At 44.8% G+C, this 72089-nt stretch overlaps 2 protein-coding genes across 6 annotated transcripts; both read left to right on the plus strand.

Annotated features, from left to right (window-relative positions):
• The first annotated feature begins 11393 nt into the window (after positions 1 to 11393).
• Positions 11394 to 12176, plus strand: LOC124695759 (agamous-like MADS-box protein AGL80). Its single transcript, XM_047228573.1, has one exon. It carries the CDS (start codon positions 11394 to 11396, stop codon positions 12174 to 12176), a length of 783 nt encoding a protein of 260 aa, XP_047084529.1.
• A 45975-nt stretch (positions 12177 to 58151) lies between these two features.
• Positions 58152 to 64208, plus strand: LOC124698539 (phospholipase D alpha 1-like). 5 transcript variants are annotated; one of them, XM_047231027.1, is made up of 4 exons: positions 58152 to 58296; positions 61410 to 61472; positions 61572 to 63456; positions 63541 to 64208. In XM_047231027.1, exons 1-4 carry the CDS (start codon positions 58201 to 58203, stop codon positions 63981 to 63983), a joined length of 2487 nt encoding a protein of 828 aa, XP_047086983.1. In that variant the 5' UTR covers positions 58152 to 58200; the 3' UTR covers positions 63984 to 64208. The 5 variants fall into 5 exon arrangements, with proteins under 5 accessions (XP_047086983.1, XP_047086980.1, XP_047086981.1 ...); XM_047231024.1 differs by having other exon boundaries at positions 61413 to 61472; positions 61560 to 63456; XM_047231025.1 differs by having other exon boundaries at positions 61413 to 61472; positions 61569 to 63456.
• The last annotated feature ends 7881 nt before the right edge of the window (positions 64209 to 72089 follow it).

Genomic DNA, 72089 nt, shown 5'->3' on the forward strand with positions numbered 1-72089 from the left:
GCTGCTTTGCCTGACAGGTTGCACAGGCCCCCACTTGGACTTCTTCTTTGCAGGGAGCACTTCTGTCTCTTGATCAGTAGGTCTAGAAGGGATCTCAACATCTGGCATGATATCATCAGGGAGTCCTACTTCCTGTGCACTTTCCTCCACTAGAGAAGCCTCTTCCATCAAATTGATCAAGTTGCCCTTGAGAATTTTCTCACTATACCAGAATTTCTTCACCTCCTCATTCACAGACACAGTAGCTGGAGTCTTATCCCACACAAAGGCACCATTATGATCTACTAGACCTTTCTGAAGGAGGAGCTGGTAAACAACAAAAGCATTTGCATCTTGAGGAGAGCAGTTCTCTCCCAGAGGAGTCTCCATGTCTTGGTCCTTCTAGTTGTACTGATCATTTGCAGAGGCTTGGTTGATATTCCCAAGGGAAAAAGATTGAGTCCTTGTAGTAGTACCAGAGCTTCCTCCATTGTCTTGTCCACCTTGGTTACTCCCTTCAGTGTCTCTCTTGCTCTGATCCTCAAGTTCTTCTCCCAACAGGTCATCATTGTCTTCAGCAGTAGGGTTCACACTTTCCAAGGTGAAGCCTAGATGAAACAGGTTCCCATGGTAACCAAACAGTCTTCCAGGGGTAGCTTGGAAGGATCCCTGCAATGAACCTTCACTCTAACCTCTGAAAACACTAAGACAATCCACCTCCAACAGTAAGCCACACATAGACACAGCTTGGTCAAGGCTAGTCCACTCACACCACTTTGTTTGCAGCCCAGTAACTTTGATCCAAGTTTCCTTGAGCACTTCCACAGGTTCAGGGTCATCATTCCAAGCCTCCACCTTGACCCAGATGCCCTTCTTCTTGAGACCAAACCTGGGGTAGCCAATGAATTCTTCTACCTTAAGGTGAGGAGGGAATTTCACCAGGTACACATCTGACTGCCGTAGCTCTCTAATCTGCCATGGCCAATTGGTTTTGTAAATCTGTGCAAACTCTGAATACAACTCCTCTCTAGTAACTTCTCCTCCCTCAATGATCATAATCCCATAGTTTCTAGTAGAACCAACTGGGTTGATCACTGTCTCAGGCATTTCGATATGATAAAAACCCAAGCCTGGAGCACCACTTCCAACATACTTGGCTAGCTGGAGTGGTCTCTTCTTGACAGGGCACTCATCCACCAGGTGAGTAGTTGCTTTACAGATAAAACACATGGGTGTTCTACCACAAGCAGCTTGGTGATGACCTGACTCTCCACAACACATACATATTGTGTTAGTATAACTCATCTGAGCTGCATTGGAAGAAACAGCAGAAGGAGAACTCTGCTGAACAGGCCCAGCTTCTTCTTCCCCCTGGCAGAATTCTTTGGCTTGCTCACCATGTCTCCTCCAGTTGATGTCGGTGGTTGCTGTTGTTGCTGCTGTTGCTGTTGAACTGGTTGTTGTTGTGGTTGATGTTGGAACCCAGGTTGTTGAGAGGCAAGCCACTGATTAGATTGCATACCATAAGCAGGGTTAGGAGGAAACTGCTGGTAGGCTCCATTGAAAGCCCAAGTAGGAGGCATAATCCCTGGAACAAAACCAACAGGTTGTTGAGGATTACCATAAGCACTAGGTTGAGGGAACTCCATGGAAAACTGCTTCTGCTGGAACTGAGGTTGCATCTGCCTAGGCTGCTGCTTCCATTGCTCTTGGTTGTTTCCTCCCCCACCTCTGCATCTCCCTTTGTAACCTCCACGACCAGCCATGCTTGCTATGATATCTACAGAGCAAAGCTCAACTCCTAGATGGCTCTCCCTAGAGATCAGCTCCGCCGCCACCCAAGAGGCCAAAAGAGGAACCCTAAAAGGGTAGGGATTCCTTTTTATCTTGGGCTTGCGAGGAGGATGGCATGGGGGATACCATGGAATATGCCAAAGCTGCTGGAAAAAGTCTTCCACCCCACCAGAGCAATCTCCACCACACATATGCTGGATCTCACTGATCTCTGGACCCCTCCAGAGTGCTAATCTTGATGCTTTTGGCCTCCTTTGCCCAGATCTTCTAGAAGCTTGGTCAGCTTCGGCCATGGTTTTTTCCTGAATTTTCTCATGCAGAGGAGCGGATGTCTGAAATTCTTCAGTCATTGCTCTGGTGGAAGCTGTCGCAGCTGTTGGACGATTTCCTCCAAGTATCTGGTATGGTAGCTGAATTGAATCAAGCCATTTATTGACTGAACCTCGGATTTGTTGAACCCTTGAGCACTCTGCACTGGTTGCCAGATCCTGGGGGCGCTACAGTTGGTTGCTTCCTGAGCTAACTCGAACGCAGTCTGTGGCTTCTGCGGTCGTCCGATCTACGTCTTCCGCAGACACGGGCTTGGGTTGATTGCGAAGTCGAGTCCTCGCAAGCTGACTCCCCTTGGTACTCCTCCTCCGAGGAGCTGGACATCACCATTAGCTTGGAGAGCTTGGTGTATCTCTTCGGACCAGGCTTCATCACCTGCGCCTCTGCGCGAGGCTCTTCCGCATGTTGAAGACCCGCCAAAGCAGGGCGCGCTGATGACGATGGAGCCGACGCGAAGCTCGCTGCAGGAGTTGGAGATGGAGTTGGGGCGGCCCTCTCGGCGTGCGCAGCCCAAACCTTCCCCAGTCTCCAACGCCAGCCAAGACGGATTCCGACGGTTCCGCGAGCGCCGCCACCTCCTGCCCCCCTCCAAAATCCGCCTCCGACCACATCCCTTCTCCCCGCGCCTCCGCTCCGCCATCCGCCGACATCGTCGCCAGAGTAATCCGCCGTCGAATCGCCGCGGATCTAGGTGGATGAAGCTTGGTGGCTAAGGCTTGTGCGGTGAGAATGGGTGAAGGAGTGGTGAACAGGGGAGGAGATGGGTATCTGGAGCTTCCTCCTCTCGACACGTGGGGCTTCCACGTTGGCCGCCATGGCCCTCCATGGGAGGGGATCGAGGAGGCCCCGCCATGAATAGGGCACTCGATCGGAACCGAGGTCGCCATCTCCCGTCTGTACCGATCCGTACAATCAAAAAATCGCATGTTTAGCTCCTTCTAGTGGAGAGACTAAGAGTGTCGATGGAGGCTTGGGCTCTGCTTATACGGAGGGAAGCGATCCAAGCGACGGGATTGTGAAGGGGATTCGATAGCCGTTCGGCTCCAACGTTTACGTACATTAAAATGGAATTTTAATGCTCTGAAATGAACCGTGGTTGAATGGGGAGTAACTTCTATGTTTAAAGTGAGATGGTTCGGTATCTTGAATCGGTGGAATTGTGAGAAGAAGGTGCAGCCATGGGGTACGTTTAGTTCAGTTTCTGAACGTAGGTCGGTAGGTGCCCAGGAGGAAGACAACCGAATCAGGTTCTTTGCTGGGCTGGGTCGTTTAGTCCAGATGGGCTTAAGTAGCTAAGACAGCCCAGGTTGGTCTGTTTTTTTTCTTTACTGTTTTAGTTATTTGGGAAATCCTTTGGTACAAAAATAGGCCAAACTTTGAAAGAAAAAAAAACAAATACAATATACGTGGATCCCTTATGAAAAGTATAACATTACGGAACCACTTGTAGATTAATTTTTTGGTAAACTCGAAATTTGGCACATAGGTCTATATGGCTTTATTTGCATTACTTCGGGTTTTAGGTTTTCTATATAACTTTGAATTTTCATTCAAATTTTCCTAGGGAAATAAAATATGCCATGATGCTTATGAATACTCTATTTTGGATAACCAACAAATTTCAATTCCTTATGGAAAAATCAATAAATAATCTCTCCGTCGCGAAAACCCTAGTACCGAGAGCTGATACGTCTCCAACGTATCTATAATTTCTGATGTTCCATGCTTATTTTATGACAATACCTACATGTTTTGCTTGCACTTTATATCATATTATGGCATTTATTGGAGTAACCTATTAACAAGATGCCACAGTGCCAGTTTCTGTTTATTATGTCTGTTTATTGCAGAAAAGGCCCAAAAACCAAAGTGCTCGGAAAAATCCAGAAAAATCACAGAAATTCTATTTCGCCGGAAGACTCACGGAGCCAGAAGGGCAAGCCAGGGGGAGGCCCAGAGCCTCCTCACAATAGGCCGGCGCAGCCAGAGGGATGGTCACCCCACCCTATGGGGTGGGCCCCTCGGGACTCTTCCGACTCCGCCTCTTCGCCTATAAGATGCCTCGTGACCTAAATCTTCGACACGGATTGATGAAACTCCAGAAATACTCCAGGGACGCCGCCGCCATCGCGAAACTCCAATTCGGGGGACATAAGTCTCTGTTCTGGCACCCTGCCGGGACGGGGAATTGCCCCCGGAGCCATCTCCATCGACTCCACCGCCATCTTCATCGCCATCGCTGTCTCCCATGATGAGGAGGGAGTAGTTCTCCCCTGGGGCTGAGGGCTGTACCGTAGCTATGTGGTTCATCTCTCTCTTTGTGATCTAGTTGAATATCATCTATGTGCTACTCTAGTGATGTTATTAAAGTACTCTATTCCTCCTCCATGATGTAATGTTGACAGTGTGTGCATCATGAAGTACTTGGTGTAGGTTATGATTGTGATCTCTTGTAGATTATGAAGTTAACTATTACTATGATAGTATTGATGTGATCTATTCCCCCTTTCATAGCTGATGTTGACAGTGTGCATGCTATGTTAGTACTCGGTATAATTGCGTTGGTCTATCTTGCACTCTAAGGTTATTTAAATATGAACATCGAATGTTGTGGAGCTTGTTAACTCCGGCATTGAGGTGCTCTTGTAGCCCTACACAATTAATGGTGTTTGTCATCCAACAAGAGAGTGTAGAGTGGTTTTATTATGTGATCAATGTTGAGAGTGTCCACTAGTGAAAGTATGATCCCTATGCCTTGTTTCCAAACATCGAATCTCCGTTTATTTACTGTTCTGTTGCATGTTTACTCGCTGCCATATTTTATTCAGATTGCTATTACCACTCATATACATCCATACTACTTGTATTTCACTATCTCTTCGCCGAACTAGTGCACCTATACATCTGACAAGTGTATTAGGAGTGTTGGGGACACAAGAGACTTCTTGTATCGTGATTGCAGGGTTGCTTGAGAGGGATATCTTTGACCTCTTCCTCCCTGAGTTCGATAAACCTTGGGTGATTCACTTAAGGGAAACTTGCTGCTGTTCTACAAACCTCTGCTCTTGGAGGCCCAACACTGTCTACAGGAAAAGAAGTGTGAGTAGACATCAAGAGCCACGATACGAGAAAACATACTGAGACGCCGCCGCCGTCAATCCCATCTCGGAGGATTCTGAAGATCGCCTCCGACACCCTGCCGGAGAGGGGAATCATCACCGGAGGGCTCTACACCACCATGCCTGCCTCCGGACTGATGCGTGAGTAGTTCATCATTGGACTATGGGTCCATAGCAGTAGCTAGATGGTTGTCTTCTCCTCTTGTGCTATCATGTTTAGATCTTGTGAGCTGCCTATCATGATCAAGATCATCTATTTGTAATGCTACATGTTGTGTTTGTTGGGATCCGATGAATATGGAATATTATGTCAAGTTGATTATCGATCTATCATATATGTGTTGTTTATGATCTTGCATGCTCTCCGTTGCTAGTAGAGGCTCTGGCCAAGTTGATACTTGTAACTCCAAGAGGGAGTATTTATGCTCGATAGTGGGTTCATGCCTCCATTGAATCCGGGACGATGATAGAAAGTTCTAAGGTTGTGGATGTGCTGTTGCCACTAGGGATAAAACATCAATGCTTTGTCTAAGGATATTTGTATTGATTACATTACGCACAGTACTTAATGCAATTGTCTGTTGTTTGCAACTTAATACTAGAAGGGGTGCAGATGCTAACCCGAAGGTGAACTTTTTAGGCATAGATGCATGCTGGATAGCGGTCTATGTTCTTTGTCGTAATGCCCTAAGTAAATCTCATATTAGTCATCATGATATGTATGTGCATTGCTATGCCCTCTCTATTTGTCAATTTCCCAACTGTAATTTGTTCACCCAACATGCTATTTATCTTATTGGAGAGACACCACTAGTGAACTGTGGACCCCCTTCCATTCTTTTACATCTGAAATACAATCTACTGCAATCAATGTTCTCTACTGTTCTTTGCAAACAAACATCATTCTCCACACCATACGTTTAATCCTTTGTTTACAGCAAGCCGGTGAGATTGACAACCTCACTGTTAAGTTGGGGAAAAGTATTTTGATTGTGTTGTGCAGGTTCCACGTTGGCGCCGGAATCCCCGGTGTTGCGCCGCACTACACTCCTTCACCAACAACCTTCACGTGGCCTTCATCTCCTACTGGTTCGATAACCTTGGTTTCTTACTGAGGGAAAAACTTGCTGCTGTGCGCATCACACCTTCCTCTTGGGGTTCCCAACGGACGTGTGCATCACGCGCCATCAACGATCCTATCATCACATCTCTTGTTTCAAGCGTTTGTGTTTGGGAAGACAAACTATTTCTTTTCGGTACTTTGTGTCGTCATGAAAAGTGTGAGGATTTGGTTTATTTGTTAGAATCTTGCTCTCTTTGGGAGTTGGTTATCTCATTCCTTGACATAACTTCTTAATATGAGATATGCCTTTGAGCATGTGTGTTTTATTAATACTTTCTTCTCTTTGGTTTTTGTCTTGCTCACTTGTTGAACTTTAGAATCAATCTTGTGTTTATTTGATTATGTTATATAATTCGGACAACCATTTCTTGTGTTGCGTCTTTCTGTGCCTTCTTGGTTTATTCGGTATTTTGTCCAAATTGTATCTCCTTTTGGTTCTTGAAAGTCTTGTGCATGCACATTTACTATATGTATATCTTATGGCATGCATTGCTTTTTTTGTTCGAATATATAGGGAAAACTCCAACATATTCTAAATCGGCTAAGATATGCATGAAACTCCATTTCATACCTATCCACATATTTATGTAGAGTTTCTCCTATATGTTTTAGTGTCTCTAACTACTTCATACCCAATTAGTTTGGGGACCATATTGTACTTGGATTTTATTTTGGGTACATGGAGAAACCTTGGATGCTTGTGTCATTCTTAAATGAAGAAGTGATGGCCAAATAATTTTTGAAGACAAGCTATGATGATTTAAAAACTCATATCTAGTATGTCACACCAATGCTATCTCGGTAACAAGTATTTACTTCATTCATTATTTTCTTGTATCCAACCTTGTGGTTGCTTCTTGGCATGAAACTCTTTATTTGCAAATGTTATTCTTTTTTGCAAAGGTCTTAATGAAACCTTTTTTATTGCAAATGTGAGTAAATTGAGATGAGTGCATATGTTGGGAAGTATATATAAAAAATGTGCATGATTCACCCATCCCAAATATGTCTATCTAGAAATTTTATTGCATATCAATTTCTCAAGTTTCTCACATGTGCAATATTGATGAAAGTGCAAATTGAGCTCTTTATTTTGGTATCCTTTCTTTTTTATATTTTTTGATTTTCTCAAACCATCCCAACTATCTTCTTTCTCTTGTTGATATTTGTGATGTCTTCGACTTCGTGCTTTAGTATCTATTTTGTGTATACATGTTTCTTTGTGGATACATATCTTCGTGATAGTGTCTAATTAGAGAAACTTATACACATAAGAGATGATACATCTCCATTTGATATCTTATTTATTTGTTGTGTGTTGTTTGGTCATGCTAAGCAATATCTTTCATCGAATACTATGTTGATGCTCTTGTCTCATACTTGTATTAGTCTTATAATATGCTTGGCCATGCCTCTCACACATCCTTTGGTTGAGCCTTTTATTATGTTGTCTCTTGCTTGCTGCTCAACCATTTGTTTGATGCAAGTGTTAAGCTTAATTTCATACCAATGATCTATTGTGATTTTTGTGTATTTTATATGGTAATTAGAGAGTGAGGATTACATGTTGTGCACATTGTATTCATATACACCATTATAATTTGTGCACGTATCTTGGTGAGCTTCCTCATTTTATTTAAGCACTTTTTTGTAGTGATTATAATATTATATTTCACTTGGTATCTTTTGTTTTGAATGAAATTATGGGAGTTATGATTCCATGTTTGTGTACCTTATACTCCAATGCAAATTGTCTACTTTTCGCACAAACCTTGGGGAGATTTCTCATATTATTGAGAGCACTCTTCTTGATCTTATCATAAAATATCCATGTTTGATTTGGTATCTTATTTTTGGTTCACTTGGTTGCTTGCTTCATTTACTGAAGTTCCTTCGTCTTGTTATATTTTTGCAACCTTTGATCCTCAATATAGCTTGAATCCATCCAAGTACTCGTCATTGGATATGTGCATTTGAATCCACTCACATTATGAGAAATGCACACCTTATGGAGAACTCTCACTATATTGCCTTCTGAATTTTTCACCCATTCGGCAATTGGTGCCAATGGGGGATACGTTTCGAGGGTCTAAGGGAGTTGATTTTTATGATTTTTTTTTTGTGTTCCTAAGAATATTCCTTTCTTTCTATGCATATTGCTGCATTGCATGGTTGAATATTTATAGGAAACTCCACTACGGTTTGATTGCAATTCAAGTTCATTTACACATGCGTATATTACGGTGGAGTTTTCTCTATGTGTTCAACTTGTTTATTTCTTAAATTCCTTATATAAACCCTTTCAAAGAGATTGTCATCAATTACCAAAATGGGAGAGATTGGTAATTGCGTGGATTCCACATGTGTGGTTTTGGTAAGTAATGACAATCCATATGGACTTATGTTTGTATTGGGTTATACTTGTAGGATTTATCCATAGGCAATGCTTTAACCATATGTTGGCTTAAAGATTGAAAGAACAACAAAATTAATAAGATTAAGTGTCAAGTATGTCTTGAAGAAGAAGATGTAGTGAGCTATCATGTGTATCTTCAAGATATCAACATAAGGAAGAAACAACAAATGGTGTGCAAGTTCAAGATGAGCCATCTTGAAGAGATCATACGCTTGAAGCTTCCCACCAATATGGTGATCATGGATATATGAAAATGCGCCAAAGAAGAAGCTCTCCAATAGTGGAGTACGGGGGAGACCACAAGACTTCATCAAGCAAGCACAACAGAGAAAGGCATTCCATCTTGTTGCGGTCAAGATCGTCATCATCTAGCTCAGGTGGAATGTGCAAGGTTAAGGTTTTCTCTTGATAGGGTTTGTATCTTTTCGGTATCGCGGTGTAGTTGGGAGACCGGTTTATAGGATAGTTAGCCTTACTATAAAGAGGGCCCTCGAGTGAGTAACTTGATCGTATCATTTGTAGAGATCTCAAACCTTTGAATCCTTATATCATATTTCTTGTTTTTTATTTGTATATCATCCATATGGTGTTTTAGAGCTTGTCCTTATTCTCATGAAAATCTCTAGTTCATCAAAAATGGATTTCGCATGAAATACTTGTTGTGTTCTTTATATTGGAGTTTTCCCCGGTTCTTCGCATTGAGAGGTTTCACCTATAAATTCATGAAAAATCTACCCCATTCGTTTTTAAGATTTTCACTCTTTGTTGGGTAGCTCTTTCATCATCTGTCTAACAAAATTGGTTTCACCTACATCAGAGTTTCCTAAGTCAAGTTGTCGCATTTTTCGATGTTGGAGGTTTTACCGGTTTGTCTCTTATAGATAGGTTGAACCATTCTTCATTTGGTTCTATCCTCCCTTGATGTAATATTATGGTTATCCATTATCTTGTAGAGCTTGTTTCTAGCTTCGAAACAAGCTCAAGATCATAAAAATCAAAGCATGGATGCTCTAGTTATGGTCGTTTAAGTTTCCACAGCTTCTGTCTTTCCCAGTTTTCTCTATTTCGAAGCGTGCCTTTCTCTCCTTATGGGGGTTTAGAGTCTGCGGGCCTCCAGGCCGAAATCTTTTGTGTTAAGTGCCTGAAACGGTCGTATAATTTTGTGGTCATGGTGGGGAGGAGGGGGCTATAAAAGGCCCCCTTCTTCCCCCTTGGGTTGGTTGCTGCTTCTCCCCTTTGCTCCCCACCATTTTTGACCTTGTGAGAGCTTCCTTTCTCTTCACTCGGTCCATTATTAATTATTGCACCTATTTGAGGGAAAAGAGGGAGAGGATATCAAGATCTACAACCCTACCAATCAAAATCCCCTCTTGGTGAGGGATTAATCCCCATATCTAGATCTTGGAGAGATTTGTTGTTATCGTCCTTTGTCTTCCTCTCTTATTGTCCCAATAGCTTTTGTAGATTTGGTGTAATTTTAGAGTGATGGACTTGCCATTGCATTTGGTGCATCGGTTTGAGTTCTCTGCGGTGATACACTCAAGAGAAAGTTTGTGAGTATATCTCTGCGGGAGCTTGTTCCCGCAGGTTGTTCCCCTTGGTCTTTGGAACCCAGATGGCTTTGTGACTTAGTGGTGTTTTTGGGGCCTCCAATAGAGTTGTGGATATTCCTCAAGCGTGAGAAATTTTTGGAAATTTCTTGCGAGCCTCCAATTAAGTTATGGAGATTCCCTAATTAAGCTTTCTACGGGTTTGTGACCACCCTCAAGGAACCTAGTGGATTGAGAACTTCCCTTTTGGTGGGAGGGCTCGAGGAGAATAGGGTGAGGCCTTCGTGGAATTTGGGGGGAGCCTTGTGCCCCACACCGCTCCAACGAATAGTAGCACTCACAACAGGTGAACTTCACGATACACCGTCGTCTCCCCGTGCCTCGGTCATGTCTATACCTGACATCTTTACTTATGCAATTTTCTTTGTCATGGCCTTCGAGCTTGAAGTTATATATCTTGCTATAACATAGTTTCTTATCTTGCTTATCATAGTTTGTTGGTGTATATAGGTGAACCCTAGTTACATTGGTTTTGTGGTTGACAAATTAAATGCTAGTTTTATTCCGCATTTGTTCAAGCCATTATCGTAAAAGTTTTAAACCGCCTATTCACCCCCCCTCTAGGTGGCATCTGTGTCCTTTCAATAAATATATGTAGGAAAGTCCTATTTATCGACCCCCCCCTTAATTTATTATGATCATATTTTTTTTGCATTGAAGAAAATCTTTCTTGTGATGATGCATTAATCATGGTAGGTAGCACCTCGTTATCTTATCAAGGGAAATTTAGAAGTCGTAAATGTACGACAAGCAACATATATATCTACACAATTAAAGCCCGGTCAGGGTGGAATGTGCTAGATATTTGATCACTTTAATAAGCACTAAATCATAAAATACCCTGCATATCTGTAATAGTAATATCCTACCATATTAAAATTTCTCGGCAAGCTGTATCCAGCTCATAGCCCCTGACCTCCACTATAAATCCACCCCTCCCTTCGCATTCAAGTCACCAAACCCACCAACTTTCCTTTGTTGTTTCCACCTCTTGTTGCATGCTTGCTTGATCGAGGTCAGCAATGCCTCGCAAGAAGGTGAACCTCCAGTACATCCCCAACAACTCCACCCGACGTGCCACCTTCCAGAAGCGTAGCAATGGCATGATGAAGAAGGCAGGTGAGTTGGCCACGTTGTGCGATGCTAAGGCATGTGTTCTTATCTATGGTGAGGGTGAGTCGGTGCCACATGTGTACCCGCCATCCCACGATGAGGCAGTGGCCATCCTAAACCGGTTCAAGGACATGCCGGAACATAATCAGTGCAAGAAGACGACGGATCAGGAATCCTTCCTTATCCAGCGCATTGCCAAGCTTCAGAACCAGATCCAGAAGTCTAGGAGCGACTGCGAAGAGCATGAGATTAGGATCCTCCTGCACAAGGTCATGATGGGGAAGTTCCCAGGCCTCATGGGGCTATCCATTGAGGATCTAACAAAACTTAACTTGAAGGTGGGTGTTCTCCTCAAGAGCATTGGCGAACGCATCGCAAAGATTCAAGATCAGCCACCAGTCTATCAGTCTTCTCCTGTGCAGGTGCCGTCTCCTACTATCACCAACGGCATGGGTATCATTGGTCATGAAGCAATCAATCTAGGAAAAGAGCCATCCCAGCTCCAGGAGGGATGGATTGACATGATGAGATCTGGAGGAGGGGACATTGGTTCTCTTCTCCATGGTAGCTTCAAAGATAACAACGGTGGTGGCACCTCCAATGTTAGCTTCCACGGTGGTGAGATGATTCAGAACTTCGATCTGGGTGATGGTCTGGGTGTCCATGGGAAGTCACTGATGCAAGATCTTTGAGTTCTTCCCTCCTACACAAGGAAGGAAAGGCCCTCCACAAGGCATGCATGGCCAACTACATGCATCATCTCGATCGCTTGTCGATTTGTCTCTTATTTATTTCACTAGTTTACTTTTTTCCAAAGGATCCTATCCTATCTTATTTTTTTGCTCTGACCATGTCATGTTTTGTCATGTTTGAGTCATGGGTCGTCTGTTCCATGGGCCGAATAGTTATCTATCATTTTTGGTAACACTTTCTTATCATCTTGTAATGGTCGTTTTGAATCGCAGATCCTTTGAGATGTATGGACGATATGAGTAATGTCTAGTTTTTTCTAGTGTGGGATATAAGTAGCTACCATTTGTGTCTTGTGAGTCCAATTGTTGGCGTTCGCATCCTTTCATGAATCCTTCTTGATCCTACTACCACTAAATCTATAATACATAAATTTCTCATGGTGAGTTATGACTGTTACTCCTACACCAATGATGCACTTGGTGGTTTCATTTGTTGTTGTGACTTGAATTATTTGCGTCGATAATATATGGGTGGAAGTGTGGCAATCTTGTTACTTTCAGAATCAATCACCGGCATATCACGGTTGTTGATCTTAAAGATCTTTTAGGAAAATTGTAGAGAGGCATGATGACTAGTGAGTACTTGCTGACATCACCATATATATAGTGAGGGTATGAGCGAACCAAAATAAGCGTTTGTTACTAGATAGTAGCAAGGATGTCAGAGGAATCTCTTGGTTAGGATCATTAAGTTTGTTCCTAGATAGGTTGGCTCGTGTCGTTCCTTGGAGGTGGAGGAGGTGCGTCGGTGGGGATGGGTGGTGGCGTTGCCAGCCAGCCTGCTGCAGCACGGCGGCAGAGACTTCGCGGGCCAATTTTGTCCTGGCCGGGCCAGTACAGTCCTAGTGTGTCTCTGCTGCTACGTTCGGTCGGCTAACACTAGTAGGAAAAGCCTCATCAGTGGCGCACGAAAATTTGATTCTGTGGTGCACGGGTGGTGCGCCACAGAAACGTCGCCACAAAAATAAGCTTTCTGTGGCGCACCTGATCGTGCGCCACAAAATATAGGTTTCGTGGCGCACTTGTTCTTAGGTGCGCCACGTAAAAGCGTGCGCCACAGAATTGCTTCTTAGTGCGCCACATGAATTTGCTTGTATTATACACGATTTTGTGCTGCCTCGGTATACATATACAGCTTTATACACAGCAATACGTATACACAATACGATACACAATACGTATACACAGTGTTATATACAGCAACATTCAGATATAATATAAATATCATGTACATTGCACAGATATAACATAGACATCATCATCACATTACTTAGAGCCCGATCGAGATACATATATAGTGGCAAGTGTCAAATGTTTTGCATACAACTCTTAATTCATACAAAATTCACAATTTCGAGATACAAAGTAGTCTTCATCCGGTTCCTCCTTTGCTCCGTCATCTCTACCCACCAGGCTCGCTTGCATCGGGGTCCTTCCATCCAGTTCCTACTATGATGAAAATGGAAGAAAGTGAGACCAACAAGTATCCGATGCACAAGAGAAATGGAATAAATGCCTCATACATTGTTGGTCAACACAAATATTAACATTCAGGGACTGTGTAAGTGAGACCAAGTCCGATGCACAAGAGATTGATATTTGTGCTATCTTACCAGGCTCACTTACGCCGCCCCGAGTGTACGGTGACCAAACATTTTAATCATCGGCATTTTGAAAATCTCAAAGCAAATGGAATGACAAAATGGAATAAGTGCCTCATACATTGTTGGTCAACACAAATATTAACATTTAGGGATGGTGTAAGCGAGGCCAGGTAGGATGCACAAGAGATTGATATTTGTGCTATCTTACCAGGCTCACTTACGCCACCCCCAAGTGTACGGTGACCAAACATTTTAATCATCGGCATTTTGAAAATCTCAAAGCAAATGGAATGACAAAATGGAATAAGTGCCTCATACATTGTTGGTCAACACAAATATTAACATTTAGGGATGGGGTAAGCGAGGCCGGGTAGGATGCACAAGAGATTGATATTTGTGCTATCTTACCAGGCTCACTTACGCCACCCCCAAGTGTACGGTGACCAAACATTTTAATCATCGGCATTTTGAAAATCTCAAAGCAAATGGAATGACAAAATAGAATATGTGCCTCATACATTGTTGGTCAACACAAATACTTTGCGAAGGGCCCCCTTTCCCGGTCGACGTTCCGGCCAACGGGTGCTTGACGACACAACAACGCCGATCTGCATCTCCGGCGCAGAACCACGCTGGCCCTCGCTGTCCAGCTGAACGAGTCCTTGATGCAAAGACCGTGCCGGCCTGCTCCAGCATTATGCCGGGCCGTGCTGCCGCGCTTCAAGCCGTGTGTCCCGCGCCCGCACCGCTCGCCTTCTTGCCCGGTGAACCAATAGGCTGATCGTTGGAATAAGGAAACCGATGACAGCCGGTCGCAAGATTAAATTGCGATCGGCCGTCATCGGCTTCCTTATTCCAACGATTAGTCTATTCGTTCACCGGGCAAGAAGGCGAAGAGTGCAGTGGCGCATGATCGACACGGCCTGAAGCGCGACAACAGGGGTCGGCATGATGCTAGGGAGGCTGGCACCGTCTTGGCATTAAGGACTCGTTCACGTACCGGACGGCGAGAGAAGAAAAGTGGTGCTGCGCCGGAGAGGCATGTCGGCGTTGTTGTCTCATCAAGGACTCGCTCACGGAACGGCGGCCAGGGAAAGGGGGGCTCGTCTACAAAGTATATTGCGGCGTATAGGTGACCAAACATTCTAATCATCGGCACTAAAATGGAAGAAAGGCCAATGCAATTAAGAAGTAGCTAGTATGAACTAAATGGAATGCCTCATACTTTGTTGGTCGAAACAAATATGAACATCCCGGGATGGCGTTAGTGAGGCCAGGTAGGATGCACAAGAGATTGATATTTGTGCCATCACACCGGGCTCACTAGCGACACCCCGGAGTGTACAGCTTGACCGAACATTCTAATCATCGGCACTAAAATGGAAGAAAGAGCCAAGTGGTATCAACTAAATGGAATGCCTCATACTTTGTTGGTCGAAACAAATATTAACATCCAGAGATGGAGTAAGTGAGGCCAGGTAGGATGCACAAGATATTGATATTTGTGCCATCACACCAAGCCTCACTTGCTCCACCCCCGAGTGTACGAGTGATCGACCAACCATCTAATCATCGACAAGTAAATCACTTGGGGTAATGTTAAAATGTTTGTCTCCATATTTGGGAGACATTTTTAATATTGGAGTCTAGCTAATGGAAATCAAGAACTAGTCTTGATCTCCAAATGGTGATTAGAGGGAATTTATTCATCTTAAGCAACATTAGGGACAAATGGGATCATGCAAGGGACTTGGGTCATTTGGATCATAAGGCATCAATTAAGGAGGCAACCAGGGACAAAGGGAAACATTTGATGATCCATTATCATAGGCAACAAAGCAGCAACTTTTTCCCCTCTAATCTAGCTAGAGTCCTGAAAAGAAATCCATCATAAGCATGGTCAAATACACATATATAGCATTTGGAGAGCAAACAAGCAGTAGCCATATCACTCAATCCAATAATATAGTAATTTGGATCATAAGGCATCAATTAAGGAGGCAACCAGGGACAAATTAAGGGAAACATTTGATGATCCAAGTAAGTGCATGACACTTTGAGCTACCCAAGAATAAAGGCCAACAAGTGGATAAACATCTGCTCAACCATTTCTTGCACTAGAGGAAAAGTAACCAACATTGAAACTTGAATAGTCAAGTGACACTACAAGCAGCTCACACACACATGCAAACACATGTGTTGACAGTAACTAATGGATATCAAGAACTAGTCTTGATCTCCAAATGGTGATTAGAGGGAATTTATTCATCTTAATTAAGCAACACTAGTCATCAACCCGTGCTCCAGCACGGGCTAGCAATCAAAGATAAGCAATAAGAAAATAGTTGTTTAAAATTGTAGTTACCTATTGCTATTTTTTTAATCATCTTCTAAATAGACATGGTTTTCCTGGATCACTAATTAATTGTATAGCATCTAAGTGTTTCATGTAAGAACAAAAAAGATAGATATTTCTTATATTATAGTTTCTCAGAAAATAAAATTTTCATTTTTATTAGACATTGTGCAAATTTACCTTATATTAAATGGAGAAAGAAAAAGATAAAATATGGTATGATAAATTAAGAGGACCACATATAAAAAGGATATAATAATGGACACTACCATGTGGGCATTTTGCATTACAAAGAATCACCAGTAATATAAAAATGTCATGGACCGGAGTACATGGAACCTACAATTCAGTTAGAAGGTAGCTTTAGAAACAGTACCCGGGCGTAAATATATTAAGGCAAGCCAAATAAGAACCGAAAGAGGGAGAAATTGCAGTGTATTGTATAAACACCTGTTTGACCAAAAGTAGGGAGTTGCTACCTTCGTTAACTATAAAAAATAAGGCAAAATCTTCATGGTCCTAGGGAAAAGTAAGAATTAACAATCAAATATGTGATTGAACTGTTCACCTCCTATCAATTTTCACGGCTAAAAAAAACTTCCCGGCAGTTTGTTAGTAACTGTTGAGTTCCGCGTGCAGTCATGCTTACACAAAAAATAGCTAAACTAATATCCTTGTTTTCAAGAATGGTGTACAAAACATATTTATTTTTCTGCTATACAGCCATTTAATATAAAGTACTTGTGCAGCTAGGAATATTTTTCTTTGGTTTGCATATAAGATGAACCTACCCACGCCATTGTACTGAATTTTTTTTTTTGTCAAACTTAAATAAATGAATTATGTGGCTAGGAGTAAATCACACGCTTTAATATGTGGGCGCATCATTTGTCTGCATCACCTTATTAATGCGATTAAGGTTGAAAGTAGTTGTAACTATTAACAATTAAATCACTTAATCACTCTACTCCCTAGCTCCATAGTGATTTATTAGGCTAACACGTAGTTTAAGAAAATAATTTAATTATAAATTTGATCGACATAATATGAATTACATGTGACAAAAATTATATTATCAAATTCATATTCAAAAGATATTTTCAATGACATATTTTTGTGATATATAATTTACTTTTTAAGCCAAATTTAGAGTTAATTTTTTTTCTTGAAATACGTGTCAATCTAATAATCCTCGCAAAAAAAAAACGTGTCAATCTAATAAACCAGTATGGAGGGTGTACACAAAAATATCACATATGTCTTACAATTTCCATGAATTACGTTTTTGTTCAAATCAGCTTGCAGCATGAAAAATCGGGTACGATGAGTGGAGCTTTGCTAGTTGCATATACTTAATAATGATGAGCTGCACGTAGTAGGTAGGAGCTGTTTTATTACCTTAAACCAACATCAGAAAAAGCTGTGTAGGCAAATATAAATTACCGCATGGTCACACATTGCAATTTCGTCATGTACCAATTTTGAGGCCAGCTTATGGCAACGCAGACAATCGATGTCAAGATCTATCTGAATTCACTTCGCCAAGATCAAGATCTATCTGAATTCACTTCGTAAGAGACACATAGGGACATGCCAGCAGCAACGGGAGGCAGATCAGAGGCTTCTCCGCCATGCATGGGCACTTCCAATCAATCAGAGGATTAAGCCATGAAGGCTGCTTGATTTAACTCGACGCAGATGACAGATCAAAATTGGAGATCTTTTCTTTTCTTTGAAACTTGGTGGCCTTTTGAAGTGCCGATGGATGGAAGTCCCGATGGATGAAGTCATCTACCATCCGTGAGTTGTTTACCATAGGCGCTACGCTGGATCCCGTCGTTGGTAGCGGTCAAAAGGATGATGCAATCCAGATTTACGCCTTGACGGCTTGATCACACCTGAAAAGATGAAGGTTTATGTGGTCTCGAAGCTGGTTGCAGGATTGGCTATGGTGAAGATGCAGCCTGGTGCGCCGGGCGCCATCAACCATATAGAGAGGTGTGGTGGCGAGAGCGCTCCGGCGACGATGGTGGCGAGAGCACTTTGTATCTTCGATATAACCAATAAAGTTGTTCCGATCTGCATGTTTATGGATGAGTAACATGACTCAGACTCCTTATTTAAAAGAAAACATTAAGAGATTTCTTGTTAGGACTTAGGAGCAGCCAGCTGCTCGTGATCTCATGTCTGGCCGATTAGCCGTTTAATTAAGACTTTGTGTACATGATCAGCCCTTTAAATTTATTTTACTGCCGAGATATGTTCAGAACCCTATCGTAGATCTAAAGTTGAAATCTAAAGACGTCATATATTGGGCCATCTCATCGAGCCGCTCCTAGGATTAACATGCAACCTTGTACGGTGCAACATAAAACAACTTAACGTGCCAACGTGACTCTCTTTGGTACAAAATAAATCACGTCTCTCTCGACTAATCCTAACCATAAATTTTAGATCTAATTGTCCTAATTATTATGATGATGTGGGTTAACGTGGAGGCTTTTACGGTGCCTCCAATTAGTAAATATAAGATTAGGGACAAATGGGATCATGCAAGGGACTTGGATCATTTGGATCATAAGGCATCAATTAAGGAGGCAACCAGGGACAAAGGGAAACATTTGATGATCCATTATCATAGGGACATAAGTCAAGATGCTCAAACACACATAGCATGCATGGAGCAGATGCTCCAAAGGGATTATTCATCACTTGGTATATAGACCAAGTGATGCTGGCAAAAGAGAGGCCAATCAAGAACCAGTAAATCCAGTAAGTGATAGATATGCCTAAACAAGCAACAACACATAGCATATCCCAGCTAACCAGATGAGACAAGTCTTGGTAGCCAACTGAATCACCTAGCACCACCTAGCCTTTTAAAACCATCGTAAACAGTCCTTTTTCTTCAAAGGATACCACAGTGGCATTCATTTACATGATCCCCTACTGTGGATATCTCTATTTTCATCAAAGCCAACACAAGAAATAGAAATTTATCATTACTCAGTTGAGTTCAAAACAAAGCTGGGGTACCATAAGGGATTATTCATCACTTGGTAGTAACCATCATAAGCATTCCATTTAAATCACACATTTTAGTATATGTTCTTATCCAAGTTTTTGCCTCAGCCTTTGCATCATTGGCTGAGCTAAGACATCAAGCTTCTGGCCAGGGAGCATTCTTTATTTTTAGGGAACTATATGAACTATATGCACATGATCCAGTAAGCCCACCAGTAGCATTTCATGCATTTAAATTCCTATGAACCAGTTAACCTCACTGAGCACAACAAGCATTTAAATGAACAGTAGCATCAAATTCCTATGAACCCATCAAGAAAATTGTTAACAGTTAACCTCACTGAGCACAACAAATGAACCAGTAGTAATAAGCCATCAAGATTAACAGCTAACCTCACCGAGCACAACAAATGAACCAAGTAGCATCAAATGAACCAACCCAAGTAGCAATGCATCACTAGCAGCAATGCATCCAGAGCCAACAAATGAACCAAGTAGCATCAAGATTAACAGCTAAGCATCACTAGCAGCAATGCATCCAGAGCCAACCGAGCGAGCATTTCGTCGAGCACGTTGTGCTCGCGCGGGGAGGAAGAGGGAGGGGAGGGGAGGGAGCTTACCGACGATTTGGACAGCTGTGGAGGAGCTCACCGACGACGACGGCAGGGGTGGAGGTCGCGGCGGCTCTTCCACCTTGACGCGGCGGCGGCTCCTCCACCTTGACGCCGCGCCGGCCCCTCCTCCTCCACGCCGCAGCGGCTTGTGCTGCTGGTGGCGGGGATGGGTGGAGCGTGGCGGCATCCGGCCATCGCGGAGGAAGGCGGCGGCGGCGGCGACAGGCGACGGCATCGCTCGCCATGGAAGGCGGCGGCGCGGGGAGAGAGGGGAGAGAGGGGAGAGGAACTTCGTGGCGAGGGAGGGGTACGGCCTTGATATAGTACACGCTATTTCTGTGGCGCACCGAGACAAAGTGCGCCACGTGAAAACATTAGTTTTGTGGCGCACCGTCGCCGTGCGCCACAGAAGAAGTAATTTCTGTGGCGCACCGAGGTTTGTGCGCCGTAGAAATTGTAAAACCAATGGTTGGGGGTGACAGGGTGTGGGGCCCACCAAGTTTTTGTGGCGCACCGTTTAGTAGTGCGCCACAAAATTAATCTATTTCTGTGGCGCACCGAGCTTCGTGCGCCACAAAATAAGTTTCTGTGGCGCACACAAAACGGTGCGCCACAGAACTAAGCTTCGCCTATAAGGGTTTTCCTACTAGTGTAATGCGAAGGCGGTGGAGGTACCGCCCTCCCGTGCGGCTGCGGTGCTGCTGCCCCTAACCCCGTTTTCCCCTTTCCTTACTGTAGGCCTCGCGACGGTGACCACACTGAAACAGCGAGGATGGAGCCAAGACTGTAGTGGCGCATGTTGGTGGACAAGAGGTTCTGTGGACACTTTGGTTCGTCCGGGGTGGTGTTGGTGGGGGTCAGGAGAAATCCTTGCTGGCTCGTTCGACACCGACGCGGTGACGCCTGCGGGTGCCATCGTTCCTTCCTGGAGGGTGTCGGGTGTACCCCCTCTTCACCCTCCGCCGCGTACCGGGGGGGGGGGGGCTAGGACTAGTCCGGGCAGCAGCGACATCGTTGCCTTTCCTTGTTGAAGGTGTTGCTTGGTATGCGGCGATCCTGTGTGTTAGGAGCGTGGTGGGACTTGTTCGGAGGGCGCAGCGGTGGCGACTCGTCTTCTTTTCTGTCGATCTGCCGGTGTCGGTATTTATTTCTCTTTTCTTTCTTTGTATTTTTTTGGGCTTGGTTGTGCTGCGGCTCCAGCGTGCTCGTTGTATCATGTGGTTCCTATATTAATATATCGGGCGAAGGCCTATTTCGAGGTGGACTAGTGGTTATTATCAATGGATGTCAAAAAATGTGGAACAAACATAATTTATTTCTATTGTATTTTTTATTTTATTGTTATTCATTCTTGTGCATACATATTATGTATCAATTCAATTACTCTTATTTGTCACCGTAAATCATGCATGGACGAGATTTTAGTTTTGTATCTTAGGAAAATTCTCTTATTTGTATTTTGCATCAATAAATATTGTAAAACTGTATGTTTAAGTCAGCTATATCATCCAATTTCCTACAAGTGATATCAGATACGTGTGTGTCAAAAAAAAAAATCAGATACGTGTCTCTCTTCCTTTGGCATACCGTTGTTTAGGATAGCAAGATGTTGTCGAGTGGTCTAGTGTAAGGAGACACTTATCAGTCATATTGAACCAATTACCTCTTTTATTCGACGTTTGATATTTGACATGTGAAACTCCCTCTTCTTATGGAATATAATGCAGAATGAGCAAACAAGAAAAGATGGTGAGAAATCCATGGAAGTAGGTAGCAAAAATCCGTCAAGAAGTAATCGGTGTTAGATGTATATATTTGTCTATTGTAGTTTCCCCATATGTTAGGGGGCTTTCTGCATATGTGCACCTGTACATGTACTATATATTGTGGCCTTTGGCCCCCTGATAATACAACAAGCATATTGCCCTAACATGGTATCAGAGCCGAAATCGGTTCTCTAATTTTTCCCGACGTTGCTTGTCCGTCGTCTCTCCGCTTCTCTGTGCCGGCCCGCGCCGGATCTCCTTCTTCTCTTGGCCCGACGCCCAGAGCCCCGACGTGGACCTCCTCTTCCGCTCGGTGCCTGGAGATCGATCCTGCCGCCCGCCCGTCCGCTGGAAGCCTGGAAGGCCGATTTCGCCACGCGCGGGCGATTCCCCTGCCGCCGGCTCGATTCCGCACGAGCGGGCTCGATTCCCCTGCCGCCGGCCGATTCCCCACGCGCGGGATCGATTTCCCTGCCGCCGGCTTGATTCCCCTGCCGCCGGCTGATTCTCCAAGCTGGAGATCGAGTCCCCTGCCGCTTCCCTGCGTTTCTTCTGATCGAGTCCCCTTGCTGGAGATCGAGTCCCCTTGCCCTGGCCGTTTCTTCTGATCGGCCCAGCATCTTCCGCTCGTCCCGTTTCTTCTGATCTCGTCTAGTTTGCCTTCCATCTGAAAAAAAAAAAAAAAAGCAAAAAAAAAAAAAAAAAAAAGTGCTATGTCTTCCTCGGGCTATGTTGCGATCCCTCGCTGCCCGGTGATCTTCGATGGCGCGAATTACCCTGATTTCGCTGCCTTTATGCGCGTCCACATGCGCGGTCTTCGTCTTTGGGGTGTGCTTTCTGGCGAGGTCTCCTGTCCGCCGCGCCCGTTGCTCCTACGGTGCCTGTTGCACCGCCACCTGTTGCCCTTGCCCCTGATGCTACTCAGGCGGATAAGGATGCAGCCAAGAGTGCTGATGACACTGCTTTGGCTGATTATGACCGGAAGGTCCAGGACCACTCTACTGCCGTTGCGACTTACCGGCTGGATCTGACTGAGTACACTCAGTGGATAGATGAGGATGCGCGTGCTGCTGCTGTTCTCACCTCCAGTGTTCTGCCTCAGTATGCTGCTGAGTTTATGGGTCTTCCCACCGCTGCTGCTCAGTGGGCTTTTCTTCGTCAGCGCTATCAGCCGTCTGGGGATGCTCTCTACCTGTCTGTGGTCCGCCAGGAGCATGCCCTTCAGCAGGGTGATTCTACTATTGATGAGTTCTACACTCGGAGTGCTGCTATTTGGCGTCAGCTTGATTCTCTCCGTACAGTTGTGTGTGCCACCTGTCCCCGTCTGTCCGACCGTGCGCGCGGATCCGGAGTTTCAGCGCGTTTTTGAGTTCTTGTCGCGGCTCCGTAAGGAGTTTGAGCCGCGCCGAGCCCAGCTGCTTGCCCGTGGTCGTGTTCCGCTCTCTGAGGTCCTTGCCGAGCTTCGTGCTGAGGAGACTCGTCTTCGTGGTGCTGGTCTTCTTGAGGTTCCCTCTGTTCTTGCTGCTCGTGGCCCTCCTGTGCCGTCTGCTCGTGGACCTCCTATGCCGCCGACTTCGTTGCGGCCTCCGGCACAGCCGATACTGCCTACTCCTCCATCTCAGGGTCAGCGTCAGCCCCAGCAGCCTCGTGGTTCGACGTCACCTCCTTGCACCTACTGTGGCAGGCCTGGCCACACTATCTCTACTTGCTGGCGCGAGGGATCCCAGCTTACGCCCGCCGCACCTTACTCGTCGTCGGCTGGCTCTTCAGGTTCTTCTGCTGTTGCGCTATCTGATCAGGACATTATCCGTGGTCTTCGTGGTCTGCTCGCTGGTACAGACTCTTCCTCGACGGGTACTGCTGGTTCTGTGCCTGGCTCTTCTGGCACCGCGCGACCACCTTCTTCCACACAGTCAGGTATGTCATCCCCGTGGTATCTGGATTCTGGAGCTTCTTTTCATATGACCTCTGCGTCTTCTATTCTTTCTGCTCTTCGCTCTCTTGTTTCGCCTGTTCATGTTATCACGGCTGATGGTACCTCTCTCCTCGTTTCCGGTCGAGGCACTCTTTCTACTACCTCTTTCTCTCGTTCCCGATGTTTCCCATGTTCCTAGTCTTACGATGAACCTGTTTTCCGCTAGTCGCCTTACGATTCCGGTTGTCGCGTCATTCTTGACGCTGATTCTTGTGCTGTTCAGGACCGCCGTACACGAGGCCCTGGTTGGAGCTGGCCCTCGCAGCCTTGAGTCCCCGGGGCTCGGGAGTTAGATCGGCTTCGCGTTCCTTCGCTGCCACTTCATCCGCCGGTTCTCCTGCGGTTGTCGCTTCGTCACTCGGATCTTTTCAGCAGTGGCATCATCGGCTGGGTCACCTCTGTGGCTCCCGTTTATCGTCATTAGTTCGTCGTGGTCTTCTGGGGTCTGTCTCAGGAGATGTGTCTTTGCATTCGTGTCAGGGTTGTAGGCTAGGCAAACAGATTCAGCTTCCCTATCCTACTAGTGCGTCTGTATCTCAGCGACCTTTTGATTTAGTGCATTCAGATGTTTGGGGTCCGGCTCCCTTCCCTTCGAAAGGGGGTCATCGATACTATATTTTGTTTATTGATGATTTTTCGCGATACACCTGGTTGTTTCTTATGCACTCTCGCAGCGAGGTGCTTTCTATTTATCAGCGTTTTGCAGCCATGGTTCGTACTCGGTATTCCACGCCTATTCGTGTGTTTCGTGCTGACTCTGCCGGAGAGTATATCTCCCAAAGCACCTGCGTGGTGTTCTTGCTGAGCAGGGCACCCTTGCCCAGTTCTCGTGTCCCGGCGCCCATGCTCAAAATGGTGTCGCCGAGCGTAAGCATCGTCATATTCTTGAGACTACCCGTGCTATGATGATTGCTTCCTCTCTTCCGCCGCATTTCTGGGCTGAGGCTGTCGCTACGTCGACTTACCTCATTAACATTCAGCCTTCTCGCTGCCCTTCAAGGTGGCATTCCTCTCGAGCGTCTTTCTGGTTGCTCTCCAGATTACTCGACACTTCGTTTATTTGGTTGCGTTTGCTATGTTCTTCTCCCTTCTCGCGATCGCACCAAGCTGACCGCTCAGTCTGTTGAGTGTGTTTTTCTCGGATACAGTGATGAGCATAAGGGCTATCGCTGTTGGGACCCCGTTGGTCGTCGGATGCGCATCTCTCGTGATGTCACGTTTGATGAGACGCGTCCCTTCTATCCTCGTCCCACCTCGGGTACTTACCCGGTGGATGATATCTCTTTTCTTCTTTTTCCGGATGCACCCCCTGCTATCCCGTCTCCTCCCCCTCCTAGTCCTGATGCGTCCCCTTCGGCGCCATCCTCTCCTCCGTCTAGTTCCCCTAGTACTCCTCGTTCTCCGGTTTCGGATCCTTCTGATGTTGTCCCTTCTTCCTCTTCTTCTGATGAGTTGTCCTCCGCTGATGACCTTCCCCCTTCACGGCCTGTTCGTCAGCGTCGTGCTCCAGCTCGTTACTCTCCTAGTCAGTATGGTCTTTCTATCGTTTCCGAGCCGACTTCTTATCGGGATGCCGAGCGTCATCCTGAATGGCAGCTTGCCATGGCTGAGGAGATCGCTGCGCTTGAGCGCACTGGCACTTGGGATCTTGTTTCTCCCCCTTCTGGTGTTCGTCCTATCACGTGTAAGTGGGTCTATAAAATTAAGACTCGCTCTGATGGATCTCTTGAGCGCTATAAAGCGCGTCTTGTGGCTCGTGGCTTTCAGCGGGAGCACGGCCGTGATTATGATGAGACTTTTGCCCTCGTGGCTCATATGACTACCGTGCGTACCCTTCTTGCTGTTGCTTCGTTCGCCGCTGGTCCGTCTCCCAGCCTTGATGTTCGAATGCTTTTCTTAATGGCGAGTTGAGTGAGGAGGTTTACATGCAGCCTCCTCCTGGGTATTCTGTTCCCGATGGGATGGTTTGTCGTCTTCGACGTTCTCTCTATGGTCTCAAACAGGCCCCTCGTGCCTGGTTTGAGCGCTTCGCCTCTGTGGTGACTGCTGCTGGTTTCTCTCCTAGTCTTCATGATCCCGCACTTTTCGTTCACACTTCTCCTCGTGGACGTACTCTTCTTCTTCTCTATGTTGATGATATGATCATTACTGGTGATGATCCTGAGTATATTGCCTTCGTCAAGGCTCGTCTTCGCGATCAGTTTCTTATGACTGATCTTGGTCCTCTTCGCTATTTTCTTGGCATTGAGGTTTCCTCCACTTCTGATGGCTTTTCTATCTCTCAGGAAAAGTACATTCAGGATCTTCTTGCTCGTGCTGCTCTTGGGGATGAGCGCACGGTCGATACTCCTATGGAGCTTAATGTTAAGCTTCGTCCCATCGATGGTGATCCTCTTCCCGATCCCACCCGTTATCGCCATCTTGTTGGGAGTCTTGTTTATCTTGCTTGTCACTCGTCCCGATATTTCTTATCCTGTTCATATTCTCGAGTCGGTTTGTCTCAGCTCCTACCACTGTTCACTATAGTCATCTCCTCCGTGTTCTTCGTTATCTTCGTGGCACGATCACTCGTCGCCTTTTCTTTCCCGGTTCCAGCTCTCTCCAGCTCCGAAGTGCTATTCGGATGCTACGTGGGCGAGTGATCCTACGGATCGTCGTTCGCTTCTCGCTTACTCGTGTGTTTCTAGGCGGTTCGCTTGTTGCTTGGAAGACGAAGAAACAGGTCGCAGTTTCCCGTTCGAGTGTTGAGGCTGAGTTGCGGGCTATGGCTTTGTTGATTGCTGAGGTGACTTGGTTACGGTGGTTGCTTGCAGATTTTGGGGTTTCTGTTACGACACCCACTCCACTTTTGTCTGACAGTACAGGTGCTATCAGTATTGCACGTGATCCGGTCAAGCATGAGCTGACCAAGCATATCGGTGTTGATGCTTTTTACACACGTGCACAGGTCCAGGATGATGTTGTTGCGGTTTATTATGTGCCTTCAGATTTGCAGTTGGCGGATTTCTTTACGAAGGCACAGACTCGAGCGCAGCATGATTTCTTACTCTCCAAACTCAGTGTTGTGGATCCACCATGAGTTTGAGGGGGGGTGTTAGATGTATATATTTGTCTATTGTAGTTTCCCCATATGTTAGGGGGCTTTCTGCATATGTGCACCTGTACATGTACTATATATTGTGGCCTTTGGCCCCCTGATAATACAACAAGCATATTGCCCTAACAATCGGCAGCAAAAATCGTAGCTAATGTGGCAAGAAGTTAATTAATTTGATGAATAATATTTTTGTTTTTGCAATCCGTACTGTATTAGTTTCTAGTTAGGAGCTAGCTACTTGTGCACGTTCTGCGCATCTCTGTAGTCGGTTCGTGTTCTTATAAAGGTGCACGTGCTACTCGATCCTAGAAGAGCTATCTGCCATAGCTCTGTTTCGCTCCTAGAAGAGCTACTACGTATGAGTTGTTTGATTTTCGATCGCAATAGAGTTAAGGAAGCACCGCGTCTCATTCGAAATGAGTATCAGAGAATCATGTCGGATCTTCTCCCCAACACAGCTCGCCGAATAGCAGTGATCAAATGATGAGAATGAAAAGAATGACCGTGTTTCTAGGTACACTTTAGTACTTAGCATGCAACCTTCCAAGTTTTAAGGATTTTAAATGAGCATGCAAAAAGAAAGTGAAGAAGGTAACTGAGGTTTGCAGGATTACGACGAAAACATGGGTGAGCAGAAGCATGGAAGGAAAGACCCACCCTGTGACCTCCCGCGAGCGGCCGGGAGGAAACCCTAGCCACCTCGCGCACCCACGACCCTCGCTCCTTGCCGCCACTGGGCGCGCTGGAGGGTGAAGCCCGGTCAGCGTCGGGTGCGGGGCTCTCTCCTCCCCCCCCCCCGCGCGCGCTCGGTGTTGGCAACGCGGGATCGGTGTCGAGTGGCGGCATCGTGCGCGGGGCGCAGCAACACGGTGGCGAGCACCGGGGACGGAGCGTGTTGGGCGACCGCGAGGTGGGCCTCGAGGTCCTGCTGGCGCGAAGGATGGTGCCGGCCGTGGCTCCCAAGATCTGGTTCGTCCCAGATCGGATGGGGTGGAGGTCTGGTGTGGCTTCTCCTGGGCCTCAGCGTGGCGGCGCTTAGGTGAGCTCCGGTGACCTTTCTGGGTGCTGGCGGCGGGCGGCCATGCATCACTCTCCAGTTTCGGCGCCTCCTTCCTCGGTGGCAGGGAGTTCACTCCAGGCCTCGGCGTATGGCCATCTCGGTGGCAGTGGGTGTGGGTCAGTCCTCTCGCTGGCCGGTGTGGGGTCGGGCGGCGGTGTGCGGGCCTCTGGTGGTCGGTGACGTGGTTGCGAGGGGCGTCGCCTCTTTCTCAACCATCAACCTGCAGCGGGATGCCACTGGGGATGGCGAGTGCCATGGTTTCACAGTGGAGGCCATGGTGGTGACACGCTTCCCACCCGGGGGGCCGTCGTGGGTGGGTATCGAGCCCCTCTGTCCTGCCATCAGTGGCAAAGGATGTTGATCCCTTCTTTATTGGTGTGCCTTATGGTACTGCAGATGGCGGCCATGGGTGTGGTCACCTCTCCGATGCAAGGTGAGCCATGGCAGTAGTGGTGGTGGTTCCTTCTTGCCCGTTGCTGGACTCTGGTGTCGGGTCCTTGTTGGAGCTCTTTGGCGCGTTGAGGGTGCTCCATACGTGAGTGCTCAATGGGTGCATCTGTGCTTAGTGACGCCCTTCGACTCCAGCAGGTGCGTCCTGGCATCGTCTCGGCCGCATGACCTTTGGGCCACACCCTCGACACAGATGGTGTCTGTGCATAGTGTGGTCTCGGATCGGCGCTGCCCTTAAATTGCATCAATGGTGCAGTGTCATTGTTTGGTCTCGACGGACAAAAGTCGTTCTATTGCTCCGGTCAGGCCTTGTGCTGGGATGTCCTTCTTGTGTGTCATGGGGGATCTTCCTTATGATCATTGTGCTTGGGTCGCGATGAGTTTTTCTCATCGGCCAACCGCCCCCCAGATTGAGGGGTGGCCAGTTTTTCCTCCCCGGTCTTGTGTGTTGTTGGTGCGTGTTTTTTCCCTTTTTACTTCTCCACCATTGTAACCCCTGCGTATTCTCGTTCATTTGAAACCATATTGTAGAGGATGAAAAGCTTCACAGGCAACTTGACTGAATATATGTTCAAGCTGGTTTATGCCCGCCGTAGATACAATAAAAAAAAGTGGGCAGAAGCGTCTCTAGAAGATACCGCATAACCACTCTGCTCAGAAAATAATTACATCTTCATGGTTCTAGGCTAAAGACGACCCAAGCGGGTCCCGCAAAAGTGGTTTGCCTGCATTTTTTCAAGGTAAGGGCTATGTTTTCAGTTCCCTGCATCCACACGTTTCACTTGGCGCGAGGACATTTCAGCTTCTCTATTTGTCTTGCACGCGCTACAACCACCGTGGATCTCCTCGCTACGATGCCGCTCTTCACCCCCCCCCCCTCCTGCCTTCCGCTCGACGCCATGGACTCTGGCGTCCTACACTCCCTGGCCGCCCAGTTTCAAAGTTTCATAAAGTCAATTTGAAAGTTTCAAAAAATACGAAAAAAAGATTTAATATCAGTTTGCAAGATCTGTTTCTACTTTCGACCTCTTGTTCTACTAATGCATCACATTTTCTACGGGATCCCTGATGAGTGCACTTTTAACATGTTTTAACATCGTTATTTCATTAAGTTATCATTGAGTAGTAGCACGATCTTTGTATTTTACCGCGCTACCGCGCCCTTTTATGCTTGTCTACATAGGATCTTGAAATAATAAGGCAATTATGAAATATCAATTAAAACTGTTATTTTGTGGAATTTTGACGTGATAGAAACCATTTTAGCACTTAATTATGCACATGGGCGAAAGGAGGATGTGAGGACAACTTCCAGTAAGTTTAGCGGGCATCCGTACGGGGGGGGCACCCGTACCATCCGCCCGTACGATGTGCCAGGAGCACCGCCTCGTCAAATACTTTCATCCCACACAGATGACACAGAGATCTGAGACACACAATTCCACAAAACAGAAAAACACCACCCCAGATTAGATCTAGAGAAGGAACTTTGGAGAATACAACATCTGGGCTGCTACATGGATCCTCGGAGGACAAGGCATCATCCCCTTCATCATCAACCTCTGCATCACCAATGTCATTCATCTCTAACCACAGTTGTAATCTTGATTGCTATTGTGGATTTGTATTCGAATTCATTACATTCCTTTCATCCTCTCCATAAGATTATGATGATGTTCTTGATTGCTTCCATGTGTGAGTATTTCCTTTAGTTCTTGGGGAGATGGAGAAAACTTAGCATGAATATGAGATGAATCTAAGATGATTTATGGTTTTATCTATTAGTTCTCTCTCTTGATATATTATATGTTGTGCACCATGTAATATTTGCCTTGTGGTCTCGAGAGGGAATTACCCTTTGAAGTGTAGTAAAGTGAACGGCGAGAAGTGACATTACCGTATCGACACTTTAACACATGAATGAGGGGGGTAAAGAGGGACTCGCCAAGCTCATATCGATAACCACGGGGTAAAACCCTTAATAGCAATAGTCAATATGTGGCTTGCAGAAGACTAGCTATTGTGGTTATTTAGAGATGCGATGACCGATGGCTTTCTGGGCACATCTTATTATGGAGCTCCCCCATACACAATATGATTAAAAGTATAATTCATCTTGATTAACATGAATCCTAATGCTAGATGTGGATCCAATAACCATTGAGAACACTTTGTCTTAATAAGTTTCAATCCATTTCCTAGAATGCTCTTTACTGATGTATTACTTTATTTTCAACCAATTACAACCATCTCCTTAAAACATTTTGAGATTAGAAAGCAACTTACAAGTAATCTTTAATAGGTAGTAACAAGGGGCATAAGATCCTAACTAGTAGCTCCTCATGGGTCGATACTCTTATTCGAAACTAGCTACAAGTATTCTTGCAGTTATACCACCAGCCACCCCGGCCTAATTCATGATGAGCCCATCAACTTCCTAGCGATATTCCTACGGTTAAAAACAACCGAAGAGCAAAATACTTTCTATTATAGTCTAAAAAAAGAACAAACATGTTGATCAGATTGTAGTGAACAAGTGCAACCTTTTGAACCAAGTTTATTATAAAATATATAGGCAATCTTAGATTAAGAAACCAATTTAGCAGAAAATAACATAATCAAGTTTTTGCCACAGTGGAAAAACACCCAATTCAGTAAGCTCGATCGAGATCTTTTCTTAGAATCTTTATTAAACATATATTTCATATTTTTTATGTAACTACATATTGTACCCACATCCTCCATCGTTTCTCAATGTTAACAAGGTAAGAATAAACGATCAGATTTGAAAAAGGAAACTAGCCCGAAATATCACGGATAACAAATATTCTCGGTAGAACACGTTTCTTGTACATGGAGGCTAGCCTCGGGGACCCATTGGCCCGCAACATCCCTCAACTTTAACAATACAGCATGGATCAAAAATAAAAGTCAAGTAGCTAGAAATCACAGGTAAAAAACAATTCAAGTAACAAATATTTCTTGTACAGAGAAGCTGACACCGGTGACCCATTATCCAAAACCATAAACAACTTCATGGAGGAACGTCAACCATGTCGAGATAGAGGTCGTTGGGGTTTTGGTTCCCGGTCGTAAATTTTTTATGTAGGTGGGGGTGGGGTTGAGACCCCAATTTGATGAGGTAACAACCTTAGGCACACAAGAGATATATAGTTTCAGGCACCATGAATAGATCACATGCTACAATCCTACTTCTTGGTGGTGTCATTGGGATTAATATGTGTGACGTGTTGGTGTGTTGTGAGTGGGTCCTGACTTTCGGTGGGAAGTCTACTGTTGTTTGTTCTTCCCTGTTGGGTAAGAATAAGCTACGAATGGTGGAAAAGATTAAAGGGGCTGCCCCATTGTTATCAACGAGTGCGGGAGAAGATGAAACCAAGCTTATCTTTCTCTAGTTTCTAGGGTTTACCTTATGTGTGGCTTTTGGTCTGGCTTTGCCTGGCTTGGCCCTTCCCCCTATGGTAGATGTGCCTATTTATACTATGAGGGAGTAGCCTCACTCGTGAAGGAGAGGAGGTCACGTCCCCATCGTACCGATACCCATGGGTCCAGGTACACAATTGATTACCCACAAGTATAGGGGATCGCAACAGTCTTCGAGGGAAGTACAACCTAAATTTATCTATTCGACACAAGGGGAGGTAAAGAATACTTATAAGCCTTAACATTGGAGTTGTCAATTCAGATGCACCTGGAAAAGCACTAGTAATAGGGGTGATGTGAAAGCAGCAGTAATATGAGAGCAATGATAATAGTAACACAACGGCAGTAGCAGTAACACATAGGAGATGGCACCAGAAAGTATTCCGGTGCGGAGTTGACTGTAGAGCAATGATGATGACAGAAGGACCGGGGTTCCCAGCTATCTACACTAGTGGTAGCTCTCCAAATAACATGTGTTGGGTGAACAAATTACAGCTGGGCAATTGATAACTGTGAGGGCATGACAATGCATGCTATGATACGATAAAGGTTACTATAGTATTTAATTGGGCATTACAACATAATACAAAGACTTTAATCCAACTGCGTCTATGACTAATAATCCACCTTCCGGTTATCATCTGAACCCCTTCCAGTATTAAGTTGCAAGCAACAGACTATCGCATTAAGCAATGTGTGTAAAGTAAACAATGTCATTATCCTTAGACAAAATATTGTTGTTTTCTCCCTAGTAGCAACAACACATCTACAATCTTAGAAGTTAAAGTCACTCTTCCAGAAAACTAGAGGCATGAACCCACTATCGAGCATAAATACATCCTCTTGGAGATACAGGCAACTACTTGATCAAAGTAACTACAAGTACCGGAGAACATGCAAGATCTTAAATAACAGTAGTATGATAATATGATGAACAATCTGATCACAATTCCACAATTTATCAGATCCCAATGATAACGCATGAAGCACACGTCTGTTGGGAACCCCAAGAGGAAGGTGTGATGCGTACAGCAACAAGTTTTCCCTCAGTAAGAAACCAAGGTTATCGAACCAGTAGGAGATGAAGGCCACGTGAAGGTTGTTGGTGAAGGAGTGTAGTGTGGCGCAACACCAGGGATTCCGGCCCCAACGTGGAACCTGCACAACACAATCAAAATACTTTGCCCCAACTTAACAATGAGGTTGTCAATTGATACGTCTCCGACGTATCGATAATTTCTTATGTTCCATGCCACATTATTGATGATATCTACATGTTTTATGCATACTTTATGTCATATTTATGCATTTTCCGGCACTAACCTATTAACGAGATGCCGAAGAGCCGCTTGTCTGTTTTCTGCTGTTTTTGGTTTCAGAAATCCTAGTAAGGAAATATTCTCGGAATTGGACGAAATCAACGCCCGTGGTCCTATTTTTGCACGAAGCTTCCGGAAGACCGGAGGACTTACGAAGTGGGGCCACGAGGTGGCCGGACAACGGGCGGCGCGGCCCAAGCCCTGGCCGCGCCGGCCTGTTGTGTGGGCCCCTCGTGACGCTCCTTTACCTGCCCTTCCGCCTACATATAGTCTTCGTCGCGAAACCCCCAGTACCGAGAGCCACGATACGGAAAACCTTCCAGAGACGCCGCCGCCGATCCCATCTCGGGGGATTCAGGAGATCGCCTCCGGCACCCTGCCTGAGAGGGGAATCATCTCCCGGAGGACTCTTCACCGCCATGGTCGCCTCCGGAGTGATGAGTGAGTAGTTCACCCCTGGACTATGGGTCCATAGCAGTAGCTAGATGGTCGTCTTCTCCTTATGTGCTTCATTGTCGGATCTTGTGAGCTGCCTAACATGATCAAGATCATCTATCTGTAATGCTACATGTTGTGTTTGTTGGGATCCGATGGATAGAGAATGCTATGTTATGTTGATTATCAATCTATTACCTATGTGTTGTTTATGATCTTGCATGCTCTCTCGTTATTAGTAGAGGCTCGGCCAAGTTTTTACTCTTAACTCCAAGAGGGAGTATTTATGCTCGATAGTGGGTTCATGCCTCCATTAAATGCAGGATAGTGACGGAAAGTTCTAAGGTTGTGGATGTGTCTGTTGCCACTAGGGATAAAACATTGATGCTATGTTCGAGGATGTAGTTATTGATTACATTACGCACAATACTTAATGCAATTGTCCGTTGTTTGCAACTTAATACTGGAAGGGGTTCGGATGATAACCCGAAGGTGGACTTTTTAGGCATAGATGCATGTCTGGATAGCGGTCTATGTACTTTGTCGTAATGCCCAATTAAATCTCACAATACTCATCATATCATGTATGTGCATGGTCATGCCCTCTCTATTTGTCAATTGCCCAACTGTAATTTGTTCACCCAACATGCTATTTATCTTATGGGAGAGACACCTCTAGTGAACTGTGGACCCCGGTACATTCTTTTACATCGAATACAATCTACTGCAATACTTGTTCTACTGTTTTCTGCAAACAATCATCATCCACACTATACATCTAATCCTTTGTTACAGCAAGCCGGTGAGATTGACAACCTCACTGTTTCGTTGGGGCAAAGTTCTGTGATTGTGTTGTGCAGGTTCCACGTTGGTGCCGGAATCCCTGGTGTTGCGCCGCACTACATCCCGCCGCCATCAACCTTCGACGTGCTTCTTGGCTCGTACTGGTTCGATAACCTTGGTTTCTTACTGAGGGAAAACTTGCTGCTGTGCGCATCATACCTTCCTCTTGGGGTTCCCAACGGACGTGTTAATTACGCGCAATCAAGCTCTTTTCCTGGCGCCGTTGCCGTGGAGATCAAGACACGCTGCAAGGGGAGTCTCCACAATCCAATCTCTTTACTTTGTTTTTGTCTTGCTTTATTTTATTTACTTTCTTGTTTGCTGCATTATATCAAAACACAAAAAAATTAGTTGCTAGCTTTACTTTATTTACTGTCTTGCACTCTATATCAAAAACACAAAAAAAAAATTACTTGCATTTATTTTATCTAGTTTGCTTTATTTACTATTGCTAAAATGGGTACTCCTGAAAATACTAAGTTGTGTGACTTCACAACCACAAATAATAATGATTTCTTATGCACACCTATTGCTCCACCTGCTACTATAGCAGAATTCTTTGAAATTAAACCTGCTTTACTAAATCTTGTTATGCGAGAGCAATTTTCTGGTGTTAGTTCTGATGATGCTGCTGCCCATCTCAATAATTTTGTTGAACTATGTGAAATGCAAAAGTATAAAGATGTAGATGGTGACATTATAAAATTAAAATTGTTTCCTTTCTCATTAAGAGGAAGTGCTAAAGATTGGTTGCTATCTCTGCCTAAGAAGATTTATAATATGCTTGACTTGCCACCATTGAAAAATTGTTATTTGGATGTTATTCTTGCTGATCATTCTACAAAGAAACCTTTGGGGAGAGTTGATAATGTTCGCATTACCGTTAACAATAACCTTGTCCCCTTTGATTTTGTTGTCTTGGATATTGAATGCAATGCATCTTGTCCCATTATATTGGGAAGACCTTTTCTTCGAACTGTTGGAGCTATCATTGATATGAAGGAAGGTAATATTAAATATCAATTTCCTCTCAAGAAAGGTATGGAACACTTCCCTAGAAAGAGAATGAAGTTACCTTATGATTCTATTATTAGAACAAATTATGATGTTGATGCTTTGTGTCTTGATGTTACTTGATATACACTTTGTGCGCCTAGCTGAAAGGCGTTAAAGAAAAGCACTTATGGGAGACAACCCATGTTTTTACTACAGTATTTTTATTTTATATTTGAGTCTTGGAAGTTGTTACTACTGTAGCAACCTCTCCTTATCTTAGTTTTGTGCATTGTTGTGTCAAGTAAAGTCGTTGATAGTAAGGTTCATACTAGATTTGGATTACTGCGCAGAAACAGATTTCTTTGCTGTCACGAATCTGGGCCTAATTCTCTGTAGATAACTCAGAAAATTATGCCAATTTACGTGAGTTATCCTCAGATATGTACGCAACTTTCATTCAATTTGAGCATTTTCATCTGAGCAAGTCTGATGCCTCAATAAAATTCGTCTTTACGAACTATTCTGTTTTGACAGATTCTGCCTTTTATTTTGCATTGCCTGTTTTGCTATGCTTGATGGATTTTTCTATTCCATTGACTTTCAGTAGCTTTGTGCAATGTCCAGAAGTGTTAAGAATTATTATGTCACCTCTGAACATGTAAATTTTAATTGTGCACTGACCCTCTAATGAGTTGTTTTGAGTTTGGTGTGGAGGAAGTTTTCAAGGATCAAGAGAGGGAGATGATACAATATGATCAAGGAGAGTGAAAGCTCTAAGCTTGGGGATGCCCCGGTGGTTCACCCCTGCATATTTTAAGAAGACTCAAACGTCTAAGCTTGGGGATGCCCAAGGCATCCCCTTCTTCATCGACAACATTATCAAGTTCCTCCCCCGAAACTATATTTTTATTCCATCACATCTTATGTGCTTTGCTTGGAGCGTCGGTTTGTTTTTGTTTTTTTTTTGTTTGAATAAAATGGATCCTAGCATTCATTGTGTGGGAGAGAGACACGCTCCGCTGTTGCATATGGACAAATATGTTCTTAGGCTTTACTCATAGTATTCATGGCGAAGGTTGAATCTTCTTCGTTAAATTGTTATATGGTTGGAATCGGGAAATGCTACATGTAGTAATTCTAAAATGTCTTGAATAATTTGATACTTGGCAATTTTTGTGCTCATGTTTAAGCTCTTGCATCATATACTTTGCACCTATTAATGAAGAAATACATAGAGCTTGCTAAAATTTGGTTTGCATAATTGGTCTCTCTAAAGTCTAGATAATTTCTAGTATTGAGTTTGAACAACAAGGAAGACGGTGTAGAGTCTTATAATGTTTACAATATGTCTTTTATGTGAGTTTTGATGCACCGGTTCATCCTTGTGTTTGTTTCAAATAACCTTGCTAGCCTAAACCTTGTATCGAGAGGGAATACTTCTCATGCATCCAAAATCCTTGAGCCAACCACTATGCCATTTGTGTCCACCATACCTACCTACTACATGGTATTTCTCCGCCATTCCAAAGTAAATTGCTTGAGTGCTACCTTTAAAATTTCTATCCTTTACCTTTGCAATATATAGCTCATGGGACAAATAGCTTAAAAACTATTGTGGTATTGAATATGTACTTATGCACTTTATCTCTTATTAAGTTGCTTGTTGTGCGATAACCATGTTCCCGGGGACGCCACCAACTACTCTTTGTTGAATATCATGTGAGTTGCTATGCATGTCCGTCTTGTCTGAAGTAAGGGAGATTTACCACTCATTTAATGGTTAGAGCATGCATAATGTTAGAGAAGAACATTGGGCCGCTAACTAAAGCCATGATCCATGGTGGAAGTTTCAGTTTTGGACATATATCCTCAATCTCATATGAGAACATTAATTGTTGCTACATGCTTATGCATTAAAGAGGAGTCCATTATCTCGTTGTCTATGTTGTCCCGGTATGGATGTCTAAGTTGAGAATAATCAAAAGCGAGAAATCCAATGCGAGCTTTCTCCTTAGACCTTTGTACATGCGGCATAGAGGTACCCCTTTGTGACACTTGGTTGAAACATGTGTATTGCGATGATAATCCCGGTAATCCAAGCTAATTAGGACAAGGTGCGGGCACTATTAGTATACTATGCATGAGGCTTGCAACTTGTAAGATATAATTTACATAACACATATGCTTTATTACTACCGTTGACAAAATTGTTTCTTGTTTTCAAAATCAAAGCTCTAGCACAAATATAGCAATCAATGCTTCCCTCTACGAAGGGCCTTTCTTTTACTTTTATGTTGAGTCAGTTCACCTATCTCTCTCCACCTCAAGAAGCAAACACTTGTGTGAACTGTGCATTGATTCCTACATATTTGCATATTGCACTTGTTATATTACTTTACATTGACAATATCCATGAGATATACATGTTAAAAGTTGAAAGCAACCGCTGAAACTTAATCTTCCTTTGTGTTGCTTCAATACCTTTACTTTGATTTATTGCTTTATAAGTTAACTCTTATGCAAGACTTATTGATGCTTGTCTTGAAAGTACTATTCATGAAAAGTCTTTGCTTTATGATTCATTTGTTTACTCATGTCATTACCATTGTTTTGATCGCTGCATTCATTACATATGCTTACAATATTATGATCAAGGTTATGATGGCATGTCACTCCAGAAATTATCTTTGTTATCGTTTACCTGCCGGGACGAGCAGGAACTAAGCTTGGGGATGCTGATACGTCTCCGACGTATCGATAATTTCTTATGTTCCATGCCACATTATTGATGATATCTACATGTTTTATGCATACTTTATGTCATATTTATGCATTTTCCGGCACTAACCTATTAACGAGATGCCGAAGAGCCGCTTGTTGTTTTCTGCTGTTTTTGGTTTCAGTAAATCCTAGTAAGGAAATATTCTCGGAATTGGACGAAATCAACGCCCAGGGTCCTATTTTTGCACGAAGCTTCCAGAAGACCGGAGGACTTACGAAGTGGGGCCACGAGGTGGCCAGACAACAGGGCGGCGCGGCCCAAGCCCTGGCCGCGCCGACCTGTTGTGTGGGCCCCTCGTGACGCTCCTTTACCTGCCCTTCCGCCTACATATAGTCTTCGTCGCGAAACCCCCGATGCGAGAGCCACGGTACGGAAAACCTTCCCGAGACGCCGCCGCCGCCAATCCCATCTCGGGGGATTCGGGAGATCGCCTCCGGCACCCTGCCGGAGAGGGGAATCATCTCCCGGAGGACTCTTCACCGCCATGGTCGCCTCCGGAGTGATGAGTGAGTAGTTCACCCCTGGACTATGGGTCCATAGCAGTAGCTAGATGGTCGTCTTCTCCTTATGTGCTTCATTGTCGGATCTTGTGAGCTGCCTAACATGATCAAGATCATCTATCTGTAATGCTATATGTTGTGTTTGTTGGGATCCGATGGATAGAGAACACTATGTTCTGTTGATTATCAATCTATTACCTATGTGTTGTTTATGATCTTGCATGCTCTCCGTTATTAGTAGAGGCTCTGGCCAAGTTTTTACTCTTAACTCCAAGAGGGAGTATTTATGCTCGATAGTGGGTTCATGCCTCCATTAAATGCAGGACAGTGACAGAAAGTTCTAAGGTTGTGGATGTGCTGTTGCCACTAGGGATAAAACATTGATGCTATGTCCGGGGATGTAGTTATTGATTACATTACGCACCATACTTAATGCAATTGTATGTTGTTTGCAACTTAATACTGGAAGGGGTTCGGATGATAACCTGAAGGTGGACTTTTTAGGCATAGATGCATGCTGGATAGCGGTCTATGTACTTTGTCGTAATGCCCAATTAAATCTCACAATACTCATCATATCATGTATGTGCATGGTCATGCCCTCTCTATTTGTCAATTGCCCAACCGTAATTTGTTCACCCAACATGCTATTTATCTTATGGGAGAGACACCTCTAGTGAACTGTGGACCCCGGTCCATTCTTTTACATCGAATACAATCTACTGCAATACTTGTTCTACTGTTTTCTGCAAACAATCATCATCCACACTATACATCTAATCCTTTGTTACAGCAAGCCGGTGAGATTGACAACCTCACTGTTTCGTTGGGGCAAAGTTCTGTGATTGTGTTGTGCAGGTTCCACGTTGGCGCCGGAATCCCTGGTGTTGCGCCGCACTACATCCCGCCGCCATCAACCTTCGACGTGCTTCTTGGCTCCTACTGGTTCGATAACCTTGGTTTCTTACTGAGGGAAAACTTGCTGCTGTGCGCATCATACCTTCCTCTTGGGGTTCCCAACGAACGTGTTAATTACGCGCAATCATCAATCTCACCGGCTTGCTGAAAACAAAGGATTAAACGTATGGTGTGGAGAATGATGTTTGTTTGCGAAGAACAACAGAGAACAGAGATTGCAGTAGATTGTATTTCAGATGTAAAAGAATGGACCGGGGTCCACAGTTCACTAGTGGTGTCTCTCCAATAAGATAAATAGCATGTTGGGTGAACAAATTACAGTTGGGCAATTGACAAATAGAGAGGGCATAACAATGCACATACATATCATGATGACTAATATGAGATTTACTTAGGGCATTACGACAAAGAACATAGACCGCTATCCAAACATGCATCTATGCCTAAAAGTCCACCTTCGGGTTAGCATCCGCACCCTTCCAAGTATTAAGTTGCAAATAACGGACAATTGCATTAAGTACCGTGCGTAATGTAATCAATACAAATATCCTTAGACAAAGCATTGATGTTTTATCCCTAGTGGCAACAAGCACATCCACAACCTTAGAACTTTCTGTCACCGTCCCGCATTCAATGGAGGCATGAACCCACTATCGAGCATAAATACTCCCTCTTGGAGTTACAAGTATCAACTTGGCCAGAGCCTCTACTAGCAACGGAGAGCATGCAAGATCATAAACAACACATATATGATAGATCGATAATCAACTTGACATAGTATTCCATATTCATCGGATCCCAACAAACACAACATGTAGCATTACAAATAGATGATCTTGATCATGATAGGCAGCTCACAAGATCTAAACATGATAGCACAAGAGGAGAAGACAACCATCTAGCTACTGCTATGGACCCATAGTCCAATGATGAACTACTCACGCATCAGTCCGGAGGCGGGAATGATGATGTAGAGTCCTCCGGTGATGATTCCCCTCTCCGGCAGGGTGCCGGAGGCGATCTCCTAAATCCCCTGAGATGGGATTGGGGGCGGCGGCGTCACAGTAACTTTTCTCGTATCGTGGATCTCGGTACTAGGGTTTTCGCGACGGAGAGAATAAATAGGCGAAGGGGCAGAGTCGGGGGGCGGCCGAGGGGCCCACACCATAGGCCGGTGCGGCCAGGGGCCCCACCGCGCCGCCTTGTGGGGTGGCCGCCTCGTGGCCCCTCTTCGTCTCCTCTTCGGACTTCTGGAAGGCTCCGTGCAAAATAAGACCGTGGGCTTTTTTTCGTCCAATTCCGAGAATATTTCCTGTGTAGGATTTCTGAAACCAAAAACAGCAGAAAATAGAACTGGCGCTTCGGCATCTTGTTAATAGGTTAGTGCCGGAAAATGCATCAAAATGATATAAAGTGTATATAAAACATGTGAGTATTGTCATAAAACTAGCATGGAACATAAGAAATTATAGATACGTTTGAGATGTATCACCCAACAAACACAACACTGATTACATCATATGGATCTCAATCATGTAAGGGCCGCTCATGAGATCATTGTATTGTAGTACATGGGAGAGAGAGTACCAACTAGCTACAGCCGAGAACCCGTGGTCCAGGAGGGAACTACTCACAAACCATCATAGAGTCGAAGTGGCAGTGGAGTCGATGGAGATGGCTCCGGGGGTCAATCCCCGTCCCGGCAGGGTACCGGAACAGGAACTTCTAACCCCCGAAACTTGTCTGGACGATGGCGGCAACGATGGAACTTTTCGTGGACGGAGGCTTTTATATTTAGGGTTTTTGCGTCGGGAGCTTTATATAGGCGGAGGATTTAGATCGTTGGGGTGCCTGGTGGCCCCAAACCTACCCTAGACGCGGGCCAGGTCCAGGCCGCGCCCAGGGGTGATTTGGGCGCCCTGCTGCGCCTCTTCGACCCCCCTTCGGACTTCGTCTTCGTTTCGGTAAAATATTGACTTTGGCTTTTGTTTCGTCTATTTCCGAGAATATTTCTAGTACAACTTTTCTGAAATACAAAAACAACAGAAAACAGGGGACTGGCACTGTGGCATCTTGTCAATAGGTTAGTGCCGAAAAATGCATAAAAGTGCCACGAAGTGTAAACAAAACATATAACAATTGGTGTAAAACAAGCATGGAGCATCAAAAATTATAGATACGTTCGCAACGTATCAACATCCCCAAGCTTAACTCCTACTCGTCCTCGAGTAGGTAAGTGATAACAAAGATAATTTTTGAGGTGACATGAGGCCAACACAATCTTGATCAAGTAATTGTAAAAGCATTGTGAGCTAAGATCAAAGTACTCTAAACATAGGCATGATAGATATAATTCTAACCATAGAGCTTAGCAACTATACGTTATAACATGAGAAGTAACTCAAATAAAAGATTATGAATAATAATGCACTGAAAGCAACTATTTGTTTATGGGCATAGCGAAAACATAGCAAAGTGTTATTCAGCTTGTCCTTCATGAAGTAGCAAAACATAAATGCCAGGACACCTTTAAAGTTTAAGGGGTGACTCGTGTGCTAGAGCTTTTTATTTTGCATAAAACAAAGGTGTTGAAAATGTATTTTGAGAGGTATGCATGTCTATGTCAACGAATGGTATCAAACAATCTATCATCCTTTCATATAGTGACCTCAAGAGCGGCTCCCATGTAGTTCTCCATTGCACACCATTATTTAGGATCCTTCCAGTATATAATGTGCGGAGCATTTATTTGTTTATTTTAAATTTTGTTTGGGATGGGCACCCAGTTGTGCGGTGACCCAGTATACCACTGCATGTTGTAGTATACAAGTCGTTGATATGATCTTCGTGAAGGGACTTCTTCACAAATATCACATACCTCAGAGTGGTACAACAGAAACATTGCAGGTCATAACACTCGAGATTATATTACAATCATGATCTTAACAAGTTGGTATTCTCACAGGTACGATGAGAACACCCTAAAACACTACTGAAGTAGTATTACAAACCAACATAAAGATTAAACTAAGCTCAACAACTTATTTAGGTAAGCTACTACCCTGCTCGGCTCTATGATAAATAAGGTAAGACGCTACTCCTCCGCCTCATTGTTGTCGGGCCGTAGAATATCCCATAGTCCAGGCCTTCCACTCCTTCGGACATATCGGGTTCCTCGTAGACCAGCTCATAATCTCCTTCCGGTGCTCCGTCGGTGACCTCCAGTTCATTTTCACAGTCTAGCAAGGGTGTCGAAAGAAAGTGAGTACAGAGGTACTCAGCAAGCTCAAAAGAGAAAAATGTGTTTGATGCACCAGCTACGACCATTGATCAGAAAATCTCAGGTCAATGCAAGTTTCGAAAACTATGCCCGCCAGTCTTCACAGGTTGAACAGAACTTCACGGAGTTCCTTTCCTGCCACGTTCGTAGTTCCCTTCCCGGAATAGGGAGTGACAGCCACAAATTTTGATACACTCTGCAGAGGTGCGTTACTTTTCCCACAAGAGAACTTATCCTTGATACCAACGGAGACGCGTTTCTCGTCCACACTTCCTTGGTGTGGGGCCAGGTGTAAGTTCCAAGCCAATCACTATCTTCTCCGCGACCTTGCATACCCACCCTTTTGTCCATCCGTACATCCCCGGTAGACATCTCCCGATCATACGGCTTTACGCCCGATGTACTATGGACAATCCCTTATAGACGATAGAGCCTATCATCCACACAGATGGGGATTTTAAAGGATTTCCCAACCTACTGCAGTGTTATCCCCAACACCCAGCCAGACCCTATCACGTCCGTTGATATGCAAGAGGGAAAAGATACAGCTGACTTCCCCAGAGCCATTACAGATCTCATGGTTAACGCGAATTGTACGACGCTAGAATCACTGAACGGCATTGGTGATTAGTCCTAGATTAATAGAACCCTTGCAATGGAACCTCCAGCATATCAACACATACCATGGTTGCATTGCCCACCATATAGTCAGATTCATAATTGGAAAAGTAACATTTGCTTTTCAATGCAGGAATGATAAGTATAGTACTTTTGCGGGTAAATTGATATAAAATAATCAAGATGACATGAGCAAGGGTGAACTTGCCTGGTGACTGCGAGATAATGCAATTCGATATGTTGAATGGAACCTGAACCTCGGGTTCTGTAAAGAAGCATCATTTTTCGGTAAATACAATGTAATAGGATCCAAATGATGCATGCATGGGTGCATAATTTCATGTTGAATCCCTTACCCCGACATGATTATTAAGCTTTTAGGGCTGAGTTAAGTATTTGTGCCTTTGGCGGTACTTTATAAATTCTTTAAGTACTTTAACATTGTTTCCTTTTCTAACAAGAAAAGAATTGAAAAGTAGTTGATATTTTCCTTTTGAAAATATTCATTTCAAATAAAGAATTTGAAAATTAGAGTTTTCCCCATTTTTGGAAATATCAAGGAATTTTGAAATATTAAGATATTTCCTTTTTGGAAAATCTTAATCTTTAAAAGAAATGACTTGGAATAATAGAATTACTTTTTAAAACATTTGAATAACAAATGTTTGAATTCATTTGGAATTTTCCTTGATTTTTGAATCCAAGAAAATTGCATTTTTAAAATTTAAAGTTCATATTTAAATTTAAAAATTTAAAAATTTGAAATTTTGTGATAAATTCTATTTCTTATTTTATTCTTGTTAAGAATAATTTCTTATTCATTCAACCTATTTTTCTTGGATTTTTAGAGGTATTTTTCATTATTTGTTATTTGTTAGAACTCATAAGTTATTTAAAAATGAAAAGGACAAAAATACCCCTTTGGCCCAATTGGGCCAACCCACTAAATTGGCCCATTTGGACAGCCCATTTGGGCTCCCCATAACGGTTCGGTGGAACCGAACTGCGTCGGCCCACCTCACTCTCTCTCACTCGTCTCTCTCGCGAACCCTAACCCTACCGTGGCGATTCCGTGGCGACGTCGCCACCACCATGGCCGCCGCCTTGCTCCGGCCAACTCCGGCCGAACTAGGGCACGCCATGGTGCTCAATCGATGCAGCGCGCGATGACGCATCTGCTCGTCCACTTAGATTCGACTACTTCGTCCTCGACTGCTCGTGCGCGTCCGCGACGCTCGCAGACGCCGACGGATCCGTGGTGATCTCCATCAATCTGCTTCTCCTCGCCACCCGTGGGTGTTCGCCACCTCTTCTGGTGGTGTGCGTGGCCTGGCACGGCTTGGTCACGGTCTGGCACCCCACCGTGGTTGGTCGTGCCACCGTGCTGCCATTGATGCCTCTGCGTGCTTCACCAGGTAACCCTCCTTCTGCTTCGACTACCTCCTCTACTCCATCTCCTCCTTCTCGATCTGTGTCTACTGCCTCTTTGCGTATGCTGCTGCTGTTCTATCGTGATGCCATGCTTGTTGTTGTTGCTGTGCTCTACGCCTAAGCCTACTGATGCTCTACTCTAGCCTGTTCATGCTTGTTGTGCTTCTGTGCTTGCTCGCCTAAGCCTACCGATGCTATTCCTATGCTTACTGGCTCACTGTGCTAGGCTCATACTATTGGTTCATGTTCATATGCTTACTGAACTTGTTCATATGCTTACTGATCCTTGGTCACCCTATTCCATCCAATTGTGCTCCTCTGCTATACAATTGCTTACTGATGGCCTTGTTATTGGCCTAGGTTAGCAGTACTGACACTTGTGGTGTCAGTGATGCTCACCTATGCCATGTGTTTGCTTCAGTTGATCCAATTCTTGGATAACTGCATGCATGTGATGCTCTGCTATGCCTGGTTCTTGATCTATTTGATCCATTTGATCAATCATATGCTAGTGGCTAATTACTCGTGAATTCCTTTGGCTATATGAATGGATTACTAGCTACTTCTGTGACTTATGCTTGCTCATGATGCTCAAGTGTCTTTCTGTGTGTTGTTGTTGTCCATAGCTCATTGGACATGATCCAATGGCTAGGATGCAATGGTGCATGTTGTTGTTGTCTTATTCATGCATGGATTTTTATACATTCATGCCTGGATTACTGTGTATGTATGCTTGGTGGATTATTTATGAATGAACTGCTTATGCAGTGTTGATTAATTACTTTGCTATGCATGATTTGATATTTCCATGATCAATTTGGAAATAAATGAAGTCTGAATCCATTTCTGGATAGTGATGACTTATAATCTTGGCTTAAATGGATGGATTTGTGTTTGATGTGACCACAGTAGCATTGCTATTGCTTGGTTGCTCACACAACTTGTCTAGTTCTTGTTGTCTACTCATCTTTGCTTGCATAATAGGGAATCATACAAGTTATGAATGCCATTATGCTTGCCTGTGAAGAAATCTAGGGTTTACTGATGGTTTAGTGGCTAGGATCTCACTAGGTGGTTCTTGGTAGCTCCTAGTTCCTGTAAATCCTCTACTGGTGCTATTTGTGCATTTATCCTTGCTTGTTTGCACATCTGTGCATCTATACTTGCTTATTTGCACATGAATAGTGTCTGGATGGGTTTTGGGCTCTAGTTGCTCCCTTTTCTGCTAGTGATCCTTGGTCAACACCAAGTGATGATCAAACCATGAGCATCTGCTCATCCCATGACCTTTGTCATGCAAAAATTTATGGATTGGATCCACTGGATCCTCTCCAGGTATTTGATATACCTTGTTCCAGCTCCTAGATGGTTAAGCTCAACTGCTATTGAGCAGTTGCTGGATGATCTTGTTACTTGCCCTGCTCCTCCTAGCTTCTGATGATCTTGGTTAAGTTCCCATTTTCCTACTGGTTTTGGTTGGTGGATTTTTGGATGGATAAATGATTTTCGTGGTTGCTGTTGCTGTTCTGGAGCAAGAACAGAGATGAACTCTCACTGTTCCTTGTTGGTTGCTTGATGAATGATTATCTGGTCAACCTGTGTCTGCTTCTAGGGTTTCTACCCTTTTATACTGCCTGTGATTCCTCTCTAGCTGTGACACACAAGCCTGGCATGCTTGGTAACTAAGCCTGGCCTTGGTGTGGTGTTGGAAGCACAGCAACTCCATGAGCTGTGTGATACCTTTGGTGAAACTTGAGCCCCTCCGTGTGGCTCGGTATTGGTCTGCCTATGTATATCTTGGTTATGTCCATGTTTTGGACATGTTCAAGTGTCCTGGGCACTTGGTTTCTAACCCCGTGTGTAGTTTCTTCATATTTAACCCCATGTCTAGTTTTCTTCTCTTATTTGCAGGAAGTTGGAAATGATCCAAGACAAATCCTTCCAAGACATGTAGTTTAGGTTTTAGCATAGGATCGAATTTATGTAATCTTCTTTTTTTACTTTGTTTTATTATTCATCCAATTCTTATAATTATATATATTGTAAAGACATTGTATGTGTGTATGATCAATAAAGCTTAATTTTCCTTACGAGCTCATTTGTAATTGGATCATTTACTTATTAATTATTTGTGTATGTATAATATGGTTTGAATTATAAAATGATTTGAATTATGATGTGTTTTTGAATTGTGAAGTGTTTTTGAATTATGAATTCATAATTCAATTTTATATTGTTTATCAATTACTCCTTTTGTTTTAAATTCAAAAATGAATTTCCAATTCAAATCAACTCCCAAAATCAATTAGTTACAAAAGAGATCATGTCGAAATTCTTAACCTCACAATGCCTAACCCTAATTGCAATTGAGAGAGAACCTCGATCCCTCTTAGGTTTATATGCAATAAGGCGCGAAGATTTCCCTTGTTTTGCGATGAAATGCACATCCCAATTGTAAATCTACCCTTCGATGTTCCTATGTTCTGGGTTATTACAAGTTGCCTTGCTATGTTTTCAATATTAAGGGACTTTAGCACATTGTTCATGCTTAGTCAAGGTGTGAAGTCATGAAAAGACAATAAACCATTCAATACTTCCTCATGAGCTAAACCAAAACACAAAATAGGTAATTATTTTGAAGGTTTAAAGGTAGCACACAAGCAATTTACTTTGGAGTGGCGGTGAAATACCACATATAGGTAGGTATGGTGGACACAATTGGAAACTTTGGTTTTTGGTGGTTGGATGCATGAGTAGAGCTCATACTCAGTATAGGCGAAGGCTAGTAAAAGACTTTGGAGCGACCAACTAAGAGAGCAATAATGGCCATAATCATGCATAGCGACAAAACATTATTAATCAAAGCATAAAGTGATATTACAAGTGAAAAACTAAATTATCATAGGGGCATTAGGTGACTGGTTTGTAGTCATAACATGGTGTAAGCATGTGCCAAGTCAACCCAATAACAACATCATTTTGTATGATGGAAACAACACATGATTCTTTCAATGGCGCATTAAGCACTCTCAGATATTTGAGACAAGTCATGCTACAACAATATTACTAAGCATATGATTAAAATAATATCTAACATGACATGCCAAAGTCTATGCCACATTCTAAACAAGCTCCCTTTTGCATCACTATAAGCATGAAACATTTTACTCGTCTCCAACACCAATCAACTTATTTGAAATAGCTCTCAGAAATGAAAAACAAATATGGACCAGAGAGCTAAGCATACATAAATAAATAATACTAACAAGCTCTGAACATAATTCGAGTGAAAGAACAAGAGCTAAATGCAGTACTAGCAAACTAGAACACCCGCAGAACAAATAGAGTGAAAACTAGAGTGTTCCATGCAATGAAAACGGAGTGTATTTCTCTCCAAAACAAATATGTTGGGGTGCAACCATATGCTACAGCAAACAAAACAAAATAAAACTGAAAACACAAACAAACACGCTCCAAGAACAACACATAACATATGAAGCAATAAAAATATAGCATATTGAAAGATGACCTGATACTTTGTTGATGAAGAGGGGATGCATTGGGCATCCCCAAGCTTTGACGCTTGTACCTCTTGGATATTTCTTAGGGTGCAGGGGCATCCCCAAGCTTGAGCTTTTTTCCATCCTTCATCTCATCACATCATTCTTCTTTCCCTACACTTGAAAACTTCCTCCATACAAAACTTCACACAATTCTCATTAACAGCATTAGTGTAATCAAAATAACAAATCCACTTGGTTCAGTTCTAACATAAATCAAACATCCATTAAAAAATTTAGCTACGCAATTTCTTTGAAAATCTCCCACTCTCAAAAGAACTCAAGAAATAAGAAAGAGATCAAGCGGCAAATGCAAATGGTGATAGAAATCTCTCAAAGCAGAACAGCAGGTAAAGATCGATTTTCCGAAAATCTTCTATTACTCAGCTCGAAAAGTGTTGAACTAAAGAAAGTTATATACTAACCTGGGGCATATGCAAAAAAGTTGGCAGCTCAAAATTCCGCTCTAGCTGTTCATACAAATTTTTATGGTGACATCACAGAATCTGTTTTCAGGACAACAACTTCCCCAAATCTTACTTTCTTCCTATTAGAGGAAATTCTTGGCACAAAAACGAAATAAAAATGATAAGGAGAGGTCATTACATTAGTAATAACTTTCAATACTCAACAAAAAGAACAATTACTGTAAATAAAATATGGGTTGTCTCCCATAAGCACTTTTCTTTAATGCCTTTTAGCTAGGCTCGGTAATTTGAGAAGATGCTCACATAGGAAATATGAATTGAAGTAAATGAGAGCATCAAGAAGAAAATTCAAAACACATTTAAATCTAACCCACTTCCTACGCATAGGAATCTTGTACACAAATAAATTTACAAAGAACAAAGTGACAAGCATAGGAAGATAAAATAGGGTTAACTTCAAAACTTTCAGCATATAGAGAGGTGTTTTAGTACCATGAAAACTTCTACAACCATATTTTCCTCTCTCGTAATAATTTTTAGTAGCCTCATGAATAAACTCAAAAATATAACTATCACATAAAGCATGCTTTCCATGATCTACAAGCACATAATTTTTATCAACCAATATAGGACCATCATCTAGAGCTTTATCATAAACATTTTCTAAGCAAAACTCTTTAGTACCATGCATTTCGAAATTAGGCACAAATAAAGGATTATCATAAGATTTATCAAAATAGCATGGATTATCATAGATAACAGGAGCATAATTATTATCACAAGTTTTACTCATAGTAGATATTTCAAGAGAATCCACTAGAACATAACATTCATCCTCCCTTGGTAAGCATGGGGGTCAATCAAATAATGTCATCTAATGAGCTTTCAGGTTCAACCATTTCTTCTTCCACAGGTTCCTGCAAATTATGGATACATTTTTGTGCATTACTGAGTCTCTCTTTATAATCAATGATATAACAATTATTGCTGAAATTTTTTATGCAATAATCAAGGATAGACGAGACATATTCTTTAAGGTCTTTACAAGCAACACAGGTTACATAATTTTCAGACATGAAGGATTCTATTTCAGAAGCTCCCATAAACAAAACAAATTGTTCTACTTCTTCAAACCCAAGATGAATATAGTTATTCCAATGATAGTTCACAATTAAAACTTCGTTACTAAAGCCACATTGGAATTAAAGATGTTTAGTATCCTGTTCAGAGCAACAATTTATATCATGGCGTTTAAGCAAAATTTTAGCAATTAGATCCAACTTTTTTAACACGGCTCTCATGACTTTACCCTTATATGATTCTCTATATTTTATAAAATGTTCCATAGAGGGTCTAGCATGTTCTTCCATAACAACAATTTTTTAGATTTGGTTTTTCAAATTTTTATGGATTTTTGGGTATGTAAGAAAAATAAAACAAGACAAAAATAAACTAGACGAAAGTAAACTAAACAAAACACAACTAAACAGAAATAAACTAGGCAAAAATAAACTAGACAAGACAAAATAAAATAAAATAAAAACAGAGATATAGGTAAAGTGTACTCCCCAGGTGAACTTATGAGTAGAGCTATGCCTCCCCGGCAACGGCGCCAGAAAATAGTCTTGAAGACCCACAAGTATAGGAGATCGCAACAGTCTTCGAGGAAAGTAAAACCCAAATTTATTGATTCGACACAAGGGGAGGTAAAGAATACTTATAAGCCTTAATATCAGAGTTGTCAATTCCGTTGCACCTAGAAAAGCACTAGTAACAGGGGTGATGTGAAAGCAACAGTAATATGAGAGCAACGGCAATAGTAACACAATAGCAATACCAGTAATACAGAGGAGATGGCACCAGAAAGTATTCATGTGAGGAGTTTACTGGAGAGCAATGATGATGACAGAAGGACCGGGGTTCCTAGCTATCTACACTAGTGGTAACTCTCCAAATAACATGTGTTGGGTGAACAAATTACAGTTGGACAATTGATAACCGTGAGGGCATGACAATGCATGCTATGATAAGATAAAGGTTACTGTATTATTTAATTGGGCATTACAACAGAATACATATATCGTAATCCAACTGCGTCTATGACTAATAATCCACCTTCCGGTTATCATCCGAACCCCTTCAGTATTAAGTTGCAAGCAACAGACTATCGCATTAAGCAATGTGTGTAAAGTAAACAATGGAATTATCCTTAGACAAAACATTGTTGTTTTCTTCCTAGTAGCAACAACACATCTACAATCTTAGAAGTTAAAGTCACTCTTCCAGAAAACTAGAGGCATGAACCCACTATCGAGCATAAATACTTCCTCTTGGAGATACAGGCAACTACTTGATCAAGGTAACTACAAGTACCGGAGAGCATGCAAGATCTTAAATAACAGTCGTATGATAATATGATGAACAATCTGATCACAATTCCACAATTTTTCGGATCCCAACAAACACAACACCAATTACATCATATGGATCTCAATCATGTAAGGCAGTTTATGAGATCATTGTATTGAAGTACATGGGAGACATAGTAAAAACTAGCTACAGCCGAGAACCCGTAGTCCAGGGGGACTACTCACAAACCATCATATAGTCGAAGTGGAGGTGGTCGAGTCGATAGAGATGGCTCCGGGGGTCAATCCCCGTCCCGGCAGGGTGCCGGAACATGAACTTCTGACCCCGGAAACTCGTCTGGACGATGGTGGCGGCGACGGAACTTTTCGTGGACGGAGGCTTGTATATTTAGGGGTTTTGCGTCGGGAGCTTTATATAGGCGGAGGATTTAGGTCAGTGGGATGTCTGGTGGCCCCACACCTACCCTAGGCGCGGGCCAGGTCTAGGCCGTGCCTAGGGGTGGTTTGGGCGCCATGTTGCGCCTCTTCGACCCCCCCCCCCCCCGCCCTTCGGACTTCCTCTTCGTTTCGGTAAAATATTGACTTCGTCTTTTATTTCGTCCAATTCCGAGAATATTTCCTGTACAACTTTTCTGAAATACCAAAACAGAAAACAGGGAACTGGCACTGTGTCATCTTGTCAATAGGTTAGTGCCGGAAAATGCATAAAAGTGCCACGAAGTGTAAACAAAACATATAGCAATTGGTGTAAAACAAGCATGGAGCATCAAAAATTATAGATACGTTTGCAACGTATCAATAACCCATGCCCTAAAGGGATAGTTGTACCTCAGGCTTCATGGCCCGATCATGTTGACGCTGCGATGGCCTCATAGTTATGGGGAGTTTCGTCCGTACCTTATTGTGTGGGATATGACCAAAGAGGGCAGTAAGGCTCTCTCTATTTTTTTCAAGGTGACGTTGTGGTGACACGGTCGTCACATGGTCTTCCATGCTTGCTCTTCTTCCTCTTCTACCCCTCATTCTCCTGTGGGGCAATAAAGGAGTCTTGTCCTTCTTGCTCCTGCTTCCGGGAAACCAGTGATGGTCTTAGTGATACATCTCAAATGTATCTACTTTTCAAGCACTTTGGTCAATGATTTTCTCCGGAATCTCACCATACTTGGATGAAAATTGTTGAATCTGATGTTGCTTGTAAAATCGGAGAAAAATACCACGGAAGTTTTTCATGAAAAGGAGGGACTTGGAGCTTTGGATCACAAGAGGGGAGCCACGAGTCCCAAACGAGGCCAGGTGGCGTGCCCTACTTATTTAAGCGTGCCACGCAGGCCCGTTTGTCCCTCGGTCACCGTCTCGCCTCCCCCCTTCGTGTGGTGACTTATATACCCTAAAAACCTACCCTCCTGGAAGGACACAATGTTTCGCGAAACAGAGCACCGCCGAGACCATGATCTTTGTTTTGGGGGCTGGATTGATCCTGCTCTACACCTTGGAGAGAGGGACTTCGAGGGCTTCTTCATCATCACTGCCACCGACATCATCACCAACCATCATGAACTCACTCTCCATCAGCATGAGTGAGTAGTTCTCTGTAGGCTTAAGAGGTGGATGGGTTTTGGATGAGATTGATCATGTAATCCTCCATATGTATCGAGATTTGAGGTGTTTGTCTTGAAGATATTTATGTATGATTGTTAGTACACCTTTGTTATGTTTAATGCTTGTTACTAGGACCCGAGTGACATGATTTCAGTACTGAACCTATATTGCTTTATCATATATATGAGGTTGGTAATTATCTGCAAAGTGTATTACTTGTTATTATGTTGACCATGCGAATCCCTAAGGTGACTCTTAATGCTTTGTTCCGGTCTATTTGAAATGGTAGACCTTAATTGCTTGTAGTTTCAAGTTGGCCTCGGTAAAATGGGCAAGAAGGACAAAAGATGTTATGCAAATTCTTTTAGTTAGTGTGCATAACTATATTTGGATCACACACCTACACACAACTGAATTAGAGATGAGTGCTATGTTAGTTGGATTACATTACATGATCAATATCATCCCTGCATTACCCCATTGATGCCTCATGCCGACGCTTTTAGCCACTGAAAGTTTCACATTACTTCTTCCGGTGAAAACTGGAAATATGCTGCTTTTATTTATTGTTTTCTTTTACTGCTTTGAATCAACTGCTATAAAATCATCACTTTCTTTGTGAGTTTATTGATATACAAGTGTGATTGAGAGTGACGTCTCAATTCCTAAGGTCTTATTTATATTCTTGTGTTCCCGGCCTTGAGTCAAACTATAAATTTGGGTAATACTTCTCATCAAAGATTTCAGCGATCCCCTATACTTATGGGGATCACTTGGTTATTTCGGCCTCTTGCTTAGGTCTTGCGTGCCTCGGGCTACCCCCGTAGTTTGGTTTCCCGTCAGTAGCCCCTAGCCTTTGGGTGATCCTGAAGGATCGTGCGAAGGATTCCTAGCAGGGGACCCGGTTAGCTTCCGCACCCAGGTCGTCCACTTCCATGATTGCTCAATATGTGATGCGAACGAGGAGCACGACTCTATTCTATAACATGCTATATTAAAAATAGGATTTTGAGAAAAGAAGACAAATATTAAGGATTTCAGGAGCCAAACTTTTGTTCAGGAGAATACATGCTTAGACATATCTTTTAAAGTAGTTCGCCAATTGTCTACAAGAGCCAAAATTACGGCATAAACACAAATATGAGGCATAAATTCATAACATCAAAAGCTGATGGGGCAACAACATAGGAGAAAATACTAATTCCGATGAACTAGATTGAACGACATCATCCTCTGATTCAGTAAAGAACCCGCGAACTGAAGCTCATCATCACAATAAACAACAAGCCAGTGGAAGGTGTAGCGTATCGGTCACTTGGATTGTCGGTGAGGAACTGTCATACTGAGAGTCTCAGATTTGGGTAGGTTAGAATAGATGTAGTGGAGTAGCCTGTTGGACACTCGGATTTGGACTCATGGACCGACCAAACGATGTGGTACTAATTTTTCATTAAAAGAAAATAGCATCGCTATATGCTACCACATATAGCGTGGTTTAGTGCTGATAAAATACAATTAACGTCGTAGCGAGCATATTTGAAAGAAAAAAAATTCAAGCTTCAAATACGTTATAGTGACCCTATTTCGGTAAAATAGTGCGCTAACTTAAGTGAATGACTGTTTCTCAGTCGACTGAGAACTGAGAATAAAATTAGTTCTCAATCAGATGACTTTGCTATTTACGTTGCAACTCATAACTACCCCAAATCGCGATGCAAATTAAATAGTGTAGCACTAAAAGTTAGTTCTCAGCTAGTTGAGAAATAGCAAATTCCCTTATCATAAAACCTTGATCACACTACACGATATATATGTGGGCACCGAGGTTTGGTGTTCGTCCCCAACCCCAACACGGCTAGCTACACCAACCACAAAATGTGTTTGACTTTACCTAACCACACATGTTAACATCAAAACACACGCTTAATATGGTCTATGCATTAACAATGTCAAAGGCAAGAAGAATCCATTCCATTGCCAGAAGCCATGGTACCCAAAAAGAAAACTTTGACTCCTACTCGTTCCCACGTCACTCCTTGCACGTCTCCACCTCTTCCTTCATATTTTCCCTCTCCCAAAGCACGCACCGCCCCACTTCCCTCCACGCGCGCCGCGCATCTCCCGTCCTCCATCTGCACGCCAATGGCGCCCACACCGCTGAGCACCACATGGATTCACCGCCGCCGTCCGTTCCTCCGACCCCTAGTCCTTGTGCTCGCAGGAATCCAGCCCGCCTCGTCCCAGTCCATCTTCCCGCCGCCGACGGACGGTGCCACCTTCATTGACGCGTTAACGCCACCACCCCCACCGCCAGCAGCTGCCGGGGGACTTGGCAGCGGCACGTTTAACGTGGCAACTTCGATCCTCTTCGTAGGTGTCATCGTCGCGCTCTTCTTGGTCGGCTTCTTCTCCGCGTACCTCCGCCGCTGCGCCGACGCCGCCACTGGCGGGCAGCGCGGCAGGAGAGGCGCCGCAAACGCCAACGCGGCTGTCGCGGCTGCTGCGGCGGCCGCATTTTCGTCGGGGGTGAACCGCAGCAGGAGGAACCCTGGACTGGGCGTCGCCGCGATGGAGGCGCTGCCGGTGCTGACGTACGCGAGGGCAAGGGCTGTCAAGGCCGGGCGCGGGGCTCTCGAGTGCGCGGTGTGCCTGGCCGAGTTCGCCGAAGACGGCGAGAAGCTCCGGCTCCTTCCCGGGTGCTGCCACGTCTTCCACGCCGCGTGCATCGACGTGTGGCTCGCGGCGCACGTCACCTGCCCCGTATGCCGAGCCGACCTAGCGGACCCGGCAGTCGCCGCCGCCGGCCACGTCCTTGTTGCTGACCTAGCTGCTCAGGCAGAAACGTCCGATCACACGGTGGTCAACGTCGAGCCGTCGCATCCAATGGCAGAAGAAGATACCACATCTGATCAGCACCAAGAAACGGCGGAGGAGCGGGTGGATCGGTTCACGCTTCGGCTGCCGGAGAGGCTGAGGAGGGAGATCGAGGAGGCGAAGCGGCTCCGCAGAGCGATGAGCGCGGTGACCGCCGCGACAGCGGCAAGTGCGTCAAGCGGGCGGTGGGTGCCTTCGGCATTACGGACAATGTCGGCAGCCCGTTCTAGCCGGCGATGGTCGGCATTGTTCCGGGCAATGTCGGGGCCGCGCCGAAGTGAGGTGGGCGGCAGTGATCGGAGGGTGGCGCCGCTGCAGTCCAACGCCGCCGGAGATAACGTGGAGGTGGTGGTGGTACAGGACGACGCGGCACAAACAGACAAGTACTACGCGCACAGCCTCACATTCGCCGGGTTCGTCATGGACGGCGACGTCGCGGCCGGTGACTGGAACCCGGAAGTCTTCCAGGTGTCTTCCACTATCCCAGCCGAGGCGGCGTCCCAGCGATGAAGCCAAGTCCTTTCGTAGCATCAGTAGTGTAGCGGAGATTCAAATGTTGCTTTGTCGAAATTGGCAAGAACTGTACAGTTTAGAGGTAGTTTCTTCGATTCGGAGTTGATCGTTGGTTCTCTGTACATATTGATTTCTTTTCTTCAAAGAACTATGAAAGACGTGTGATCATTTTGGCATGCCTTTCTGATCAGTCTCGCCATTCTAGCTAGTTCACGCATCATCACCACGATCAGGATGACCTGAAATCCTGAACCATACCATACTGTAGGACAATAAAGCACAAGCTAGTGCACAATCATAGCAGATCCATCTTGGAAAAACCAGCAACAGCACAAGATTCCGCGTCAGACAAGTGCTGTAAGGCTTGACATGACGAGCACTTGCTTACCATGACAGTGTTGTTTATGCAGCTAATTGGCAGTTGACTTGCTCTAGTCCATGATTAGATCCATTCCTCCTCATAACATGGCGAAAAAGAAGATCCCCCAAACTTGTAATTAAATCGTGTGACGGTGTGTGACAGTGAATACAGAAAACAATACAGAGTAACATGCTGCACGATCAGACGAATCGATCGACGAAGACTTTTCTTTAAAAGTATGGTACCCCTACGACTCTGAAATAGCTTGTCACAAGCAGATCTTAGTCAAAGAAGCCACTTAACCTTTTAGAAAGTACTTGCCGGACTTGTTTAGGGATAATGGTGCACACAGCTGTTCTACATTGCACATTTTAAGCTTTGATGACGTTCTCTATATATAGACATTTGGATAGAAAATTAATCGCCCGGAGAGTCATAAATAATACTAATGCTATATGCTACCTTAACAAAGGATGAAATACAATTAAATAGTATAGCTTTTGCTAGTTCTTAGTCGTCTCCATAACTGTTTGATTTGCATCACGATTTGTGGGTTCTAAGTTGCAGGTAGATTGCAACTGAGTTTCTCGAGTTCCAAGTGGGTTGCAACTAAAAACAGTCCTTGGACATTTGATTTGTCTGCGACTAGTGCTGGCGGAAACTCGCACGTAGGTTGCAACTGCCTGAAAACTAAGTTAATTCTCGATCGAGTAGTCGCTCCCAAATAGTATATGCTAACTTAATAGATGATTGATATATAATTTAAATATTGTTCACTGAAGCAACAACCGAATTTCAACAGTTGGTTATGACATCAGCGTTGCTCAACACCTTGACTTGTTAGTCCGATCCATGTATTTTATTCCGGATGAGAAGACCAAAGTGCACTATTACTACTTCCTCTGTGCATTAATGTAAGATGTTTTACGTATAGAAATTTTAAAGTGAAATAGATATAAACAAAAATGAGTGAACCTACACATAAAAATAAACTAGATACAAACTAAAGTGAATGAACCAAACAAAATGCGTCAACATCTTACATTTTCAAACAGAAAAACTATATACAAGTACTTAGTTGTCAGCAACTTATCATGGACTAATGAAACAATAACTAAACAATTGACATCTACATCTTCTTGCATGTTCTGATGAAGTTCCAATCGTAAGCAAAGCACATGGCTTCGGTATCTCTTCAGACTACGCACACAAACATATCACGCCTTTGTTTCTCCTTGAAGGAAACATAATTGAACAACTGAAGATAATTAGCTTTCAAAAAAAAACTGAAGATAATTACATCAGTTTAGTAATCTTCAAGTGCAGTGAAATGCAACATCTAGAAAGCATAAAAGCTTTTCGGAGCAGTAGAAGAAGTTGAACACCCCACGCGCCAGAATCTTCACCGCTTTTACACGTATCTCTTCTCTAAAGCACCGGATAGAATCCACAACTAACTGAACAGCACAATAAGAACCTTTTCTTTTCTTCGGCTTCTCTAAGATCCCTTGCCTCGATACCTTTCAGTAGCCTTGTCGAGCCATCTTCTGAATTGTTCTTCAAGGAAGGAAGCAATGAAAACAAGCAAGGAAGTTAAGCTGACGGACAGCACCTATTCCGCCATGGATAATCCTTCATCGGAGACTAGTATATATACTAGGTAGTGTCGGCTCTGAACAATCTAAGGCCAGCCGTCAAGCCCAAGCGATAGTGCAAGAGGAGCAGGAGGTAGAAGAAGAGGCGCCGCCATGGCACAGATGCTCCTGCATGGGGTGATTGAGGCAAACATTCTGGAGGCAGACCTGTCCGTGGCGTCAGGCGGGCAGCTAAGACAGCCCCGGAAGGTGTGAGCGTTTTTCCTAGTTCACCAACTTCCTTTTATTAGTAGTATCTTTTATCTTCTGCTATTACACTACCACAATTTCCATCTCTTTTCTTAGATTTTCCATCCTAGCTTGTCGTGGGAGCTTCAAAATTCAAAATCTCTGAATATAGAGTTTTCTATATCTAAGTCTACTAAAAGTAATCCAAGACAGACAGCGATCATAGGAGGTTAAGCAATCATAGGACGATGCCGTATATTACGACACTACTAGCAAAAACCTATACATAGAGCGCACCCTGAGCAGGTTCGCCCACCCTTAGCCGTGGTGCACATGTATTTGGTGCGTCACAGGTATCCACGTGCGTCATGAATATATAAATTTCAAAATTTAAAACTTGGTGTCAGCATACGCGTGGCGCGCAAAACTAGGTGCAAAAAAAACCCTCCGGACAGAATTCACATGTTTCTAGATTCAAACGCAAATTAAACCACTAAATTTAAGACTATTCTATACATTTCGCACCTTAGTTTCGGTGTAAAAAGACCCTCGGATAGAATTCACATGTTTCTAGATTCAAATAAATGTGATCTTAAAAGGAATTGAATTATTGTATATCAATTTATTGAATCCATACCTTGTGCTGTCCACCAAACCTATCTTTCCTTAAGCTCGAGCTTGCATTTATAACCTTTTTTTTTCGATAGAACAAATTACCTTACGACTCAATAGTCCCTAACTCCTCGTTTCTCGTTGTTCTAAGGGGTCGTTTGGTTGCAGGGATCCCTGACTTTTCCCTTGTTGTAAAACCCACATGTTATGTCTACCCCATGAATCTCACACACGCACTTGGATGCCCATCCGATGGTTGTTTGAAGACCCTACCACTCAGTTTTCCCTCGGAACGTTTCATGCCTCGGCATATTGGGAATGAAACCCCCGTGTCTCTTGCCACCCGCTAGCCTCCTCATCGAAGCTTCCTCTCCTTCCTATCAAGACCGTGAGTTGCTCACATCCGTCTTGTGGCTTTCTCTGCTTTTCGCCTATGCCGTCTTCTTTAGGTGCCCTATTCCCCTATAGCCGCTTCTTAGCAAATTAGGTGGTGACTCGGGTTGTTCCTGCTATGGCTTCTCCTCTGGCTTATTCCAGTTGGGTAGACGTTGATCAATCTTGTCCTCCGATGTCTTCCTAGTGCCGGTCGGTTGACGGCTCTCCAGATAGCCAACTTCATCTTTCTATATGGTTCCTCATGGATCTATCTGCAGATAATTCGCTCCATTCTCTATTTTTTTGGATTTATTTCGTGGGTGGATTGAGCCCCTTCCCTTGTTACCAAATGGAACATGGGTTGGTGAGATTTCTCCCCCAACCGAGGCCTTGTTCGTTTAATCCGTGGGAGCCAAAGATTGATCTGGATTGAGGCCTGGTTCTGGTTTTCCAGCCCGGCACGGTATTTTTTTCCAGCCCACCAAAAGCTTTCTCTTCGGTTACACCCCGACGGGAATAGAAGCCCAGCCCATCCCGTCATCTTTTACTAACAAGGTCTGGAAAAATCTATCGCCTCCAGATGTCTGGAAAAATTTCCACGAAGCAAGACGCGAGAAAATCGATCGTAGACGCGGACACGCGGATCTGGGCAGAGATTAACCAAACGGGTGGAGACATGCAAGGGAGGCTTGGATTAACCAAATCCAGATTTATTCCTTCCTCATAACCAAATCCAGATTTATTCCTTCCTCATAATCCCTTGCATGTCTCCACCCGTTCGGTTAATTGTTGCCCAGATCCACGTGTCCCCGTCTTTTCTCGCGTCTTGCTTCGTGGAAATTTTTCCAGATATCTGGTGGCGATAGATTTATTTCAGACCTTTTTAGTACAAGATGACGGGATGAACTGGGCTAATATTCCCGTCAGGGTGTAACCGAAGAGAAAAATTTTGGTGGGATGGAAAAAATACGTCGCCGGGCAGGAAAACCAGAACCAGGCCTCAGTCCAGATCAATCCCTGGCTCCCAGGGATAAAACGAACAAGGCCTAAGGCCTCGTTCTCTTAACCCCTAACATGCAGGGATCCCGGGTGTCCAGCCCGGCGAGGGAATTTTTCCAGCCCAGTGAGACTGACGTCTTCGTTTACCCCCGGGCAGGATTCTAGTCCAGCCTACCCAGTTCACTTTCTTCTGTGTGGGCCTGGAAAAAATCTCTCGCCACACAACCTGTGGAATTTTTTCCACGAGGGAGACGCTGCAGCCGTGTCGTTTCCATGGTGGGATTTCTGCAGGTTCTGGAATAATCGAACAAAAACATCGATGCATTGGATTAATTAATTCATCCTCAAAGGGATTGGGTGGAGCATCGGGATCAACCAAATCCCTGCAGGGGTTCGATCCATGCTTGGATTCATTCCACGATAACCGAACGAGCCCTAAAGGGGATTGATCCCACATGTCCCTCAAAATTCCTCTTCCCTAGGTTTTAAACCTCCAGTTAATCCCCTAATAATCCTACACCTATGGAAACCATCCTACAAAATAACCTTACGTGCTGACGTGTTGGCTTGTGTTTGGTCCTAAAAAAAATTCCTTCCTTAAATTGTCGAATATTTTGTAGGAAAACTTCAGTAGATGTAGCATTGCTCGTTAATCCCCACCCTAAGTGGATCAAAACCTTTTGGAGAGTATTATTAGGAGAAATTTTGATTTTCATGGGATAAAATACGCCTGAGTACACCTCAAACCCGGTGGTTTTGCCAACAACTGAACAAAAGCCTCAGTCAAATGAGCCCATGGGCTAAAAAAAACCCGGGTTTGTTCTTTGTTGGCTGAGTACACCTCAAATCCTAGACGTACGGAGAGTTGTCTTACAAAAACTTCTACGGGCTGACGTGGAATGTATTTGTTGGCTGGGTTTTGATTCTTCCCTTGAATCACGGCCACGTTCTTATTTTGTGAACTGCTTGATGCTATCCGTAAGAAAATTTTGTAAGAAATTTTTGTAGGTGTAGCACTTTCAACTTGGCGTGTCAATAGATTTACATTTCTACATCGTGGTCGTGCATGATCCACAGTTCATCATCTCCTACAGTCGTTTTTACAATGTGGAGTTGTAAATTCATTGACAATCTCTTGTGCATCCAAGCAGACTGCGATGAAGAGAAAGGTCTTCTCATGGATCAAGAAGATATCCTTCTGCAACAGCCAGGTAGATTAAATTAACAGACCCCAATTAATCACTCCATCATTCTTCCTCGCAGCGCTCCTCAGTAACAACCAACCCTAACTCGCGCAGTGCATGCAGCAGCTGGAGAACGCCATTGGCCTCGGCGCCACGACCGGCAAGCTGTACGCGACGGTGGACATCGACAAGGCGCGCGTCGGCCGGACGCGCATGCTCGATCCCACCAACGTTCCCAAGTGGGGGGAGTCCTTCCACATCTACTGCGCCCACGACGCCAGCCACGTCATCTTCACCGTCAAGGCCAACAACGCCGTCGGCGCCACGCTCATCGGCCGCGCCTACCTCCCCACCGACGGTGCGGTCCTCGCGGGCCAGACGGTGGACCAGTGGCTCCCCATCTGCGACGACAAGGGCCTCCCACTGGATGGAGGGGACAAGATACACGTCCAGCTCCGCTTCACCGACGTGGTCGCGGACCCGGAGGCCCGCTGGGGCGCCGGCGTCGGTACCGCGGGATACCTCGGAGTGCCGCGAACCTTCTACGGCCAGCGCCGCGGCTGCCGAGTCAGGCTGTACCAGGACGCCCACATCTCCGATGCCTTTGCGCCGCGGATACAGCTCGCCGGAGGGAGGCCCTACGAGCCGCAGCGATGCTGGGAGGATGTGTTCGAGGCGATCACCAATGCCCGGAGGATGGTGTACATCGCCGGATGGTCTGTCAACACCGACGTCGCGCTGGTGCGGGACCCGCGCAAGCCCTCGTCGGGGACGCTCGGCGAGCTGCTCAAGAGGAAGGCGGCCAGCGGCGTTACAGTGCTGATGCTGGTGTGGGACGATCGGACGTCGCTGGGGCTGGGCGCGATCCGGCGGGACGGGCTGATGGCCACGCACGACGAGGACACGGCGACGTACTTCCGTGGCACTGGCGTGCGCTGCATCCTGTGTCCCCGGAATCCCGGCCAGGGCCGCCTGAGCTACGTGCAAGACGTGGAAACAGTCGCCATGTTCACCCACCACCAGAAGACGGTGATCGTCGATGGCGGCGGTGGCAACCCAGCAGGGAACGCGTCTCCAGGCCTCGTTAGCTTCCTCGGCGGCATCGACCTCTGCGACGGGAGGTACGACACGCAGGAGCACCCCCTGTTCCGGACGCTCGGCACCACGCACCGTGCCGACTTCCACCAGCCCAACTTCCCCGGCGCGTCGATCAGCAAGGGCGGGCCAAGGGAGCCGTGGCACGACATCCACTGCCGCATCGAAGGCCCCGCGGCGTGGGACGTGCTCGACAACTTCGAGCAGCGGTGGCGAAGGCAAGGCGACGGTGACGAGTACCTTGTCAACCTCGACAAGGGCTGGTCGGCGCAAGAGGCGATCCAGGACGCCGAATCGTGGAACGTGCAGGTGTTCCGGTCCATCGACGGCGGCGCCGCGGCGGGGTTCCCAGACATACCCGCGGAGGCTTCACGTATTGGGCTCCAGACCGGAAAGGACCACGTGGTCGAGCGCAGCATCCAGGACGCGTACATCCACGCCATCCGCCGCGCCCGGGACTTCATCTACATCGAGAACCAGTACTTCCTGGGGAGCTCCTACGCGTGGCGGCGCGATGACGGCGTCACCGTGGAGGACATCAACGCGCTGCACCTCATCCCCAAGGAGCTCTCGCTGAAGATCGTCAGCAAGATCGAGGCCGGCGAGCGGTTCGCGGTCTACGTTGTAGTGCCGATGTGGCCCGAGGGCGTGCCGGAGAGCGGCTCCGTGCAGGCCATCCTGGACTGGCAGCGCCGGACCATGGAGATGATGTACAAGGACGTGGCGCTGGCGATCCAGGCCAAGGGCATCCAGGCCCACCCCAAGGACTACCTCACCTTCTTCTGCCTCGGCAACCGGGAGGCGTACACCCCCGGCGAGTACTCGCCGCCGGAGAGGCCCGAACCTGACACCGACTACATAAGGGCACAGCAGGCCAGGCGCTTCATGATCTACGTCCACGCAAAGACCATGATAGGTAACCTTGCCAGTTATTCATTCAAGAGCATGCCAATGCCATGTCGTTTATAATTTGTTCTTGCTGACGATAATTAATTTGCAGTCGACGACGAGTACGTCATCATCGGATCCGCGAACATCAACCAGCGTTCCATGGACGGCGGCCGGGATTCGGAGATCGCCATGGGCGCCTACCAGCCGAGCTACCTCGCGTCCAGCAGCCGACCGGCGAGGGGGCAGGTGCACGGCCTACGGCTCGCCCTGTGGCAGGAGCACCTCGGCCAGACCGCGGCGGCTGCCGGCGCGAGCGACCTCCTCCGGCCTTCGAGCGTGTCGTGCGTGCGGAGGGTGAACCAGGTGGCGCAGCAGCACTGGGAGATGTACGCTAGCGACGTGCCTCACGACCTGCCAGGTCACCTCATGGCTTACCCCATCGGCGTGAGCGCCGGCGGGGAGCTGCAGGAGACGACGCCCTTCTTCCCCGACACTAAGGCCAGGGTGTTCGGCAACAGGTCGACCTACCTCCCGCCGATCCTCACTACTTGAACACAAGATCCATCTCTACGATATCGATGACTCCCTCTCGCTGAGATCGATGGAAAACCAGTAGTATGTGAATGTGTTGTAACTGTAACTTCGTCGTGTGGATAAGTGGATGGACGTGTTGGTGGAGCTATATACAAAATGTGATTGAATTCCTAGTGTTGGATAAAAGAATTGTTTGTACATGCGAGTAAAATTGTGATAAAGGGAAAATATTAATGTGGTGAAGATATAAATTATTTCTAGACTCTGCAACAAGCAATACCCGCAATACCGTAATTTTTCGATAAAGGATGCTTTATTACTTTGTGAAAAGCAATTACATCCAGCCTCTGCATAACCAGGATGCACACAGCTGTTCAAGTCTCCAGAACGAACAAAACATAAAAAAAGCGAAATACATCTCGAAACGATGAGCTGTAGAGCGCCTAAGGAGAGGGTGGAGCTGCAATCCGTAGACTATGCTGCCACCCATGTAGGGAAAAAGTATCCCTCGCCGTAGCCTCCAACCGTGTACAGACCTCCGTAAATAGGTCTCGATTCTCCACCCGCTGAAGAGGTAACCATGAACGGAGAATACCTGTACATCTGTAGATGACCTGCAACAAAGAACAATTTTTATCGTTAAAAATCTTGTCATTTCTACTTAGCCATAGCGCCCAGATAACTGCTAGCGCCCCCACCCTAAGAAGCAACTTAAACCTTGAATCAACACCGTGAAGCCAATTGCCAAAAACATTTGCCACACTAGTCGGGGGATACGGGGTAGACGCTACTTGGATGATTGACCATATAGATTTCGCAAAAGCTGCACTTTGGAAGAATAGGTGTTTGATGGTTTCATCATGATGACGAGAAAACACACCGCGAACTTCCGTGCCAATTCCGCTTAACAAGATTATCTTTAGTGAGAATAACTCCTCGACGAAGGTACCATCCAAAAATCTTTATTTTTAATGGTATCTTCATCTTCCAAATTTTCTTATTATTATCAACTGGTAAATCAGAATGAAGGATTGCATTGTATAGAGATTTGACTGAGAAAGAGCCATCTACATGAAGATTCCATCTAAATTCATCCGGTTCAGGAGATAAATGAATATCACCCAATCGTTGAACTAGAGTATTCCATGCTGTTAGCCTTTGTCCAAGTAAAACCCTTCTGAACGTCACATTCGGTGGTGAGGTAGCCATAACGGTAGCAATGGTATCACCTTTGCGACGAACAATACTATACAAAGCAGGATATTGTTCACTCAGGGAAGCATTGTCCAGCCAAACATCTTCCCAGAAATGTATCTGTGCTCCATTCTTAATAGAAAAAGTACCATGACGAAAGAAAATATTTTTCGTCGCCATGAGACCAGCCCAGAAGTGAGATTCCCCGGGTTTCCAAACCACTTGGGAGAGCGTCTTCGAGCCAATATACTTTCTCCGAAGAATAGTTTGCCAAGTCCCATTCTCAGTAAGAATCTTAAAAAGCCATTTACCTAGCAGAGCAGAATTCTTAACCTCCAGGTCATGAATTCCAAGTCCGCCTTGATCTTTAGGACTACACACTATACTCCATTTAATCAATCGATATTTCTTTTTCTCGTTGTCCCCTTGCCAAAAGAATCTGGATCGATAATAATCGAGTTTATGCAGAATTCCTTTCGGCAGAAGAAAGAATGATAACATATACAGTACCATATTAGTTAGTACCGAGTTAATGAGTACCAATCTTCCTCCTAGGGACAACAATTTACCTTTCCAACTACTAAGGCGTTTCTGTAATCTTTCTTCCACAATCTTCCATTCAGCAAGTGTAAGTCTCCGATAGTGAATCGGAATACCCAAATACCGAATAGGAAAATGGCCTTGCCCGCAACCAAACAACTCTGTATATTGAGTCATATCGTTTTGGGCATCACCGAAACAGAACAATTCACTTTTATGGAAGTTAATTTTCAATCCCGACAACTGCTCGAAAGCTGCTAAAATACCGTAATAGTGATACGGATGCATATAAAAAAGGGATTTCTATTTTCGTGCCCCCGCTTAGTTAGTTGTACTCAGTTTTCCCCAGCCCCTTAGTTTTTCCTCAGTTTTCCCCAAGCCTATGTCTGAAACCCGCAGAAGGAGCTCAGACGGAAGGAATCCGTCTATTTGGACGTTACTGTGCCGACGTGTTGCGCCACGTCGTGCTGTGGGGCCGCGTGGGGCCGCGTCGCGTGGGGGCTGGTAGAAAGGGACCGCGTGGGACAGGACGAGAAGCGTTTGGTTGCACGTGAGCAGGAGCTGGGTTTTGTCTCTCTCGGCCCAAATTAGCATTTTTAAGAGCACATTTTCCCCTCTTTCTCTCTCTGTATTTTTCACTAAATTAGTATCAAATCTAGGGAAGCTTCTATTTCTGTCTTTCTTCAATATGGCAGCAAATCTAGTAGCAAATCTCTGGGGTTATTTATGCCTTTTGGCCCTCGTTTTTTCCCAATATGGCAGCAAATCTAGAAGCTAGTATATGATAAATTCACAACAGCATAATCAGAAAACTAAGTATAATACATAAGCGCATACGGCAGCCAAAAGCAGCCAATAACGTTGTTAATGCTAACGACAAACTAAACTGAAAAATATACAAGACGCACGCAATGTATGGACAACAAGAAGATTAGGATAGGGACCCCGGGATGAATGAATTTGTTCTTCATTCCTCCCCATATATTTCTTCCTCCCTCCATTCGTGCATTTCCCCAAGGAAATATTCATTGAACTCCTTCCGTCTGCGAGTGTGAGGCCAATACATCCTCCAAACGGTATGGCCTGTGTTCATTTCTCAAACCGTAGAGTCCTATTCTATCCACACGTAGTGGCCACTCATCCCAGGCATTTGTATCATGAGAGTACTCTATGATATAACTCAAATCCGTGTAGTAGATGCTGCCAGGTTGAAGTGTCGGGTACACTCTGGTGTCGACGGAGATACACCGGATATAATTCACGAAGAAGGCATTACGCCAATGTTACCGACCGGATGGAGAGAGCGGCTCGCGAGTGTCCACACGGTACACCAATGGTTTGCCCGCCAAAGCCTCGCCGACCAACAACACAAGCAGCGAGATCACCATCCGACTTCACAAGGTAGAACTTCGACGTCCAAGTTACGGAAATGAAATTAGTGTCTCCATCTTGACGGTGCTCGCGCGCTGCTGCAACTGTACATTGGTGCACACTATTCTTCCGATCTCAAAATTGTCCGCGGCTACGCATACGGTTCACCATTGAACGGGGTAATGCAACGCAAACAATGGTTCTTGATCGAAAATCTTCCTTCTCCCCAATCCCCATCTTCATTTATATCCTTAGTTGGAGTGCTCTCATCGACCCAACCAATTTCCGGCGGGTAATGTGCGGCAACGAAGACCATAGTCGGGGATTTGATAACGGCGACGATTTCGGAAAAACAGATGGCATACGCGCCTCAAACATAGTGTTCGATTTCTTTGTGAGTGGGTTCAGCAGCCGTATCTTGTGCGGCGGGTTCTTCACAGGCAAGCACGATGACGCCACGGCAAAAGCCGACGAAGTAGTATCTAAAATATATTGATGAAGATAACATTCAGCACTAAGATGTTTAAGATTGAAAATAAAAAGGTAGATATGGAGGAATTTGAACCTTGTATGAACTTCCGATAGATCTATGGTGACGTAGCGTGATGTGCCGAGTTGGAGGAAGGTGAACTCAGCGACGCGTGGAAGGGCGTGGTCTAGCATGATCCATTCATCCAGGTGCACGTCGGGCTCGGGCAAACCTGAGCGCCAATTTCTACAGACTTGCCTCATAGCAGAGTAGGTGTCGGCGTACTCCTCGTTCGCCAGTAAGCATTCGCCGATCTTGTGAAGTGGTCCATCAGCCGATAGAGAGGCCCAGTTCATGGAGGCGCCGCGCTTGGATGCGCCGCCCTCGGCGGCGGCGGGCTCGGCGGCGACGGGCTCGGAGGCGACGGGCGCGGAGGCGACGGGCTCGGAGGCGACGGGCGCGGAGGCGACGGGCGCGGAGGCGACGGGCTCGGAGGCGACGACCGCCGGCGCATTCTTCTTCTCCATCGCCGGCAGGGTAGCGTGCGTACGGCGGTTGGGGGTTTTTCGATTTGGAGAAGTTGATGGGACGTGAGAGGGGTGGTTTCGTGCGTGAGCGAGAATGAGACGACTGTGTGCAGAGGGAGGGAGGGAGGGGCTTACGCGTCCTAAATGCGACCCGCGTCCACTATTTGCACGTACGCACCGCGACACGCGTCAACAATGGCACGTCTTCCACTTCTGCATCGCAACACGCGTCCTCGGGTCTAACCCGGAAATTTAGATATACTCAGGTATACCCTCGATTCATATACTAGCATTTTTTGTGTGCTCAGTTTTCCCCTTGAGTGCTAATACTGGCTAGTGCAATATACTCAGTTTTACCCTCAAGTGGCTGGTCAACAGAGAGTCAACAAATGGGATTAACAAGTTAAATGAGTTATTTAATGTGCAAAAAATTCCGAAAAAGAGTGGCACTTACTCATTGAGTCTTTACCACAAATTGCCACTTCTCAAATCATAGATAAATCATAGATAAATCAAGTTTCACCACAAATTGCCACTTCTCAAATCACCTAGTAGCTATGAAGGTGCATGGTTTTCCATAATAAGCCCTACCCAAAACAGCTTTCCCCAAAACATACTTTGTCCGAATGAGGCCATAATTTTCACACTCATGTAGATTTGTATTGCAAATAGTTTGAGGTAGGCCAAGATGGGTTTCATTGTACAAAACACGCATTTTCCATTTTTTAAATCTCATATTTGAATCCCTTAGTCTGTTTACTACTCACTTGCCCTTGGTTTCTTGATACTACTCAGTTTTGCCCTCTCCCTTCACAAATTCTCACAGACGCCCAACATTGTCCTGATTGGTCTAGCCCATGTCACGCGGATCGTGCCCGCCGACCGTTGATCGTATGATCTAACGGGCGAGGATAACCCCTATCTCTCTCTGCGGTCGGGGCCACCACCCTCTCTCTCTCTCGTCGTCGGTTAGCTTCACGCAAAGTTTGGTTTTCTGCATTATTTTTCACGAGCTAAATTATAAACTCTTTTTAGGCATTACGTTTCACGCAAAAAATGATAAACCATCACCGATTTGTTGTAGCCATTACTTTTCACGCAAAAAAATGATACACCATCACCGATTTGTTGTAGCCATTACTTTTCACGCAAAAAAATGATACACCATCACCCATTTCTTGTAGCCATTACTTTTCACGCAAAAAACGATAAACCATCACCGATTTTGTTGTAGCCATTACTTTTCACGCAAAATGATACACCATCACCCATTTCTTGTAGCCATTACTTTTCACGCAAAAAACGATAAACCATCACCGATTTCGTTGTAGACATTACTTTTCACGCAAAAAATGATACACCATCACACATTTCTTGTAGCCATTACTTTTCACGCAAAAAACGATAAACCATCACCGATTTTGTTGTAGCCATTACTTGTCACGCAAAAAATGATACACCATCACCCATTTCTTGTAGCCATTACTTTTCACGCAAAAAATGATAAACCATCAACGATTTGTTGTAGCCATTACGGTAAATGATAAACTATCACAAATTACCATTTCTTTTAGGCATTATTTTTCACGGTAAAATGATAAACTATATCACGAAGTTCCATTTCCAATCAAGATAGTCCGCATTACTTTTTAATTTTGTTGAGATATATACCCCCACAACGGTCGTCTCCTCCTTAATTTATTGTGTAAACCCCCACAACGGTCATCTCCTCCTTAATTTATTGTGTAAACCCCCACTAAAGTTCACCTCCTCCTTATTTTATTGTGTAAACCCCTACAACGGTCATCTCTCCCTTATAAACACCCACACGGCCATCCCTTGTGTCAATAGGTTCTGCCTCTCTCTTCTTCGTTCACATACACTTGATCCATTGCCATGGCTTCCACGTCTCGGACGCGGACCGGAAGGGGAAGGGGAAGGGGAAGGGGAAGGGGAAGGGGAAGTGGATCATCACCATTGCCACCACCACCGTCAACACTGCCTTTGATCATAGAGGAGTTCTTCATCGTCGTCTATGAAGACCCTTTGGTCAAGAAGGTACGTACGCGTTCCCACATATATGATGCATGTGATTAATTATGGGCATGTTCTAAAAAAACATTTAATTTCAAACGATCGGCGCTCGATCTCTTTGCAGGCTCTCCCAAAAAAGTTTGCGGACTATCTTGACGGCCGGGAGCCGGCTAAGGTGTATCTGCGAGCAGGCTGGCTGTGGTCCTCGTCTCCGGACCGTGGAGGTCCTATTTGACGGTCAAGGCCGGATGTACCTCGACAAGGGCTGGGAGAAATTCGCCATCGCGCACGGTGTGGATTTCGGCTGCTTCGTACACTTCAAATATGAAGGCGATGATGTGCTCACGGTGAAGGTTTTCGACGGAACAATGTGCGGGAAGTACTACTACTCGGACGACGAAGATGCGACGATGAAAGCGACGACGACGTGAAGCCATGCATCCATCCCCTTTAGATAAGGGGATTATGACCAAGAATATATATGTAGCTTCATATGCATCGATTTAGAGATCTAACTATTTTCTATATATTATGCACATGTAAAAGATAATGTCGCATTTCCACTATTATTCGAGCACCACATCCTCCAAACGATGCCGATGCCGATGCCGATATCGGCATGGTCGGAAGCGGCTATGCTCGCCGCCATCTGCTAGGTCAACGTCGGGATGCACAATGTTTAGCATAAGAGTCACTTTAGATTAAGCTGCGAAAATAGTCACCTGCCACAGCGGTCATTGGCTGCGGAGGCCCCACGGAGCGGCAATATAATTTTCTATAAATAAATAGACGACCCACTGGTCATTGGCTGCGGCAGCCCCATAGAGCGGCCCCATTTGTCATTGGCAGCACCGTGTATACAATCAGGAAATAAAACGATCCACGCGTCAGCACGAGACGGTCAGAGAGGAACTGCCCTCTATGCAGCCCCACCTCTGTGCAGCCCCACCCGTCAGATTAACGGTAACGGTAAGGCCTCTGACCTGACGGCAACCCGCGTCTTCGAGGGGTTTCAAACTAGAGGGAGGGGAAAGCTGAGGAAAAACTAACGAGCTGGGGAAAACTGAGTACAACTAACGAAGCAGGGGCACGAAAATAGAAATCCCTATAAAAAAAGCTACACTACAATGTTTCACTTGTAACAGCAGCACAAACGGTAAGACGTTGTAGGGGTTCTTGTAGCAGCAACACAAGCTCCACAACAAGTGAAATCTAAATTCTTCATAAGCGACGTTTCCAAGAAGTAAATGGTGAAGAAATGCCCGCTTTTGAAATAATAACTTCAACAAGGCAATTGTTCATCACTGACATGGTATACCCTTCGGTACCCATTATTAGTATACCTGGCTTGGCTCGGCTTGGCCCAATATGGAAAAGGTCCAACAAGGCAATCCGAAGAAGTAGTCGATTAGGACTCTTGTAAAACCCTAGGCTGGTTGCATATATAAAGCCAGCCAGGACACCCGATAGAGGGAGAGAGAACACATAGACAACATAGCTATGCCTACGGGCGACCCCTTGTAAACATACATATGATCATATACTGGATTGCTAGCAGCACGTAGGGATCCTCCACCGAGGGGACCCGAAGCTGAGTACGTCATGTGCCTAATCTCGCTTCCGGAATCTCCATTGTCGCTCTCTCCCGAAACCCAAGTCTACAATATGTAGGCATTGGCGATGTGATCCCTCGTCAGTCACAATAAATTAAAATCAGACTTCGAATTTCCACCTTAAAAGGTAAGATGTTAAACAACACCTATGTTCTCGCCCCTACTTACATATTGATGTCACGAAACTAGAAACACCAAATAAACAAGTTTCTCGTCGCTATAAATACTCGAACCACCATTGCTTGCCTCATATTTGAGCTTCCATGTCATTCTTTGTCTCTCACTTCACATGCAAGCATTACTTTGATGGTTAGTGGATGCTTTTTTTCGTGAAAACGCAAAAACATTGTGTTTCAATGCATTGATAGAAAAGAAA

This window comes from Lolium rigidum, chromosome 3 (genome assembly GCF_022539505.1).
Source record: "Lolium rigidum isolate FL_2022 chromosome 3, APGP_CSIRO_Lrig_0.1, whole genome shotgun sequence".
Classification (NCBI taxonomy): Eukaryota; Viridiplantae; Streptophyta; class Magnoliopsida; order Poales; family Poaceae; genus Lolium; species Lolium rigidum.

Coding starts and splice junctions, on each gene's coding strand:
- LOC124695759 (XM_047228573.1), top strand. CDS start 11,394: ATGCCTCGCAAGAAGGTGAACCTCCAGTACATCCCCAACAACTCCACC.
- LOC124698539 (XM_047231024.1), top strand. CDS start 58,201: ATGGCACAGATGCTCCTGCATGGGGTGATTGAGGCAAACATTCTGGAG. Junction 61,473..61,559: donor TATCCTTCTGCAACAGCCAG/GTAGATTAAATT, acceptor TAACTCGCGCAG/TGCATGCAGCAGCTGGAGAA. Junction 63,457..63,540: donor CCACGCAAAGACCATGATAG/GTAACCTTGCCA, acceptor ATTAATTTGCAG/TCGACGACGAGTACGTCATC.